The sequence below is a fragment of the Mytilus edulis genome, chromosome 5 (assembly GCF_963676685.1).
Source record: "Mytilus edulis chromosome 5, xbMytEdul2.2, whole genome shotgun sequence".
NCBI classification, from domain to species: Eukaryota; Metazoa; Mollusca; class Bivalvia; order Mytilida; family Mytilidae; genus Mytilus; species Mytilus edulis.
In genome coordinates, this window is record NC_092348.1 from 25,400,134 (window position 1) to 25,472,222 (window position 72,089).

Sequence of the window (72,089 nt, forward strand, 5' to 3'; positions counted from 1 at the left end):
ATGATGCTAAAACAAATATGTTTTGTAATTTCTTTTGAGACATACTTTAATATACATAATAATACCACCAAGTAAATTTTTCCTTATCACGATCAAACACAAAACCGCAACCCCCATAAAAGCGTTTTGTTTCCTAAGCAATTTTCTCTTTTCCCTTTTATCACATTCCCCATCAGGTTAATCCTAGCCACTTAATGCGTACACGTTCAAGAAACAATCTTGAACAAATTGCTAACATCATCTTCATTCTTCTCTTCTTTACTTTATTTTATTCACATCCGAGCATCATGCCCAAACACATTTAAATGAAATACGATTTTTTTCATTTATTTATTTTTTCTCTCTCTATTCACGTTCGAGCATAAAACCCGAACAATAATAATTTGATATATCAAAATTAAAATATCCAAAACTATTCTTTTTTTTTTCTATTATATTTTAACCAACAAAATTTTTACACGTTCAAAAACTTGAACAATTTCCACGACCGAGCGTAATACTCGCCGCATCATTATTATTATTTTTTCTATGTACCTCTATTCACGTTCGAGCATCTTGCCCGAACAATATTCAAATAATTGAGTTTCGACATTTATATACACATGATAATATCATTAGACATTCTTTGTCTCACGTTCAAATAGAACACCCGACAAAACATATTTTGTTTACTTGCATTTTTCCGTTGTCACTTTTCTAAACAAATATTCTTAACTTTGAAATATCTGTGCCCGTTCAATATGAAACAAAATATCTAACTAAATATATAACAATAAAGTTTCATTAACACGTGCGTACTAATTTGCATTTTGAACTTATTATTTAAACATTATTCATACACATATATATATACTGGCATACGATGACCTTTATGACATGTTCATTTCTGTATAATTATCTATTACACTCATCGTTTTCTCAAACTTTCCGCATAACCCTTTGTTATATCATTCATACTCTTTGTTCAAATAAACTTAGAAACTTACCCCTGACGACTTGTTTTCTGTAGTTTTATTTTTCTTCTTTGGAGGTTCTTCAACCTTATCCTCTTTCAGTGCGTATTCTTGCTCTAATGCAAAACTAACAACTTTGCATAAGTTTTCTCTCGTGTCATCCACGTCTAGGAGCACTAAAATGTCATTTAATTGTATCTTTATTTTGGTGGCTACTTGTAACAAATCTTTCCTGCTAAAAGTACTTAAGCATTTCCCATCAAACTGCTGAAGCTTTGGATCAATGTCTGATCTGTATCTTTTAATTATCTTAAGGAGATCCATTATACGACTGCACAATAGTATGACCTCCAATTGAGTGACGATGAGATCAAGAGTGGCCGAGCTATCTTATACATTCGAGGTACCGAAAAGGGTAACTTGGAATAGTACCTACCTCAGCGTTCATGATTAGAATCGGGGTCAGCGTCTTAAAATACATACGGCAGTTATCGGAAGCGTCATCGGAATCTGGGTCAGTGCATAATTAATCAGATAACACTGGCATAACAACACCATCTTTTCGGACAAAAACGCCGATTTTACACAATATAATTCCTTTTTTCGATTAGGAAACATTATTATACTCTTATCTAAGTCAGTACCCATCAGTTTTCAATGTTTAAAAAAATACGATTTTGATAGACAATATCCCTTTAATCATTTTAAAGTATTTCAAACAATATTGTTCAGAGATTTGATTATCGTTTATTTTGACTCGATTATTACAATTGCCGAAGCGCCAGGGCGAAACTAATATTGTCCATGCAGCAGACGGCATGGCATGGTCGGGCTTTGTCTGCGTTCTGAGAGAAATAGTTAATTTCTAAATTTGTTTTGAATTTTTTGACATTTTGAATTAGTTTATATCTAGCAGAAGTTTATTTCTTTTAATTTTTTGCATTATATTTGATAATTACAGTAAACGCATCAAATATTGGAGATAGCAGAATTCTAATATTGTTAGTTTAAGGATGTTGTAAATCTATTTTTTTTCCATCGTGCTGAGACTCGATCGGCCACAGCAGAATCGGGCAAATTATTGTGTTTCTTTTACATTGTTTTAAATCATATATTATCTGACATATATAATCAAATATTTACATAAGTTATCATAGTGTGTCCTTTTTAGTTCAAAATGCTTAGAGCTTCTAAAAGAAAAAGGGTGGCGCCTTAAGGAAAAGAAGATAGCGTGGCTCCGGCCGCTAAGAGAAGTGTCTTGCGTCGAAAAGTTGGAGATGTTCATGATATCAGATCAATAGAGAGTCCAGTGACAACCAATACACTAGAGACAGAAGTGATGACTATGGCACCGGTCCCAACAACCGCTACTGAACCCATTACACATTCAGGTAATTGTTCAGTATTTCAAACCCCTTTTCCTTGCATTAAGGCCAGTGATGACCTTGCTAGAAATATCCCTGTATGCTTGAGACAAAAAATTATTACTGGAGAGTATATTGACCTGGCCTTACTGTTAATCAATTCACAAGCCTCTGCAGGGGATAAACAAAAAGTAGTTATTTCGCAGGGAGAAATTTTGATACAACCACGCGTACGGCAGCAACAACAAAAAATTGACTCCATAGATACCTGGACAGACGCATATTTAGTGTATATAAGTATATATTGTACTGCTCACCCGCATGTATTTCAAGAATTACTAAAGTACATGCATAGTATTCGGTTAGGCGCTAAGCGGTGCACACTCGGGTGGAAATCGTATAACGAAAAATTCTGCCTCAGAATGTCACAGGATCCAGCTGGTTCTTGGGCTGTTGTTGATCCTGAGCTATGGCTGCTTTATATGTATCCTCCGTCTGCTAATAGTAATGCACCAGTAAGCACGGGGCGCTTTAAATGTTACGCATTCAATTACCAGGGCAAATGCGTGAATCAATCATGTCCTTATACACATTCTTGTTTAAGATGTTCTGATCAGCACCCACTTATACAGTGCCCAAGACAAAACATCTTTCCTTATAGGGTAGGTGGAAATACAAGATTTCAGCAACCTAGGCCTCAATTCAGACCGTGATTTCAGGCACGTGGTGGCAACCCAGTGCAGTATCCCACCAATACGAAATCGTATTCTGGTCAATATATGAAGTGATTCTTTAGCAGAATGCAAAAAAGTTGTGGCACAATATTTTTTATGTTTCTATTTAAAAGAGATGTGTAAGAATTTATGACATTGTTCATATTGTTAATTTTGTTTAGAATTAAGATTGTATTACTTTCAGAGTCAAAACTATTGCGCCACCTATGGGATAAAGGGTGGACTCCAATAAACATAATTGAATTAAAAACGTATCTTGGTGTTTATTCAAATAGGGTGGATGCTCAGCTCCTGCTTGAGGGGTTTAATTTTGGATACAGGATACAATATGAAGGTCCACGTATTTCTACTACCGCTAAAAATTTGGTGTCTGCAGAAATACACAAGTCCGAAACATTAGTGCACGACGAGGTCAAACGTTATTCACGTGCTTGTTCACACTATACGGACTTCATATACAGGAGTGTGCTCCTTACGCAGAAACTGCTCCAACAAAGTTATGAGGAGGACAGATTAAAATTGACACTCCGTAAATTTTATGGACACCATCACGATTTGGTGGATCCATACGATGTTTCGTTGACCAAACTAGCTAAGGACATTTTTACCACATGGTAGATTGTGTTTTGTCATAATGTCGTCTAATCTTTTAATTACCAAACGTGACTTATTCCCGATTGTGACTGTTTTGCCGAGTGTGAACTCGCATTACTATAAGACGTGGTACGGTACTTATACATCCCATATTCATGTATTTAGTTTAAATGTTTAATGTTATATTTGTAATTCTCATCGGATTTTGTCAAATGTGTTGACGTCTTTTCTATTATATTTCTGTGTTATGGTAAAGAAAATTAATCACCGCCTTCATTTATCAGATTTGATTTCGTTCAAAGTAATCAGTACGATATTTTACGTTTGAAGTTAGATTCATAACAAACCTGACATAGTTTTATAATTAATATAGTTAATTGCTACCTCAGTTTTATATTAATAAGAATTATAATGTGCTTTGTTATTAAATGCAATATCAGTATTTAGTTCAAATATATAATCTTAAATTAATCCTAATTCTAATGACGTCATTTTTTCGTCATTTTTCATTTTTTGATGCTCTGTTTTACTAATTCTAATGACGTCATTTTTTCGTCATTTTTCAGTTTCAAATAGGACGTCACTTGGCGTAGAGGTTTAAACGTATTCGGATGTGTCTACTTTTGTGTTTCAAATGTCTGGTTATGTAAATGTATTTCAGTTGTTTCCTGTAATTAGTTAATACTTCAGCTTTATCATGTACATCTTTTGAATATTCATTTTATTAAATTTACTGTTTGCAAAAGTATAAATTACTCTAAATTATAGGGATTTTCTGGTAACTTAACGGAAAACCCTTGCCGTTTTTGGCACAACCTTTTTGATCTTTTGGTCCTCGATGCTGTTCAACTTTGTACTCGTTTCGGCTTTCAAACTTTTGTATCTGTGCGTCACACATAGGTCTTGTGTGGACAAAATACACTTCTGGCGTATTAAAATTTTGAACTTGTTGCCTTTTGTTGGCTGTTGTTCGTGTGATTCTTTGTCTATTGTGTTCTCCAATTTATTTATATTGTAGTCCTGTGTTGTCATTTTGATGTTATATTTCACATGGCCATAAAAGTGCGAGGTTTGGCATGCCACAAAACCAGGTTCAACCCACCATTTTTTCCTTTAAAAATGCCCTGTACCAAGTCAGGAATATGGTCATTGTTATATTATAGTTTGTTTCTGTGTGTATTACATTATAACGTTGTGTCGTTTGTTTTCTCTTATTTTTGAGTGTAAATTCACATTGCGATAAGACGTGTCACGGTACTTGTCTATCCCAAATTCATGTATTTGGTTTTGATGTTATATATATATGTTATATTTGTTATTCTCGTGGGATTTTGTCTATATGTGTTACATTTTAGTGTTATGTCGTTGTTCTCCTCTTATATTTAATGCGTTTCCCTCGGTTTTAGTTTGTTATCCCGATTTTGTTTTTTGTCCATGGATTTATGAGTTTTGAACAGCGGTATACTACTGTTGCCTTTATTTATTCAAACTTGGTAGGATTTTGGGTCCATTTTCAAAAAACCCTATATCGACACTGCATTTCACCGCGCTGAAGAACGTCCAGTATTCATAGTTCATTATTCATTTTTCAATAATGAATAATGAAATAGTTCACTATTCACTATTCAATATTAAGAAATGAATAATGAATAATGAAATGGTTTATGTTTCATTATTTAAATTGAAGCGGTGAATAGTGAAAAAATATAAAAAAAATTGACTGTGACACTAGTACTATAGCTATATTCTGATTCGCAATGACCATTAGAGGGTTTACGGAGGACCTAAATGCCACAATATGCATAAAAATGAGGAAATATAAAAAAGAAGATGTGGTATGATTGCCAATGAGACAAATATCCACAAAAGACCAAAATGACACAGACATAAACAACTATAGCTCACCGTACAGCCTTCAACAATGAGCAAAGCCCATACCGCATAGTCAGCTATAAAAGGCCCCAATCAGACAATGTAAAACAATTTAAACAAGATAACTAACGGCCTTATTTATTTTAAAAAATGAACGAAAAACAAATATGTAACACATAAACAAACGACAACCACTAAATTACAGACTCCTGACTTGGGACAGGCATATACATAAATAATGTGACGGGGTTAAACATGTTAGCCTATTTTGAATAATGAAATGGATATTTTGAATAATGGAATGGACTGGCAGGACCCTTCAGCCCCTAATTAGAGATATATATTATACCTCAATCGAAAGCTTATCAAGAGAGGAACAAAAGGTATATAGTCAATATGTTCCGCAACCCATATTACGACGACGGACTTAAATATCAAATTACGCATGAACATTGAGAAATAGCCAATTTTGAATAATGAAATGGATATTTTGAATAATGGAATGGACTGCTGCGACCCTTTAGCCCCTAATTATAGATAAACCTTATGCCTCATTCGAAAGCTTATCAAGAGAGGAACAAAAGGTATATAGTCAATATGTTCCACAACCCATATTACAGGAGTAACGACGGACTTAAATATCGAATTACGCATGAACATTGAGAAACAGCCAAATTTGAATAATGAAATGGATATTTTGAATAATGGAATGGACTGCTGCGACCTTTTAACCCCTAATTATAGATGAACCTTATACCTCATTCGAAAGCTTATTACGAGAGGAAGAAAATTTATATAGTCAACATGTTCCACAACGCATATAAGAGGAGTAACGAAGGACTTAAATATCGAAATACGCGAGAAAATTAAAAAATAGCCAATTTTGAATAATGAAATGGATATTTTGAATAATGGAATGGACTGTTGCGACCCTTTAGCCCCTAATTATAGATAAACCTTATACCTCATTCGAAAGCTTAATACGAGAGGAACATAATGTATATTGTCAACATGTTTTGCAACGCATATTAGAAGAGTAAAGAAGAACTTAAATATCAAAATACGCGTGAAAATCAAGAAATAGCCAATTTTGAATAATGATATGGATATTTTGAATAATGAAATGGACTGCTGCGACCCTTTAGCCCCTAATTATAGATAAACCTTATACCTCATTCGAAAGCTTATTACGAGAGGAAAAAAATGTTTATAGTCAACATGATCCGCAACGCATATTAGAAGAGTAAAGAAGAACTTAAATATCAAAATACGCGTGAAAATCAAGAAATAGCCAATTTTGAATAATAAAATGGATATTTTGAATAATGAAATGGATATTTTGAATAATGAAATGGATATTTTGAATAATGAAATGGACTGCTGCGACCCTTTAGCCCCTAATTATAGATTAACCTTATACCTCATTCGAAAGCTTATTACGAGAGGAACAGAATGTAAATAGTCAACATGTTCCGCAATGCATATTAGAGGAATAACGAAGGACTTAAAAATCGAAATACGCGTGAAAATTAAGAAATAGTCAATTTTGAATAATGAAATGGATATTTTGAATAATGAAATGGACTGGCAGGACCCTTCAGTCCCTAATTACAGATATATATTATACCTCAATCGAAAGTTTATCAAGAGAGGAACAAAAGGTATATAGCCAATATGTTCCGCAACGCATATTAGAGGAGTAACGACTGACTTAAATATCGAATTACGCATGAACATTGAGAAATAACCAAATTTGAATAATGAAATGGATATTTTGAATAATGGAATGGACTGCTGCGACCTTTTAACCCCTAATTATAGATGAACCTTATACCTCATTCGAAAGCATATTACGAGAGGAAAAAAAATGTGTATAGTCAACATGTTCCGCAACGCATATTAGAGGAGTAACGAAGAACTTATATATCGAAATACGCGTGAAAATTAAGAAATAGCCAATTTTGAATAATGATATGGATATTTTGAATAATGGAATGGACTGCTGTGACCCTTTAGCCTCTAATTAAAGATAAACCTTATACCTCATTCGAAAGCTTATAACGAGAGGAACAAAATGTATATAGTCAACATGTTCCGCAACGCATATTAGAAGAGTAAAGAAGAACTTAAATATCAAAATACGCTTGAAAATCAAGAAATAGCCAATTTTGAATAATGAAATAGATATTTTGAATAAGGAAATGGACTGCTGCGACCCTTTAGCCCCTCATTTTAGATTAACCTTATACCTCATTCGAAAGCTTATTACGAGAGGTACAAAATGTAAATAGTCAACATGTTCCGCAATGCATATTAGAGGAGTAACGAAGGACTTAAATATCGAAATACGCGTGAAAATTAAGAAATAGTCAATTTTGAATAATGAAATGGATATTTTGAATAATGAAATGGACTGGCAGGACCCTTCAGTCCCTAATTACAGATATATATTATACCTCAATCGAAAGCTTATCAAGAGAGGAACAAAAGGTATATAGTCAATATGTTCAGCAACGCATATTAGAGGAGTAACGACGGACTTAAATATCGAATTACGCATGAACATTGAGAAATAGCCAATTTTGAATAATGAAATGGATATTTTGAATAATGGAATGGACTGCTGGGACCCTTTAGCCCCTAATTATAGATAAACCTTATACCTCATTCGAGAGTTTATAACGAGAGGAACAAAATGTGGATAGTCAACATGTTCCGCAACGCATATTAGAGGAGAAACGAAGGACTTAAATATCGAAATACGCGTGAAAATTAAGAAATAGCCAATTTTGAAAAATGAAATGGATATTTTGAATAATGGAATGGACTGCTGCGACCCTTTAGCCTCTAATTATAGATAAACCTTATACCTCATTCGAAAGCTTATTACGAGAGGAACAGATTGTTTATAGTCAACATGTTCCGCAACGCATATTAGAGGAGTAACGACGGACTTAATATCGAATTACGCATGAACATTGAGAAATAGCCAATTTTGAATAATGAAATGGATATTTTGAATAATGGAATGGACTGCTGCGACCCTTTAGCCTCTATGTATAGATAAACCTTATACCTCATTCGAAAGCTTATTACGAGAGGAACAAAATGTATATAGTCAACATTTCCGCAATGCATATTAGAGGAGTAACGGAGGACTTATATTTTCTAATACAACATTGAGTGTCTGACTTATATACCTTTTGTCTTTTCCAATTACAGAAATAGTGCTATCATCAACAAAAAGATCAAGATTATGATTAGGATTACACAAAGGCAAATCATTAATAAATGTTAAGAATAATATAGGACCTAAAATGGACCCTTGAGGTACACCTGCTTTTAATGTAGATACATCTGAAAAAGTATTTGAAATTGATACGACTTGATGTCTATCAGCTAAATACGAAGTAAACCAATGAATTGAATTATAAGAACATTTATATTTCTGTAATTTTTGAAGGAGCAGTTTGTGATTTAGAAGATCAAAAGCTTTACACAGATCTAAAAATACTGCCCCTACTAAATTTCCTTCATCAACGGCTTTTAACCATTTATCTAACAAAGAAGTATTAGCAGTTTGAGAGGAATGGTTTGCACGAAAGCCTGATTGCATGGCATACAATAGAAAATATTTGTCAATGGGTTGATGAAAACAAAATGTTAGTTAATGTGTCAAAAAATAAGACAATGTGTATAGGTTCAAAACAAAAACTGTCTGTGATGTGTAATGACACATTAAATATATCCATTAATGGCCAAAAGATTAATGAAAGTCACTGTGAAAAAGTCCTGGGTATTTTTGTTGACAAAAAACTTTCTTGGTATGATCAAATTAATCATATAATCAAAAAAGTTAATTCTTCATTAGCTTTATTAAAAAGAATCAAGAAATACTTGAATCACAATGCACGAATTCTATTTTACAATGCATATATTCTTCCACATTTGGATTACTGTTGTTCAGTATGGGGAAACTGTAACAAGTTTTTAGTTGACAGTTTACTAAAATTGCAAAAAAGGACAGCTAGAATTATTTTAAACGAACACGATATTCGTAAACCATCTACTGAACTATTTAAGGAATCTGGAATTATTCCTTTTACTAAGAGAATATTTTACCACAAATCATTATTAATGTATAAATCAAAACACCAACTAGCACCAAAATATTTATCCAATCTTATTGTGCCTACAAGTAGTAAACAATCGTACAATACTCGACTTTCATCATCGGATAATTTTATTGTCCCTAAATCAAAAACAGAATTATACAAATCAAGTTTTTCTTTCAGTGGTTCAAAAGTGTGGAATTCACTGTCCAGTGAAATTAAAAATCAAAAAGTATATCTGCATTCAAAAACTCTTACAAGTCATTTTATTTTTAAAAGTGTTGAATTTATAAGTTAAGCCACAATGTATACCATATTTGTTTTTGTTGTTGTTGTTATATTACTTTATATACGTCTATTGTTTACATGTGTGTAATAGTAGATTAATTATTTTTTATTCATATTGTTAACATTGTATGTAGAGAGCCTTATTGAAAACTGGTTTAATCAAGATGAGTTACTCTCTTTAAATAAAGATATTATTATTATTATTATTATTATTATTACTTAAATATCGAAATACGCGTGAAAATTAAGAAATAACGAATTTGGAATAATGAAATGGATATTTTGAATAATGAAATAGACTGCTGCGACCCTTTAGCCCCTAATTAAAGATAAACCGTATACCTCATTCGATAGCTTATTACGAGAGAAACACAATGTTTATAGTCAACATGTTCCGCAACGCATATTAGAAGAGTAAAGAAGAAATTAAATATCAAAATACGCGTGAAAATCAAGAAATAGCCAATTTTAAATAATGAAATGGATATTTTGAATAATGGAATGGACTGATGCGACCCTTTAGCCCCTAATAATAGATAAACCTTATACCCCATTCGAAAGCTTATCAAGAGAGGAACAAAATGTTTATAGTCAACATGTTCCGCAACGCATATTAGAAGAGTAAAGAAGAACTTAAATATCAAAATACGCGTGAAAATCAAGATATAGCCAATTTTGAATAATGAAATGGATATTTTGAATAATGGAATGGACTGCTGCGACCCTTTAGCCCCTAATTTTAGATAAACCTTATACCACATACGAAAGCTTATCACGAGAGGAACAAAATGTATATAGTCAACATGTTCCGCAATGCATATTACAGGAGTAACGAAGGACTTAAATATCGAAATACGCGTGAAAATAACAAAATAGCCAATTTTGAATAATGAAATGGATGTTTTGAATAATGGAATGGACTGCTGCGACCCTTTAGCCCCTAATTATAGATAAACCTTATACCTCATTCGAAAGCTTATTACGAGAGGAACAAATTTATATAGTCAACATGTTCCGCAACGCATATTAGAGGAGTAACGAAAGACTTAAATATCGAAATACGCGTGAAAATTAAGAAATAGTCAATTTTGAATAATGAAATGGATATTTTGAATAATGAAATGGACTGACAGGACCCTTTAGCCCCTAATTACAGATATATATTATACCTGAATCGAAAGCCTATCAAGAGAGGAACAAAAGGTATATAGTCAATATGTTCCGCAACGCATATAAGAGGAGTAACGACGGACTTAAATATCGAATTACGCATGAACATTGAGAAATAGCCAATTTTGAAAAATGAAATGGATATTTTGAATAATGGAATGGACTGCTGCGACCCTTTAGCCCCTAATTATAGATAACCTTATACCTCATTCAAAAGCTTATTAGGAGAGGAACAAAATGTATAGAGTCAACATGTTCCGCAATGCATATAAGAGGAGTAACGAAGGACTTAAATATCGAAATACGCGTGAAAATTAAGAAATAGCCAATTTTGAATAATGGAATGGACTGCTGCTACAAACCCTGTGTTTTTGGCCTCGGATTCGGTAGATGAATCTTTGTATCACAGCTAGTTGAGACCTTGGGATTTGGAGAAATTGTTGGGATAAATCAACATTCCCAGCATTCTGATGGCAACAAATGGGTCGTTGATATGTTTGATCAGCTGGCCTGAGAGCTTGCATTAATTGTAACTGATGGTCTTGAAGAGATACATGATTCAATTGTGAATGAGAGACACTAGATCTGCATAAGCATACGACTACCGTGGTTCTTTTACAGTCGCCCCTCTACCAAGATATAATTTTCAGCGGATGGAGGAACAAGTCTTGGGTTTCGATGTTGATTCGGATCTCACCTGGATTATTCAGGTTGGCACCAGCTTGAGGTTCGTATTCGTGAACCTGATATTCTAGGAGACTTTCGTCGAAGGTCAACCCTTCGGTGATTATAAGGATGTTGGACATTATGTATTTATTTATAGCGTTGCACGAAGTCGTGGATGGTAGCAATGCCAGAACCGGAGATCAGGTTGTTCAACTTGGTTTGCTGCGGTTTGCTGCGTTGAACATTGGGCTGTCGAGAAGACATTCTGCGTTATCGGGGGCGGGTCATTTTATCAACCACATGGTCGACGGCTTTGGGGGCCCTTTTTCAACACCTTTCAAGGCTGTATTGAAGATGTTTGCACTCAAGGCCTTACTTCCTATGGTTTTGGTGGCAGGGGAAGTAAAAATGCGTCCAGCCAAACTGGCGAATGTATCAAACAGTTCTCTACCACCGTATGCGTACTTTCAGGTGTAACCTTAGTTTCTTGATTTGCAACATTTGCCTATAGGATGTTATGATGAAGCGCCATATATTCTTCGATGCTGATATGTCTACCCTTTTTCATAGAATGGATAATCTACACAATTTCGTTGCGCACACTATTATTTCCTGATCGGTATGCTGCAGCACACAGTTCCAAACGATCGAGAAGCTGCTTGAAGTTGGACAAAACACGGTTTGAAGCTCACTGCCAAACTTATACTTCTGGTAGATGTGGAACACGATTCCCTTCCACTTGTAATTCTTATTCGCCCTGTGCCAGGATTCTTGAAAGGATGGAATTGCCTTTATAGATCGCCAAGTTCGTCGAGCTCGAACGACTTTGGTTTCTTTTTCACCATGACTTCCCAGAGACCAAGGGTTCCTTTGTATTTCACACTCTCCATGAAAAAATTATCGCCGTCAAAAGTAAATGGTGAGCTTCTGATGAAGATACCATCATTTTCAGATCGCAATCCAAAGATTTGGTCGGGAGTAGTCATACTGAGCTGCAAATGCTGCTGTGCTCGAGCTCCAAGGACGGTGTTTGTAGTAGGTGGTACAATGAGTAGTGGGTCGGCAAACTCGGGCGGTGGAGAATGGAGGGCTGGTACTGTTGCAGGAAGGTCTGCAATTTTTTGGTGATCTGTGAACCTGCCTCTCGCTGAGCCTCAACCACAGGATTGAACACCTTGTAAAGATCCCGGCTAAGTTCAGTCTTTTCGAGGCTATGCTGCATATTACTGGCTTGAATATTCAGTTTGGTGTCTTGCAACTCCTTGACAAAGGTAGCACGCTGCTTAGGGTCGATAATCTTGATAAACGTCATTTATCTAAAAGGATCGAATGCTGTTGAACGCCCCTAAGCGTTGGTGTGAACGCCCCTAATCGATGAGTTGCACATGAAGGTATTTCACAGCTGATTCGGATCCCTTTTCTTCGAAAGATTCATGTGTCATTGGTATGTGCACTGGTGGCCTCGAATCGTCTTGGCAGGGCATTTAGGTTGAGAAAATCGCTCCACCTTATCATAATGATGAATTTCCATACGTTGAAATCAGCTCCACCGCTTTAGATCGGACGAAGGATCACACAACCGCATTTTCAACATATGCTCCTCATATCGACTGGAACCCACTCAAAATTGCATTTTCAGTGCCATTCGAACGTGGAGGGCTTGTGTTCCTCTGTGTCCACATATTCTTCATACTTCAGTTCCATAACGAAATCTTCAGGCTGATCCATTTTTTTTTATCTTATACCTCATTGACTCAGACTCATAGAACTCCTTTTTATTTGCATCAATATTTTCCATTTGCCTTGGTGCTAGTAAAATCGATGGTTACAAATCCATAGGGCTTGGACCAACAATGCTTACAAAGAGCGCCAAACTGTTCCTTGTTGAGATCGTTGCAGTGATCGCGTCGGATGTGGTCGATATTCTAAGCATTCTGCTGGAAGGGGCAGGGGAAGTTGGCATTCTTCCGGATCGACTGGCGTGGCAGTGTGAAGTAGTTCTGGCATATGTAAAAATAATCGACGTTGTGTTCACACGTGTTCTGTTTTCTCAGCATTCGGTCGTCGAACACCATGAGGTTCACCATGGGGTTCTTGTGGCTGAGATCAAGTTCTCGGGGTCTGTTACATCGCTCCCTTGCTCGAAGAAAAAAGTGCCGATACCACTCGGGTGTCGTGGTGGTGTTGACCTCATCGACCAACGAGTAGGGTGACTTGCCCCTTGCACTGTAGGAGGTATCGGATATCTTCTTAGGGAAGCTTTTATTCAGCGCTTGCTCCAACAGCTGGTAGATAGGCTGATGAAGCGATTATCCGAAGACATACAATCGATTGTAGTAGGAGCCATCCACAGCCCAACTTCCCAATGATTAACCGTCTTATCGATCGCTGAGGTATGAGGTAGTGATTACTCATCGAGGGGGCGTTGACACTGTAGGAAATGTCTTCAACGTTCATTTATTAAAATAAATAGCGATGATTTTCTGCGTGAAAGTCGTAGAAGGAAGACTGACAGTTAATACCAGCGAGCTCGAGGTAATGACCAGCAACAGGCGACGGAGAAAGGTTGGCAACTGCAAGGTGTGCGATGCCAAGAAGTCTCAGTTTGTTGCTACAACCGGTACAGGGTACATGAACAAACTAATCAACCGATTACCCATGGAAATGCATCTACCCGGACACAACTTCACCGTCCAGGGACTAAACTTAGCAAGCGACTACTTCCCGATGGCATTCATGATTCCGAAGGCTTGGTCAAAACCCATTAATTAAGTTGACCAGGCAGCATATCACCACGATCTTTGTTATGCCCACCACAACCGCACACAACTCCATATGTGACCAAGCTTTGCTAGCCTCGATTAACACCATTCCCGTCTCTACCACACGCGAACGCTTCGACTGCAGCATCGCCGGACCCTTCATCGGTACCAAAGTTTGATTCGGTCTGGGTGTTAAAAACATGTTTTGTGGATCGCTAATCTACCTGAGGAGTTGCACAAATCAGTTTGACTCTAGTTTAATAAACGCTGTGTAGCGGTGGGTGGTGTGGATGAGACCTGGGCGGCCGACCTCGTTCATATGAGTAAATTCTCCAGGGACAACAAAGGAAATAAATTTATCCTGAACATTATCGTTGTCTTCTCCAAATATGGCTGGCTCATATACCACTCAAAACCAAGAAGGGGGTGACGGTGCCGGATGCCTTCCAAGCGGTGTGCCCAAGAAGCTATGGACAGACATAGGCACTGAGTTTTACAACAAACATATAAATCAGCTGATTCAAAAGCATGTTATCGATCTCTACTCCACCGAGAACGAAGAGAAGTCGAGTATTTTCAAATACTTTTCAGCCAACTCCACACGCACCTATATCGATGTCCTGGACGATCTTGTTCGCCAGTACAATACCAACAAACACCGCTATCAAGATGACCCCTGTTGCCACAAGTCATAAGGAGCATAAAAACAAGTTGTATAGGAACCTTTACGGCAGCATACCTCCCATGAAACCATTGCGATTTTCCGAATCACCAAGACAAAAGGTACATTCGAGAAGGGGTACACACCCCGCTAGACCTAGGAAGTATTCACCATTTCCATAGATTTGTCAGAGGTCCACTGGGCAATCTTTTCTACGATGTTTTCATCCATCTCCTCAAGGGTTTCAACCAAGTCCGTGGCCGCGGTGAAAATCAAGTTTCTTGAGTGAAAGTATCCCTCGTTGAATCCCAATTTTCTATAAGTTCCACCCGTGACATCCGAGAGACATCAAGGGAGGTCTGCACATCCATGTCATTAATGGGAGTCATATTCCAGGTAGTAAATAGAAATTTAACAGCTTTCTTCGGCGATAGACCTCAATTTTATCCCAATGGCTTTCTTATCTTTCCAAATCTTTTCCTGCACCTTCTTTAGCAGTCGATCTATCGACAGCCTGCTAACCTCCTCCAACCCAAGTTGTTTTGCCTGGGTGATAATCTCCTTCCTCGTGTGGGGTTTGGGACGACGATGAAATTTAAGATTTGTCTTCGTTTCTGTCAACTCTCAATCAACTGATATTTCCTCAACCGGGAGTACCCTCGAAGTTGTTTCATTTTGGCTATACCTCTCAGGGCTTTGACGTTTTCCACAACTCCATGTTCACTATTGGATCCATGTCTTTATCCTAACTAACCCAGTTTTCGGGCCTACAAAATATATCCTAACACTTCCGATCCTATAATCCTTATAAAAAATAAGATAGTCGTGAAACGTTCCCGGTGCGTCTGGATTTTTTCATCCCTTAGCTCACAATTTGCACAGCTCGATCGGTCTGTCTCTTTGCGGAAGTCAGTTGCATGCTTAGTCTCTCACATCCCCATTTGCAAAACGTTTCCCCTTTTCAGCATAAGGTTATAATTTGGCAGACCTTTACCTCGTGCCAACATCTTTCATGTCTTTGACAATCCAGGGTGAGTCCTGCCCTACTTCTCGCCTTTTGAGAATGTTCTCATCATTGCAGCGCTGATCTCGATTGGCCTTAACAGCGGCCAGGTTTTTTTCAGAATTGTTCTTGCGTCGTATTCTATTTGTGATCAGACATATTTATAATCTTAAAATCCATTGTGTTTTTTCTATCTGTGAATTTTTATTTTGTGTGTGTGTGTTTCTCCTCGGAATGGGTGTGCGGCAGAACTCTCATTATCATACTTCTGTTCCTTCCTAAATAAGCTTTCAAATGAGGTAAAGGTATATCTGTATTTGGGGCTAATGGGTCACAACAGTCCATTCCATTATTCAAAATATCTATTTCATTATTCAAAATTGACTATTTCCTAATTTTCGCGCGTATTTTGGCATTAAGGTCCTCCGTAAACCCTCTAATGGTAATTGCGGCACATATCGTTTATACTCAGTTTATTCCTCTATCAATAAGCTTTAATTTGGTGTACAAATTGTGCTTTGATTAGGGACTGAAGGGTTGCAGCAGTCCATTCCATTATTCAAAATAACCTATTTCTCAATGTTCACGCGTATTTCAATATTTAAATCCTTCGTTTCTCCTCTAATATTCTTTGCGGAACAAATTGACTATATACATTTTGTTCCTCTCGTAATAAGCTTTTGAATGAGGTATAAAGTTTATCTATAATTAGGGGCTAAAGGGTCGCAGCAGTCCATTCCATTATTCAAAATATCCATTTCATTATTCAAAATTGGCTATTTCTTAATTTTCGCACGTATTTTGGCATTTGAGTCCTCCGTAACACCTTTAATGGTCATTGCGGCGGCACATATCGTTAATACTCAGTTTTTCCTCTATCAATAAGCTTTAATTTGGTGGATAAATTTTGCCTTGATTAGTGACTGAAGGATTGCAGCAGTCCATTCCATGATTCAAAATTCGCCGCGATATAGCCTGTTTGTGCTAATGCGGCGTAAAGCAACCAACAATCAATCAATCTTGATTCAAAATAAGCTATTTTTCAATGTTCACGCGTATTTCGATATTTAAATCCTTCGTTTCTCCTCTAATATTCGTTGCGGAACAGATTGAATATATACATTTTGTTCCTCTCGTAATAAGCTTTCGAATGAGGTATAATGTTTTATCTATAATTAGGGGCTAAAGGGTCGCAGCAGCCCATTCCATTTTTCGAAATATCTATTTCAGTATTCGACATTGGCTATTTCTTAATGTTCGAGCGTATTTTGGCATTTAGGTCCTCCGTAACGCCTCTAATGGTCATTGCGGCCCATATCGTTTATACTCAGTTTATTCCTCTATCAATAAGCTTTAATTTGGTGTATACCGTTTGCCTTGATTAGAGAGTGAAGAGTTGCAGCAGTCTATTCCATGATTCAAAATAAGCTATTTCTCAATGATCACGCGTATTTCGATATTTAAATCCTTCGTTTCTCCTCTAATATTCGTTGCAGAACAAATTGACTATATACATTTGTTTCTCTCGTAATAAGCTGTCGAATGATGTATAAGTTTTATCTATAATTAGGGGCTAAAGGGTCGCAGCAGTCCATTCCATTATTCAAAATTGGCAATTTCTCAATGTTCATGCGTAATTCGATATTTAAGTCCGTCGTTACTACTCTAATATGCGTTGCGGAACATGTTGACTATATACCTTTTGTTCCTCTCTTGATAAGCTTTCGATTGACGTATAAGGTTTATCTATAATTAGGGGCTAAAGGATCGCAGCAGTCCATTCCATCATTCAAAATATCCATTTCATTTTTCAAAATTGGCTATTTCCTCATTTTCGCACTTATTTTGGCATTTAAGTCCTCCGTAACACTTTTAATGGTCATTGCGGTACATATCGTCAATACTCAGTTTATTCCTCTATCAATAAGCTTTAATTTGGTGCATAAATTTTGCCTTGATTAGTGACTGAAGGGTTGCAGCAGTCCATTCCATGATTCAAAATTCGCCGCGATATAGCCTTTTTGTGCTAATGCGGCGTAAAGCAACCAACAATCAATCAATCTTGATTCAAAACAAGCTATTTTTCAATGTTCACGCGTATTTCGATATTTAAATCCTTCGTTTCTCCTCTACTATTCGTTGCGGAACAAATTGACTATATACATTTTATTCCTCTCTTGTTATATACCTATATGGAGTTATTTTTTTTCAGAACGACAGGTTATTCTTTTTTTAGAATCAACCCGGACGATACCATGTTTCAATGAAATATGCTTCAAGGTATAAAATAATGACCTGTGTGAGGTAATTATTTTCCTTGATAAAAATGCAATCTATAATTTACTTCAAAATTTTATTCGTCTGATAGTTTTTTGTTGCCGATTTGGAAATTTATTTTCTAAAGTTCAATCGATGATAGATGTAAAAAAAACCTTCATTGCCCGCATTTTAATTTTAGAAACAAATAACGTGAAGTTTTGTTAATTTATCGCTACAATAAAGAAACATTGTCATATATGTGAGATGAATTTTAATATAGACCTTCATAAATAAAAAGCCAGATTTAACATATTCGTGTGTTAGATTTTGAAAATCTTATTGAGTCCTGAATAGGTTGATTGATTTTTGGTTGCTTGCTTAACGTCCAGTGGCAAATATTTCATGCATGTTCAGGACATAAACGCTAATAGGAAATCATACTGTGACCTACATGTATTTATATTCGTCTTCGTGTCAGTTCTTTAACTTTTTAAATTTATGTTTACCTTTTACTCTATCAAATAATCAACTAATAAGATAATCTTATATTCTATCGAATAACATTAACGTAACTCAGAAAAGGGTCGGGTGCGGAGGGTATATAATTATATCCTGATTATCTGTTAATAAAATGTATTGCTTTTCGATCAAAAGACAATCTTTCTGAATTTTTCATTCGATTCAATTAAAATTGTTAAAAAAATAACCACTTTTCCGCGATAGAAATGACATTACAAATAGAACAAAAAAAATACCCCTCCCCCTTTTCCATAAACTAAGTCGTACAATAAATTACTTACAATGTGTCTTGTATTTATCATACACCGTTATCGGATGGTAACAATACATTTGTTTCTTACTTCATGCAGTTACAGTAATATTTTTATTGTGTATGGATAATATTTTTGAAAAGGTTTATTTAGCACATACATACAACTTCTCGTCTAATCAAATTGCTTGAATTTGCCTTCTAATTTTCATAGTACATACTTTTTCCGTGTACTAAGTAACTATGCATGAATGACCACAAGGGTAAGATTTCATTGTATTGTAATCAAGATATTAGAACAAAAATTGCTACTGGCTATTTTGAAATAAATGATGTGTTCCAAATTTAACTAAATAGTTTGTAATTAGTTTTCAAACAGATTTTTAACATCCTACTAATCAATCTTTTGATCTAAATTTAGTTTTGACAATTAAAAAAGTTTCTTTCATTTAAATAAAGAGTAACAATCTGGTGCTTTATACCTTGATTAAAGTACAACTCAGAGACATATATATTCATTAGTGAGTTTTATTTCACATTCTAACTGAGCCGTAGAGCGTATTAAAACCTGAACGCATTAGAAAGGAATATCCGACTTTAGTGTTGTCGGTAAAATAGGATACTAAGTTTTGCAAATCTTTATAAAAAGTTATATTTTTTTGACGGTATATAAGTCAGATAATGAATATTTTAAGGTTTTTCTTGTCGTAGAACACACCTCGGGGTGTCAGGATTGCTCAAAGAAAGACCTCCCTACGGTCTGTCTTTCATTTGATCAATCCTGACACCCATCGGTGTGTTCTTCGACAAGAAAAACCTTAAAATATGCATTATCTATAACATAAGCTTTCGATTGAGGCATAATATATATCTGTAATTAGGGGCTGAAGGGTCCTGCCAGTCCATCTCATTATTCAAAATATCCATTTCATTATTCAAAATTGACTATTTCCTAATTTTCACGCGTATTTCGATATTTAAGTCCTTCGTTACTCCTTTAATATGCATTGCGGAACATGTTGACTATATACATTTTGTTCCTCTCGTAATAAGCTTTTGAATGAGGTATAATGTTTATCTATAATTAGGGGCTAAAGGGTCGCAGCAGTCCATTCCATTATTCAAAATATTCATTTCATTATTCAAAATTGGCTTTTTCTTGATTTTCATGCGCATTTTGATATTTAAGTTCTTCTTTACTCTTATAATATGCATTGCGGAACATGTTGACTATAAACATTTTGTTCCTCTAGTAATAAGCTTTCGAATGAGGTATAAGGTTTAACTTTAATTGGGGATTAAAGGGTCGCAGCAGTCCATTCCATTATTCAAAATATCCATTTCATTATTCAAAATTGGCTATTTCTCAATTTTCACGCGTATTTTTATATTTAAGTCCTTCGCTACTCCTCTAATATGCGTTGCGGAACATATTGACTATATACCTTTTGTTCCTCTCTTGATAAGCTTTCGATTGAAATATAATATATATCTGTAATTAGGGACTGAAGGTTCCTGCCAGTCCATTCCATTATTCAAAATATCCATTTCATTATTCAAAATTGGCTATTTTTTTAAATTTCACGCGTATTTCGATATTTAAGTCCTTCGTTACTCCTCTAATATGCATTGCGGAACATGTTGACTATATACATTTTGTACCTCTCGTTATAAGCTTTCGAATGAGATTTAAGGTTTATCTATAATTAGGGGCTAAAGGGTCGCAGCATTCCATTCCATTATTCAAAATATCCATTTCATTATTCAAAATTGGCTATTTCTTAATTTTCACGCGTATTTCGATATTTAAGTCATTCGTTACTCCTCTAATATGCGTTGCGGAACATGTTGACTATATACATTTTGTTCCTCTCGTAATACGCTTTCGAAAGAGGTATCAGGTTTATCTATAATTAAGGGCTAAAGGGTCGCAGCAGTCCATTCCATTTTTCAAAATATCCATTTCATTATTCAAAATTGGCTATTTCTCAATTTTCACGCGTATTTTTATATTTAAGTCCTTCGCTACTCCTCTAATATGCGTTGCGGAACATATTGACTATATACCTTTTTTTCCTCTCTTGATAAGCTTAGCTTTCGATTGAAAAATAATATATATCTGTAATTAGGGGCTGAAGGTTCCTGCCAGTCCATTCCATTATTCAAAATATCCATTTCATTATTCAAAATTGGCTATTTCTTGATTTTCACGCGTATTTTGATATTTAAGTTCTTCTTTACTCTTCTAATATGCGTTGCGGAACATGTTGACTATCAACATTTTGTTCCTCTTGTAATAAGTTTTCGAATGAGGTATAAGGTTTATCTTTAATTAGGGGCTAAAGGGTCGCAGCAGTCCATTCCATTATTCAAAATATCCATTTCATTATTCAAAATTGGCTTTTTCTTAATTTTCACGCGTATTTCGATATTTAAGTCATTCGTCACTCCTCTAATATATATGCGTTGCGGAACATGTTGACTATATACATTTTGTTCCTCTCGTAATACGCTTTCGAATGAGGTATAAGATTTATCTATAATTAAGGGCTAAAGGGTCGCAGCAGTCCATTTCATTATTCAAAATATCCATTTCATTATTAAAAACTGGCTGTTTCTCAATGTTCATGCGTAATTCGATATTTAAGTCCGTCGTTACTCCTCTAATATGCGTTGCAGAACATATGACTATATACATTTTGTTCCTCTTGTAATAAACTTTCGAATGAGGTATCAGGTTTATCTTTAATTAGGGGCTTAAGGGTCGCAGCAGTCCATTCCATTATTCAAAATATCCATTTCATTATTTAAAATTAGCTATTTCTTAACTTTCACGCGTATTTCGATATTAAAGTCCTTCATTACTCCTCTAATATGCGTTGCGGAACATGTGGACTATATACATTTTGTTCCTCTCGTAATAAGCTTTCGAATGAGGTATAAGGTTTATCTATAATTAAGGGCTAAAGGCTCGCAGCAGTCCATTTCATTATTCAAAATATCCATTTCATTATTCCAAATTGGCTATTTCTTAATTTTTCACGCGTATTTCGATATTTAAGTCCTTCGTTACTCCTCTAATATGCGTTGCGGAACATGTTGACTATATACATTTTGTTCTTATTGTAATAAGCTTTCGAATGAGGTATAAGGTTTATCTATAATTAGGGGTGAAAAGGTCGCAGAAGTCCATTCCATTATTCAAAATATCCATTTCATTATTAAAAACTGGCTGTTTCTCAATGTTCATGCGTAATTCGATATTTAAGTCCGTCGTTACTCCTCTAATATGCGTTGCGGAACATATGACTATATACCTTTTGTTCCTCTCTTCATAAGCTTTCGATTGAGGTATAATATATATCTGTAATTAGGGGCAGAAGGGTCCTGCCAGTCCATTCCATTATTTAAAATATCCATTTCATTATTCTAAATTGGCTATTTCTTAATGTTCATGCGTAATTCGATATTTAAGTCCTTCGTTACTCCTCTAATATGCGTTGCGGAACATGTTGACTATATACATTTTGTTCCTTTCTTGATAAGCTTTCGATTGAGGTATAATATCTATATCTGTAATTAGATGCTGAAGGGTCCTACTAGTCCATTTTAGTATTCAAAATATCCATTTCATTATTCAAAATTGACTATTTCTTAATTTTCACGCGTATTTCGCTATTTAAGTCCTTCGTTACTTCTCTAATATGCATTGCAGAACATGTTGACTATATACATTTTGTACCTCCCGTAATAAGCTTTTGAATGAGGTATAAGGTTTATCTATAATTAGGGGCTAAAGGGTCGCAGCAGTCCATTCCATTTTTCAAAATATCCATTTCATTATTCTAAATTGGCTATTTCTTAATGTTCATGCGTAATTCGATATTTAAGTCCTTCGTTACTCTTCTAATATGCGTTGCGGAACATGTTGACTATATACCTTTTGTTCCGTTCTTGATAAGCTTTCGAATGAGGTATAATATCTATATCTGTAATTAGATCCCGAAGGGTCCTGCTAGTCCATTTCATTATTCAAAATATCCATTTCATTATTCAAAATTGACTATTTCTTAATTTTCACACGTATTTTGCTATTTAAGTCCTTTGCTACCTCTCTAATATGCATTGGGGAACATGTTGACTATATTCATTTTGTACCTCTCGTAATAAGCTTTTGAATGAGGTATAAGGTTTATCTATAATTAGGGGCTAAAGGGTCGCAGCAGTCCATTCCATTATTCAAAATATCCATTTCATTATTCAAAATTGGCTATTTCTCAATGTTCATGCGTAATTCGATATTTAAGTCCGTCGTTTCTCCTCTAATATGCGTTACGGAACATATTGACTATAAACCTTTTGTTCCTCTTTTGATAAGCTTTCGAATGAGGTATAATGTTTATCTATAATTAGGGGCAATAGGGTCGCAGCAGTCCATTACATTATTCAAAATATCCGTTTCATTATTCAAAATTGGCTATTTTTTTATTTTCACGCGTATTTCGATATTTAAGTCCTTCGTCTCTCCTCTAATATGCATTGCGGAACATGTTGACTATTTACATTTTGTTCCTCTCGTAATAAGCTTTAGAATGAGGCATAAGGTTTATCTATTATTAGGGACTAAAGGCTCGCAGCAGTCCATTCCATTATTCAAAATATCCATTTCCTTATTCAAAATTGGCTATTTCTTGATTTTCACGCGCATTTTGATATTTAAGTCCTTCGTTACTCCTCTAATATGCGTTGCGAAACATGTTGATTATATACATTTTGTTCCTCTCGTTATAAGCTTTCGAATGAGGTAGAAGGTTTATCTATAATTAGGGGCTAACGGGTCGCAGCAGTCCATTGCATTATTCAAAATATCCATTTTATTATTCAAAATTGGCTATTTCTTAATTTTCACGCGTATTTCGATATTTAAGTCCTTCGTTACTCCTCTAATATGCGTTGCGGAACATATTGATTATATACATTTTGTTCCTCTCGTTATAAGCTTTCGAATGAGGTAGAAGGTTTATCTTTAATTAGGGGCTAAAGGGTCGCAGCAGTCCATTGCATTATTCAAAATATCCATTTCATTATTCAAAATATCCATTTCATTATTCAAAATTTGCTATTTCTCAATTTTGACGCGTATTTTGATATTTAAGTCCTTCGTATCTCCTCTAATATGCGTTGCGGATCATATTGACTATATACATTTTGTTCCTCTCTTGGTAAGCTTTCGAATGAGGTTAATATATATCTGTAATTAGGGACTGAAGGGTCCTGCCAGTCCATTCTATTATTCAAAATATCCATTTCATTATTCAAAATTGGGTATTTTTTAATTTTCACGCGTATTTCAATATTTAAGTCCTTCGTTACTTCTCTAATATGCATTGTCGAACATGTTGACTATATACATTTTGTACCTCTCGTAATAAGCTTTTGAACGAGGTATAAGGTTTATCTATAATTAGGGGCTAAAGGGTCGCAGCAGTCCATTTCATTATTCAAAATATCCATTTCATTATTCAAAATTGGCTATTTCTCAATGTTCATGCGTAATTCGATATTTAAGTCCGTCGTTACTCATCTAATATGCGTTGCGGAAGATGTTGACTATATACCTTTTGTTCCTCTCTTGATAAGCTTTTGGATGAGTTATAAGGTTTATCTATAATTAGGGGCAATAGGGTCGCAGCAGTCCATTCCATTATTCAAAATATCCATTTCATTATTCAAAATTGGCTATTTCTCAATTTTCACGCGTATTTTTATATTTAAGTCCTTCGTTACTCCTCTAATATGCTTTGCGGAACATATTGACTATATACCTTTTGTTCCTCTCTTGATAAGCTTTCGATTGAGGTATAATATATATCTGTAATTAGGGGCTGAAGGGTCCTGCCAGTCCATTCTATTATTCTAAATATTCATTTCATTATTCAAAATTGGCTATTTTTTAATTTTCACGCGTATTTCGATATTTAAGTCCTTCGTTACTCCTCTAATATGCATTGCGGAACATGTTGACTATTTACATTTTGTTCCTCTCGTAATAAGGTTTTGAATGAGGTAGAAGGTTTATCTATAATTAGGGACTAAAGGGTCGCAGCAGTCCATTCCATTATTCAAAATATCCATTTCCTTATTCAAAATTGGCTATTTCTTGATTTTCTCGCGCATTTTGATATTTAAGTTCTTCTTTACTCTTCTAATATGCATTGCGGAACATGTTGACTATAAACATTGTGTTCCTCTCGTAATAAGCTTTCGAATGAGGTATAAGGTTTAACTTTAATTAGGGGCTAATTCCATTATTCAAAATATCCATTTCATTGTTCAAAATTGGCTATTTATTAATTTTCACGCGTATTTCGATATTTAAGTCCTTCGTTACTCCTCTAATATGCATTGCGGAACATGTTGACTATATACATTTTGTACCTCTCGTTATAAGCTTTCGAATGAGATTTAAGGTTTATCTATAATTAGGGGCTAAAGGGTCGCAGCAGTCCATTCCATTATTCAAAATATCCATTTCATTATTCAAAATTGGCTATTTCTTAATTTTCACGCGTATTTCGATATTTAAGTCATTCGTTACTCCTCTAATATGCGTTGCGGAACATGTTGACTATATACATTTTGTTCCTCTCGTAATACGCTTTCGAGAGAGGTATCAGGTTTATCTATAATTAAGATCTAAAGGGTCGCAGCAGTCCATTCCATTTTTCAAAATATCCATTTCATTATTCAAAATTGGCTATTTCTCAATTTTCACGCGTATTTTTATATTTAAGTCCTTCGCTACTCCTCTAATATGCGTTGCGGAACATATTGACTATATACCTTTTTTTCCTCTCTTGATAAGCTTTCGATTGAAAAATAATATATATCTGTAATTAGGGGCTGAAGGTTCCTGCCAGTCCATTCCATTATTCAAAATATCCATTTCATTATTCAAAATTGGCTATTTCTTGATTTTTACGCGTATTTTGATATTTAAGTTCTTCTTTACTCTTCTAATATGCGTTGCGGAACATGTTGACTATCAACATTTTGTTCCTCTTGTAATAAGTTTTCGAATGAGGTATAAGGTTTATCTTTAATTAGGGGCTAAAGGGTCGCAGCAGTCCATTCCATTATTCAAAATATCCATTTCATTATTCAAAATTGGCTATTTCTTAATTTTCACGCGTATTTCGATATTTAAGTCATTCGTCACTCCTCTAATATATATGCGTTGCGGAACATGTTGACTATATACATTTTGTTCCTCTCGTAATACGCTTTCGAATGAGGTATAAGATTTATCTATAATTAAGGGCTAAAGGGTCGCAGCAGTCCATTTCATTATTCAAAATATCCATTTCATTATTAAAAACTGGCTGTTTCTCAATGTTCATGCGTAATTCGATATTTAAGTCCGTCGTTACTCCTCTAATATGCGTTGCAGAACATATGACTATATACCTTTTGTTCCTCTCGTTATAAGCTTTCAAATGAGGTATAAGGTTTATCTATAATTAGGGGCTAAAGGGTCGCAGCAGTCCATTTCATTATTCAAAATATCCATTTCATTATTGAAAATTGGCTATTTCTTGATTTTCACGCGTATTTTGATATTTAAGTTCTTCTTTACTCTTCTAATATGCGTTGCAGAACATGTTGACTATAAACATTTTGTTCCTCTTGTAATAAACTTTCGAATGAGGTATCAGGTTTATCTTTAATTAGGGGCTTAAGGGTCGCAGCAGTCCATTCCATTATTCAAAATATCCATTTCATTATTTGAAATTAGCTATTTCTTAACTTTCACGCGTATTTCGATATTAAAGTCCTTCATTACTCCTCTAATATGCGTTGCGGAACATGTGGACTATATACATTTTGTTCCTCTCGTAATAAGCTTTCGAATGAGGTATAAGGTTTATCTATAATTAAGGGCTAAAGGGTCGCAGCAGTCCATTTCATTATTCAAAATATCCATTTCATTATTCCAAATTGGCTATTTCTTAATTTTTCACGCGTATTTCGATATTTAAGTCCTTCGTTACTCCTCTAATATGCGTTGCGGAACATGTTGACTATATACATTTTGTTCTTATTGCAATAAGCTTTCGAATGAGGTATAAGGTTTATCTATAATTAGGGGTGAAAAGGTCGCAGAAGTCCATTCCATTATTCAAAATATCCATTTCATTATTAAAAACTGGCTGTTTCTCAATGTTCATGCGTAATTCGATATTTAAGTCCGTCGTTACTCCTCTAATATGCGTTGCGGAACATATGACTATATACCTTTTGTTCCTCTCTTCATAAGCTTTCGATTGAGGTATAATATATATCTGTAATTAGGGGCTGAAGGGTCCTGCCAGTCCATTCCATTATTTAAAATATCCATTTCATTATTCTAAATTGGCTATTTCTTAATGTTCATGCGTAATTCGATATTTAAGTCCTTCGTTACTCCTCTAATATGCGTTGCGGAACATGTTGACTATATACATTTTGTTCCTTTCTTGATAAGCTTTCGATTGAGGTATAATATCTATATCTGTAATTAGATGCTGAAGGGTCCTACTAGTCCATTTTAGTATTCAAAATATCCATTTCATTATTCAAAATTGACTATTTCTTAATTTTCACGCGTATTTCGCTATTTAAGTCCTTCCTTACTTCTCTAATATGCATTGCAGAACATGTTGACTATATACATTTTGTACCTCCCGTAATAAGCTTTTGAATGAGGTATAAGGTTCATCTATAATTAGGGGCTAAAGGGTCGCAGCAGTCCATTCCATTTTTCAAAATATCCATTTCATTATTCTAAATTGGCTATTTCTTAATGTTCATGCGTAATTCGATATTTAAGTCCTTCGTTACTCTTCTAATATGCGTTGCGGAACATGTTGACTATATACCTTTTGTTCCGTTCTTGATAAGCTTTCGAATGAGGTATAATATCTATATCTGTAATTAGATCCCGAAGGGTCCTGCTAGTCCATTTCATTATTCAAAATATCCATTTCATTATTCAAAATTGACTATTTCTTAATTTTCACACGTATTTTGCTATTTAAGTCCTTTGCTACCTCTCTAATATGCATTGGGGAACATGTTGACTATATTCATTTTGTACCTCTCGTAATAAGCTTTTGAATGAGGTATAAGGTTTATCTATAATTAGGGGCTAAAGGGTCGCAGCAGTCCATTCCATTATTCAAAATATCCATTTCATTATTCAAAATTGGCTATTTCTCAATGTTCATGCGTAATTCGATATTTAAGTCCGTCGTTTCTCCTCTAATATGCGTTGCGGAACATATTGACTATAAACCTTTTGTTCCTCTTTTGATAAGCTTTCGAATGAGGTATAATGTTTATCTATAATTAGGGGCAATAGGTTCGCAGCAGTCCATTACATTATTCAAAATATCCGTTTCATTATTCAAAATTGGCTATTTTTTTATTTTCACGCGTATTTCGATATTTAAGTCCTTCGTCTCTCCTCTAATATGCATTGCGGAACATGTTGACTATTTACATTTTGTTCCTCTCGTAATAAGCTTTAGAATGAGGCATAAGGTTTATCTATTATTAGGGACTAAAGGCTCGCAGCAGTCCATTCCATTATTCAAAATATCCATTTCCTTATTCAAAATTGGCTATGTCTTGATTTTCACGCGCATTTTGATATTTAAGTCCTTCGTTACTCCTCTAATATGCGTTGCGAAACATGTTGATTATATACATTTTGTTCCTCTCGTTATAAGCTTTCGAATGAGGTAGAAGGTTTATCTATAATTAGGGGCTAACGGGTCGCAGCAGTCCATTGCATTATTCAAAATATCCATTTTATTATTCAAAATTGGCTATTTCTTAATTTTCACGCGTATTTCGATATTTAAGTCCTTCGTTACTCCTCTAATATGCGTTGCGGAACATATTGATTATATACATTTTGTTCCTCTCGTTATAAGCTTTCGAATGAGGTAGAAGGTTTATCTTTAATTAGGGGCTAAAGGGTCGCAGCAGTCCATTGCATTATTCAAATATCCATTTCATTATTCAAAATATCCATTTCATTATTCAAAATTTGCTATTTCTCAATTTTGACGCGTATTTTGATATTTAAGTCCTTCGTATCTCCTCTAATATGCGTTGCGGATCATATTGACTATATACCTTTTGTTCCTCTCTTGGTAAGCTTTCGATTGAGGTTAATATATATCTGTAATTAGGGACTGAAGGGTCCTGCCAGTCCATTCTATTATTCAAAATATCCATTTCATTATTCAAAATTGGGTATTTTTTAATTTTCACGCGTATTTCAATATTTAAGTCCTTCGTTACTTCTCTAATATGCATTGTCGAACATGTTGACTATATACATTTTGTACCTCTCGTAATAAGCTTTTGAACGAGGTATAAGGTTTATCTATAATTAGGGGCTAAAGGGTCGCAGCAGTCCATTTCATTATTCAAAATATCCATTTCATTATTCAAAATTGGCTATTTCTCAATGTTCATGCGTAATTCGATATTTAAGTCCGTCGTTACTCATCTAATATGCGTTGCGGAAGATGTTGACTATATACCTTTTGTTCCTCTCTTGATAAGCTTTTGGATGAGTTATAAGGTTTATCTATAATTAGGGGCAATAGGGTCGCAGCAGTCCATTCCATTATTCAAAATATCCATTTCATTATTCAAAATTGGCTATTTCTCAATTTTCACGCGTATTTTTATATTTAAGTCCTTCGTTACTCCTCTAATATGCTTTGCGGAACATATTGACTATATACCTTTTGTTCCTCTCTTGATAAGCTTTCGATTGAGGTATAATATATATCTGTAATTAGGGGCTGAAGGGTCCTGCCAGTCCATTCTATTATTCTAAATATTCATTTCATTATTCAAAATTGGCTATTTTTTAATTTTCACGCGTATTTCGATATTTAAGTCCTTCGTTACTCCTCTAATATGCATTGCGGAACATGTTGACTATTTACATTTTGTTCCTCTCGTAATAAGGTTTTGAATGAGGTAGAAGGTTTATCTATAATTAGGGACTAAAGGGTCGCAGCAGTCCATTCCATTATTCAAAATATCCATTTCCTTATTCAAAATTGGCTATTTCTTGATTTTCTCGCGCATTTTGATATTTAAGTTCTTCTTTACTCTTCTAATATGCATTGCGGAACATGTTGACTATAAACATTGTGTTCCTCTCGTAATAAGCTTTCGAATGAGGTATAAGGTTTAACTTTAATTAGGGGCTAATTCCATTATTCAAAATATCCATTTCATTGTTCAAAATTGGCTATTTATTAATTTTCACGCGTATTTCGATATTTAAGTCCTTCGTTACTCCTCTAATATGCATTGCGGAACATGTTGACTATATACATTTTGTACCTCTCGTTATAAGCTTTCGAATGAGATTTAAGGTTTATCTATAATTAGGGGCTAAAGGGTCGCAGCAGTCCATTCCATTATTCAAAATATCCATTTCATTATTCAAAATTGGCTATTTCTTAATTTTCACGCGTATTTCGATATTTAAGTCATTCGTTACTCCTCTAATATGCGTTGCGGAACATGTTGACTATATACATTTTGTTCCTCTCGTAATACGCTTTCGAGAGAGGTATCAGGTTTATCTATAATTAAGGGCTAAAGGGTCGCAGCAGTCCATTCCATTTTTCAAAATATCCATTTCATTATTCAAAATTGGCTATTTCTCAATTTTCACGCGTATTTTTATATTTAAGTCCTTCGCTACTCCTCTAATATGCGTTGCGGAACATATTGACTATATACCTTTTTTTCCTCTCTTGATAAGCTTTCGATTGAAAAATAATTTATATCTGTAATTAGGGGCTGAAGGTTCCTGCCAGTCCATTCCATTATTCAAAATATCCATTTCATTATTCAAAATTGGCTATTTCTTGATTTTTACGCGTATTTTGATATTTAAGTTCTTCTTTACTCTTCTAATATGCGTTGCGGAACATGTTGACTATCAACATTTTGTTCCTCTTGTAATAAGTTTTCGAATGAGGTATAAGGTTTATCTTTAATTAGGGGCTAAAGGGTCGCAGCAGTCCATTCCATTATTCAAAATATCCATTTCATTATTCAAAATTGGCTATTTCTTAATTTTCACGCGTATTTCGATATTTAAGTCATTCGTCACTCCTCTAATATATATGCGTTGCGGAACATGTTGACTATATACATTTTGTTCCTCTCGTAATACGCTTTCGAATGAGGTATAAGATTTATCTATAATTAAGGGCTAAAGGGTCGCAGCAGTCCATTTCATTATTCAAAATATCCATTTCATTATTAAAAACTGGCTGTTTCTCAATGTTCATGCGTAATTCGATATTTAAGTCCGTCGTTACTCCTCTAATATGCGTTGCAGAACATATGACTATATACCTTTTGTTCCTCTCGTTATAAGCTTTCAAATGAGGTATAAGGTTTATCTATAATTAGGGGCTAAAGGGTCGCAGCAGTCCATTTCATTATTCAAAATATCCATTTCATTATTGAAAATTGGCTATTTCTTGATTTTCACGCGTATTTTGATATTTAAGTTCTTCTTTACTCTTCTAATATGCGTTGCAGAACATGTTGACTATAAACATTTTGTTCCTCTTGTAATAAACTTTCGAATGAGGTATCAGGTTTATCTTTAATTAGGGGCTTAAGGGTCGCAGCAGTCCATTCCATTATTCAAAATATCCATTTCATTATTTAAAATTAGCTATTTCTTAACTTTCACGCGTATTTCGATATTAAAGTTCTTCATTACTCCTCTAATATGCGTTGCGGAACATGTGGACTATATACATTTTGTTCCTCTCGTAATAAGCTTTCGAATGAGGTATAAGGTTTATCTATAATTAAGGGCTAAAGGGTCGCAGCAGTCCATTTCATTATTCAAAATATCCATTTCATTATTCCAAATTGGCTATTTCTTAATTTTTCACGCGTATTTCGATATTTAAGTCCTTCGTTACTCCTCTAATATGCGTTGCGGAACATGTTGACTATATACATTTTGTTCTTATTGCAATAAGCTTTCGAATGAGGTATAAGGTTTATCTATAATTAGGGGTGAAAAGGTCGCAGAAGTCCATTCCATTATTCAAAATATCCATTTCATTATTAAAAACTGGCTGTTTCTCAATGTTCATGCGTAATTCGATATTTAAGTCCGTCGTTACTCCTCTAATATGCGTTGCGGAACATATGACTATATACCTTTTGTTCCTCTCTTCATAAGCTTTCGATTGAGGTATAATATATATCTGTAATTAGGGGCTGAAGGGTCCTGCCAGTCCATTCCATTATTTAAAATATCCATTTCATTATTCTAAATTGGCTATTTCTTAATGTTCATGCGTAATTCGATATTTAAGTCCTTCGTTACTCCTCTAATATGCGTTGCGGAACATGTTGACTATATACATTTTGTTCCTTTCTTGATAAGCTTTCGATTGAGGTATAATATCTATATCTGTAATTAGATGCTGAAGGGTCCTACTAGTCCATTTTATTATTCAAAATATCCATTTCATTATTCAAAATTGACTATTTCTTAATTTTCACGCGTATTTCGCTATTTAAGTCCTTCCTTACTTCTCTAATATGCATTGCAGAACATGTTGACTATATACATTTTGTACCTCCCGTAATAAGCTTTTGAATGAGGTATAAGGTTTATCTATAATTAGGGGCTAAAGGGTCGCAGCAGTCCATTCCATTTTTCAAAATATCCATTTCATTATTCTAAATTGGCTATTTCTTAATGTTCATGCGTAATTCGATATTTAAGTCCTTCGTTACTCTTCTAATATGCGTTGCGGAACATGTTGACTATATACCTTTTGTTCCGTTTTTGATAAGCTTTCGAATGAGGTATAATATCTATATCTGTAATTAGATCCCGAAGGGTCCTGCTAGTCCATTTCATTATTCAAAATATCCATTTCATTATTCAAAATTGACTATTTCTTAATTTTCACACGTATTTTGCTATTTAAGTCCTTTGCTACCTCTCTAATATGCATTGGGGAACATGTTGACTATATTCATTTTGTACCTCTCGTAATAAGCTTTTGAATGAGGTATAAGGTTTATCTATAATTAGGGGCTAAAGGGTCGCAGCAGTCCATTCCATTATTCAAAATATCCATTTCATTATTCAAAATTGGCTATTTCTCAATGTTCATGCGTAATTCGATATTTAAGTCCGTCGTTTCGCCTCTAATATGCGTTGCGGAACATATTGACTATAAACCTTTTGTTCCTCTTTTGATAAGCTTTCGAATGAGGTATAATGTTTATCTATAATTAGGGGCAATAGGGTCGCAGCAGTCCATTACATTATTCAAAATATCCGTTTCATTATTCAAAATTGGCTATTTTTTTATTTTCACGCGTATTTCGATATTTAAGTCCTTCGTCTCTCCTCTAATATGCATTGCGGAACATGTTGACTATTTACATTTTGTTCCTCTCGTAATAAGCTTTAGAATGAGGCATAAGGTTTATCTATTATTAGGGACTAAAGGCTCGCAGCAGTCCATTCCATTATTCAAAATATCCATTTCCTTATTCAAAATTGGCTATTTCTTGATTTTCACGCGCATTTTGATATTTAAGTCCTTCGTTACTCCTCTAATATGCGTTGCGAAACATGTTGATTATATACATTTTGTTCCTCTCGTTATAAGCTTTCGAATGAGGTAGAAGGTTTATCTATAATTAGGGGCTAACGGGTCGCAGCAGTCCATTGCATTATTCAAAATATCCATTTTATTATTCAAAATTGGCTATTTCTTAATTTTCACGCGTATTTCGATATTTAAGTCCTTCGTTACTCCTCTAATATGCGTTGCGGAACATATTGATTATATACATTTTGTTCCTCTCGTTATAAGCTTTCGAATGAGGTAGAAGGTTTATCTTTAATTAGGGGCTAAAGGGTCGCAGCAGTCCATTGCATTATTCAAAATATCCATTTCATTATTCAAAATATCCATTTCATTATTCAAAATTTGCTATTTCTCAATTTTGACGCGTATTTTGATATTTAAGTCCTTCGTATCTCCTCTAATATGCGTTGCGGATCATATTGACTATATACCTTTTGTTCCTCTCTTGGTAAGCTTTCGATTGAGGTTAATATATATCTGTAATTAGGGACTGAAGGGTCCTGCCAGTCCATTCTATTATTCAAAATATCCATTTCATTATTCAAAATTGGGTATTTTTTAATTTTCACGCGTATTTCAATATTTAAGTCCTTCGTTACTTCTCTAATATGCATTGTCGAATATGTTGACTATATACATTTTGTACCTCTCGTAATAAGCGTTTGAACGAGGTATAAGGTTTATCTATAATAAGGGGCTAAAGGGTCGCAGCAGTCCATTCCATTATTCAAAACATCCATTTCCTTATTCAAAATTGGCTATTTCTTGATTTTCACGCGCATTTTGATATTTAAGTTCTTCTTTACTCTTCTAATATGCATTGCGGAACATGTTGACTATAAACATTGTGTTCCTCTCGTAATAAGCTTTCGAATGAGGTATAAGGTTTAACTTTAATTAGGGGCTAATTCCATTATTCAAAATATCCATTTCATTATTCAAAATTGGCTATTTATTAATTTTCACGCGTATTTCGATATTTAAGTCCTTCGTTACTCCTCTAATATGCGTTGCGGAACATGTTGATTATATACATTTTGTTCCTCTCGTTCTGAGCTTTCGAATGAGGTAGAAGGTTCATGCATAATTAGGGGCTAACGGGTCGCAGCAGTCCATTGCATTATTCAAAATATCAATTTCATTATTCAAAATTTGGTTATTTCTTGACTTTCACGCGTATTTTGATATTTAAGTTCTTTTTTACTTTTCTAATATGCATTGCGGAACATGTTGACTATAAACATTGTGTTCCTCTGGTAACAAGCTTTCGAATGAGGTATAAGGTTTATCATTAATTAGGGGCTAAAGGGTCGCAGCAGTCCATTCCATTATTCAAAATATCCATTTCATTATTCGAAATTGGCTATTTCTTAATTTTCACCTGTATTTCGATATTTAACTCCTTCGTTACTCCTCTAATATGCGTTGCGGAACATGTTGACTATATACCTTTTGTTCCTCTTTTGATAAGCTTTCGATTGAGGTATAATATATATCTGTTATTAGGGGCTGAAGGGTCCTGCCAGTCCATTCCATTATTTAAAATATCCATTTCATTATTCAAAATTGGCTATTTCTTGATTTTCACGCGTATTTCGATATTTAAGTCCTTAGTTACTTCTCTAATATGCATTGCGGAACATGTTGATTATATACATTTTGGACCTCTAGTAATAAGCTTTTGAATGAGGTATAAGGTTTATCTATAATTAGTTGCTAAAGGGTCGCAGCAGTCCATTCCATTATTCAAAATATCCATTTCATTATTCAAAATTGGCTATTTCTCAATGTTCATGCGTAATTCGATATTTAAGTCCGTCGTTACTCATCTAATATGCGTTGCGGAACATGTTGACTATATACCTTTTGTTCCTCTCTTGATAAGCTTCGAATGAGTTATAAGGTTTATCTATAATTAGGGGCAATAGGGTCGCAGCAGTCCATTCCATTATTCAAAATATCCATTTCATTATTCAAAATTGGCTATTTCTCAATTTTCACGCGTATTTTTATATTTAAGTCCTTCGTTACTCCTCTAATATGCTTTGCGGAACATATTGACTATATACCTTTTGTTCCTCTCTTGATAAGCTTTCGATTGAGTTATAATATATATCTGTAATTAGGGGCTGAAGGGTCCTGCCAGTCCATTCTATTATTCAAAATATCCAATTCATTATTCAAAATTGGCTATTTTTTAATTTTCACGCGTATTTCGATATTTAAGTCTTTCGTTTCTCCTCTAATATGCATTGCGGAACATGTTGGCTATTTACATTTTGTTCCTCTCGTAATAAGCTTTTGAATGAGGTATAAGGTTTATCTATAATTAGGGACTAAAGGGTCGCAGCAGTCCATTCCATTATTCAAAATATCCATTTCCTTATTCAAAATTGGCTATTTCTTGATTTTCACGCGCATTTTGATATTTAAGTTCTTCTTTACTCTTCTTATATGCATTGCGGAACATGTTGACTATAAACATTGTGTTCCTCTCGTTATAAGTTTTCGAATGAGGTAGAAGGTTTATGCATAATTAGGGGCTAACGGGTCGCAGCAGTTCATTGCATTATTCAAAATATCAATTTCATTTTTTCAAAATTGGCTATTTCTTAATTTTCACGCGTATTTCGATATTTAAGTCCTTTGTTACTCCTCTAATATGCATTGCGGAACATGTTGACTATTTACATTTTGTTCCTCTCGTTATAAGCTTTCGAATGAGGTAGAAGGTTTATCATTAATTAGGGGCTAAAAGGTCGCAGCAGTCCATTCCATTATTCAAAATATCCATTTCATTATTCAAAATTGGCTATTTCTTAATTTTTACGCGTATTTCGATATTTAAGTCCTTTGTTACTCCTCTAATATGCGTTGCAGAACATGTTGACTATATACCTTTTGTTCCTCTTTTGATAAGCTTTCGATTGAGGTATAGTATATATCTGTAATTAGGGGCTGAAGGGTCCTGCCAGTCCATTCCATTATTTAAAATATCCATTTCATTATTCAAAATTGGCTATTTCTTAATTTTCACGCGTATTTTGATATTTAAGTTCTTCGTTACTCCTCTAATATGCATTGCGGAACATGTTGACTATATACATTTTCTTCCTCTCGTAATAAGCTTTCGAATGAGGTATACGGTTTATGCATAATTAGGGGCTAACGGGTCGCAGCAGTTCATTCCATTATTCAAAATATCCATTTCCTTATTCAAAATTGGCTATTTCTTGATTTTCACGCGCATTTTGATATTTAAGTTCTTCTTTACTCTTCTTATATGCATTGCGGAACATGTTGACTATAAACATTGTGTTCCTCTCGTTATAAGCTTTCGAATGAGGTAGAAGGTTTATGCATAATTAGGGGCTAACGGGTCGCAGCAGTTCATTGCATTATTCAAAATATCAATTTCATTATTCAAATAAAGGCAACAGTAGTATACCGCTGTTCAAAACTCATAAATCCATGGACAAAAAACAAAATCGGGATAACAAACTAAAACCGAGGGAAACGCATTAAATATAAGAGGAGAACAACGACATGACACTAAAATGTAACACACATAGACAAAATCCCACGAGAATAACAAATATAACATATATATATAACATCAAAACCAAATACATGAATTTGGGATAGACAAGTACCGTGACACGTCTTATCGCAATGTGAATTTACACTCAAAAATAAGAGAAAACAAACGACACAACGTTATAATGTAATACACACAGAAACGAACTATAATATAACAATGACCATATTCCTGACTTGGTACAGGGCATTTTTAAAGGAAAAAATGGTGGGTTGAACTCAAAATTGGCTATTTCTTAATTTTCACGCGTATTTCGATATTTAAGTCCTTCGTTACTCCTCTAATATGCGTTGCGGAACATGTTGACTATATACCTTTTGTTCCTCTTTTGATAAGCTTTCGATTGAGGTATAGTATATATCTGTAATTAGGGGCTGAAGGGTCCTGCCAGTCCATTCCATTATTTAAAATATCCATTTCATTATTCAAAATTGGTTATTTCTTAATTTCACGCGTATTTCGATATTTAAGTTCTTCGTTACTCCTCTAATATGCATTGCGGAACATGTTGACTATATACATTTTCTTCCTCTAGTAATAAGCTTTCGAATGAGGTATAAGGTTTATCTATAATTTAGGGCTAAAGGGTCGCAGCAGTCCATTCCATTATTCAAAATATCCATTTCATTATTCAAAATTGGCTATTTCTCAATGTTCATGCGTAATTCGATATTTAAGTCCTATGTTACTCCTCTAATATGCATTGCGGAACATGTTGACTATATACATTTTGTTCTTCTCTTGATAAGCTTTCGATTGAGGTATAATATATATCTGTAATTAGGGGCTGAAGGGTCCTACCAGTCCATTCCATTATTCAAAATAGGCTAACATGTTTAACCCCATCACATTATTTATGTATGTGCCTGTCCCAAGTCAGGAGACTGTAATTTAGTGGTTGTCGTTTGTTTATGTGTTACATATTTGTTTTTAGTTAATTTTGAAAAATAAATAAGGCGGTTAGTTGTCTTGTTTAAATTGTTTTACATTGTCTTATTGGGGCCTTTTATAGCTGACTATGCGGTATGGGGTCATTGTTGAAGGCTGTACGGTGAGCTATAGTTGTTAATGTCTGTGTCATTTTGGTCTTTTGTGGATATTTGTCTCATTGGCAATCATACCACATCTTCTTTTTTATATTTCCTCATTTTTATGCATATTGTGGCATTTAGGTCCTCCGTAAACCCTCTTATGGTCATTGCGAATCAAAATATAGCTATAGTGTCACAGTCAATTTTTTTTTAATATTTTTTCACTATTCACCGCTTCAATTTGAATAATGAAACATAAACCATTTCATTATTCATTATTCATTTTTTAATATTGAATAGTGAATAGTGAACTATTTCATTATTCATTATTGAATAATGAATAATGAACAATGAATAATGGACGTACTTCAGCGCGGTGCGAATTTCTCCAATTGGACTTGTTCAGAAACCAGATAATGGTTGGATTCTCATATCTCATTTGTCTTATCCATGTGGAGGTAGTATTAATGATTTTATACCAGAAGATTATTGTAGTGTGAAATACTCAACATTTGAAAATGTTTTAAATATGATTGCAGCTCTCGGAGAGCGTGCGAAAATCGGAAAAATCGATATTCGCCAAGCATTTAGGCTTTTAATCATAAATCCTGCAGATTTTGATCTTATGGGTATCAAATTTCATGATAAATTTTACATCAATAAATTTCTATCCTTAGGATTAAGTAGCTCATGTCAGCTTTTTGAACGATTTTCGACCTTTTTACACTACTATGTTCAGTCAAAGTCGGGTCTGGACACTTTGGATCATTATTTGGATGATTTTATATTTGCTGGACAATAATCAAATAATAATTGTGAGTTGTTAATGGACACTTTTATGAAAGTTTGTAAGGATTTATGCGTGCCATTGACAGACAACAAAACAGTTGGTCCTACAACAACCTTGACATTTCTTGGTCTTGAAATTGATACTTTACTTATGTTGGTAAAAATTCCGGAAAACAAGGTCATTAAGTTAAGGTCTGGTATTCAATACATGGCTGGTCGGAAAAAGATAAAATTGAAGGAACTAGAGTAAATTATTGGGCTAATGGCATTTTGCTCACGTGCAATTCCGTCATCAAGGGCTTTTACTAGAAGGTTTTATGATGTAATTTTAAACCTTAAACACGGAAAGTCGTATTATTATGTAAAAATTAATCAAGAGCTGAGATATAATATTTTAGTTTGGTTAGAGTTTTTAATTTTTTTTAATGGCGAATGGTTCATTTCGGAAAGTCTCTGTCTCTGGTTATCAAGTGATACGCTTGAGCTGTTTACTGATAGTTCTGAAAATGCTGCTCTTGGTTGTGGGGCTTATTTTGACAAGCAATGGACTCAGTTTCGATGGCCTGTCCAGTGGAGGGATAAAGAGTTCATGTCCGATATATCCTTTTAGAGCTGGTGCCTATATTATTGGCCATGTTAATTTGGTCCCCTAATTTTAGCAACACGAAAATTTGATTAAGAATAGTTAACCAAGCACAAGTTTTGATAATTAACAAGCGAACATCGAAATCGAAGTACGTAATGAAGTTAATTCGTCCTCTAGTTTTGTTATTAATGAGAAAAAATATTCAGGTACGAGCGTTGCATATTCCAGGCCAAAGTAATGCAATTGCAGATTCTCCGTCTCGTTTTCAGGTGATCCGTTTCCGTACATTGGCCCTAGAAGCAGATCAAACTCCATCAGACATTCCTGTGGAGTTTCACATTGTAATTTCGGAACTGAAGTAGATTTTTTAATAAACAATTCGGTCGCCTCAGATGGACACTAGACTGCCTATTTCAAGAGAGTTATTGGGTCGTATTTTGTCAATATTATCTTGTATCTGCAGTTCTGTATACGAGGCAAGGCTATTCAAGGCGGTTTTTTCCTTGGCCTTTAATGGTCTTTTTAGGGTTGGGGAGTTGACAGTTCAAACTATGAGTAATACATGTTATTCAAATCATGCTTTAAACATGAATGATGTACAAATTTACAAAAAAATATTTAGAAATTCATTTGGTTTCATCTAAGACCGATCAGTTTGGTAGAGGCGTAACCATACATATTCCGGAGCAATAAGATAAATGTATGTGTCTGGTGGTTTTATTACCTTGCTATTTGCGAGACAGACCTGTAGTAGATGGACCGCTATTTTGTCATTTTGACGGTAAACCATTGACTAAATACTAGTTTTCTGCAATACTCAAAAAGTCACTACATGCTTTAGGTATTGGTAATGCTCGTTGGTCGTCTCACTCTTTCAGAATAGGTATGGCTACAGCCTGTGCCATTGAAGGGTTATCCGACGAAAAGATTAAAAGTTTAGGTCGTTGGAAATCAGGTGCATATTTACCATGTTTACGTTACATACGAATTCCTGTTTAATTGTTTATGTATATATTGCTGTTAGTTTCGGATTCTCCTATATATGTATGATTCTCTGTCCGTGATTGCCAATTTATATCTATACTATTAAACGAGAAGACCTCAGTGTCGCTTCTCTTTCTTCCATAATAAATCAATCATCATGCCTCTGTGTCCTATAGGTAACATGCATAGTCGCATTTGTCATCCACTCTTATGATTATTCAGATTGAGTTATTTTGGGAGAAAAATGATAAAAAAGGAGTCCGGATATGATTCCGTCATCACACTGACTTTGAGTCATAGATAAGACTTCTGGTTTGAAACATGGACAAATACAACCAATCGTATGATAGATAACAAAAAATGAAAAATAAATAAGCCAATCAGAGCGTTCTCCATATCATGGTGTTTAGATCGCAAGAACAACAACTATTATATCTCCTTATAGAGGACAATTATTTTTCGCGTTTATCTACATGTAAACTACGATTATACTACATTAATATATAGACTCTCTGTATTCTGTCTACTGTTTTCTTTGAAATTATTACTATTTAAGGGGTCATACCAGTTGCATATATATATATATATATATTAAAATAAGTATAACGTGTGACACATTTACAACCAATCGCATGATAGATAACAACAAGAACGTGTCCCAAGTACACGGATGCCCCATCTGTTCTATCATTTTCTATGTTCAGTGAACCTTGAAAAGGGGATAAAATCTCTAATTTGGCATTAAAATTAGAAAGATCATATCATAGGGAACATGTTTACTAAGTTTAAAATTGATTGGACTTCAACTTCATCAAAAATTACCTCGACCAAAAACTTTAACCTAAAGCGGGACGAACGGACGAACGAACGTCCGGATGCACAAAATAGGTAACATATTGCTCATAAATGCAATAATGAAAAAAGATTATTGTTGAAAGGGAAAATAGTGATTTGGCAAAAATGAAAGTAAGATATGGATTAGAGGGAGACGGGACCTTTTTCGAGGCGTCGGGATCGGGTGTTTTTAAGGTCGGGATTTGGGGATTGGTCCTTACGGGATCCTGGATGATATTTTTCGATTTCAGGATTTCGGGATATTAATTTCTTTAAATTCTGCACCTCGGGATTTCGGGATCAGGATCCCTCCGACCACCCCTCAAATAAACCTTAGTCAGTCTTAGTCATTTATACAAGATTCATATCCTACTATTGGCATGTTAATAAGGCTCTCAAAAGAAAAAAGCACTGATGGATTGTCCTTGAAGCATATTTTATTAGACTTATAATGGTCTATATATATAAGCAGTTACATTTATTTGATGTTTGAAACGGAGCAAATTTTTAATTTGATTTGCCTTTTTTTATTCGAGCGTCACTGATGAGTCTTTTGTAGACGAAACGCACGTCTGGCGTAAGTGTAAAATTTATTCCTGGTATCTATGATGAGTTTATTTACCAAAAGAAGCATAGAAGTAAAGTAGAAGAATAATTGTGGTCTGAGGCCAGAAACACGACAATAATTGAATTTAAGAGATAGGAATCAAATATCGGATTTTTGGAAAAAGGGAGAGGGCTTTTGATACCTTTTATGAAAATCTCCATACATATTATCTTTTACAAAAAATCATCCTACAACAGTTCACAAGCTGTATATGTCCGCGATTTCGCGGGTGTGTTCTAGTATATTACAGATCTAACATTGTTGGGTTGATGTTTAGACGAGTTGTATATACATTATGTACACAGCCATGTATCACCATCATTGATGGCGATCCGATGGATACATCTGTTGTAGAGTTGTCACTGACTCAGACGTACTTATATATATATATATATATATATATATATGTTTTTAAATTTGCAAACTACATTTCACATCAAATAATAACAGTTCGTTAAAATATTGTCACTAGCGCTTTCATGCCTTCTGGTAATCTTCAGGCGACGTTTTAACAATGTCCTTGACGACACTGCCATTGGTAACGTTTATTACGTTACAATAACGGTAAAGGGAGATAAATCAAGCGTGTTCACGTAGATCCGTTTAATTTTGGCTGAAAGTCCTTAATAAAGTGTGCTTCCTTTGCCAGTCTTTTATATTTGTTCGATTCGTTCATTTTATAGAACGGATATACGGTAAATTTTCCACTACTGCACGTTTCGAAATGTTCGCTCACATCTTGCATTCGTGTGGATGGATCTCGTATCTGTTGTCTGTGAACACGAAGTCTTTGACAAATTGAATTACCAGTCTGTCCAATGTACCATTCCTTGCAAGTGCTGCATACAATACAGTAAATTAGGTTTACCGTTTTGCAATTCATGTCTGCATTTGAAACAATGGTTTGGCCGTTTTTCAATGTTATTTGCGGGCCGGTTGCCATATATTCACAATGACCACATCTAGGGTCATTACATTTTGAAACGTTGTATTGTATTCCATTGGGTCATAAAACTTAGCCCTTGTTAAAATCTTTTGAAGATTTAAGGGATGTCTTTTACTTTTCAGGAATTTGTCTGTAGAGAAAAGCTTTTTTAATTTTTTCGTTTTATGTAAAACCGGCAATTTTGCTTTTATGACGTTGAATATGTCAGGATTGTACGGGTTATGAGTGCTAACAAACGGGATAAGTTCTGTATTACTCTCTTTATATATATCCGTTTATCCTACACTGACTCTTAAAATTCAAGAGTCTATCTGAAATTGAGGGTAAGTTATATGGCCTTACAAAAACCGTTTCGATCCCTAACATCACTGAAGAGACATATATTTTCAAAATCTAGATCTGGTGTACAAACAAAATATGGACACCTTGTGTTTGTGGCATAACATCTTAGCCACAAGTTTGTCGTTTTCTGTTTAGTATTAAATTTATATTAAGTAGATATAGGAAGATGTGGTGTGAGTGCCAATGAGACAACTCTCCATACAAATAACAATTTAAAAAGTAAACCATTATAGGTTAAAGTACGGCAGATCCATTTTGTTACATCTCGTGATCAATTTTATTTTGCAATCGCCAATAGCAGTCAGCAGGGTTTAAGAACATCAGTTGTTCGACCTGTTAGTCAAATGCGTTTTGTTTAAATATACTTTTTCACTTTTTTGGTCTTTTGAAAAATGTTGTTTGTGCTGTATTTAGACCCTTCTACAACGAAATTTGTTTTACATGCACACGTATAAAAATTGCGGTTTTTATCCAACGCAATCATAGGTTTGAACGTAGTTTTCAATTTAGACTCGTTTATATACATATATATATATTTGTTCTCTAAGATCTTCAATATCATTCTTATTGAAGGTCAAATCATTCAAATTTCCCGGCGAATGCAAAGTGTTTAAACAACATAGACGAAATAGGAGATACATGTAACTCTGTCATTCAGAAACATCCCGATTTGCACGTTTATGACAAAGATAATTTCTCGTCGGTTGACGAGTACTGTCCCTGATTTGATCTGTTCAATCGATCAGATTTGATACAGATTTCAAGTCCAAAATCTTTATGAATATAGGACTCAATTGTTATCACTAGGCTGAATGTAGCGAACAATAACTAGTGAACAATAGCCAACGATCATGAAGGCAATATATATAAAAACGAAAGAAATCATCAAACAGACAACAACGGCTTTTAATGTTTCGGCCCTTGTTTAAGATTTTTCAACATATCTCCACTTGAAACCTTGCGCAAAAAATGCGCCTGTTTGTCCTGTACAAGACCTATATAGTCATTCTCCGTGACATCCCTCATTATTTTTCTCTAAAATCCATGAAAAAGGCAACCCCCTCCTACATTTTCCGTGTTTTTAAAATATTCTGGGCCCTAGTTGCAGATTTTTAAACATAGCGCAACTTGTAAACTTTCGCAAAAGATGCATCTGTTTCTCATCTACAAGACCTATATAGTCATACCCCGTGACAGCTTTCATTATATTTCCCTAGAAGCCATGGAAAAGGCCCCACCCCCTACATTTTTGGGCCCTAGTTTATTTTTGAACATAGCCCCATCGAAACCATGCACAAAAGATGCGCCTGTTTCTCCTCTACAATGTCAATATAGTCATACCCCGTGACACATCCTATTATCTTTCTCTAGAAGCCATGGAATAAGACTACGTCCCTACATTTTCCTTTTTTTCAAAAGATTTGTGAACAAAGTACCACTCCAAACCTTGTGCAAAAAATGCGCCTGTGTCTCCTGTATAAAACCTATATAGTCATACCCCGTGAGACCCCTCCTTATTGTTTTATAGAAGCCATGAAAATTCCAACCCTTTCTACATTTTCCATGTTTTTTCTTCAATTTTTGGGCCCTAGTTTTAGATTTTTTTACCATAGCGCCATTCGAAATCTTGGACAAAAGATGCGCATGTTTCTTCTCTACAAGACCTTTATAGTCATACCCCATGACACCCCTCATTATTTTTCTTTAGAAGCCATGGAATGAGACTAAGTCCCTACATTTTCTTTTTTTCAATTTTTCGGCCCTAGTTTAAAAGAGGGACGAATGATACCAAAGGGACAGTCAAACTCATAAATCTAAAACAAACTGACAACGCCATGGCTAAAAATGAAAAAGACAAACAGAAAAACAATAGTACACATGACACAACATAGAAAACTAAAGAATAAACAACACGAACCCCACCAAAAACTTGTGCACATAGCGCCACTCGAAACCTTGCGCAAAAGATGCGCCTGTTTCTCCGCTACAAGACCTATATATAGCCATACCCCATGACACCCTCATTTTTTTTCTAGAAGCCATGGAAAAGGCCAACCCCCTATTTATTTATGAAAATTTGTTTGTTAGTTCTATTAAACAATGACATCAGAGGTGCTATTTTTGGCAAGGAAGGACTACATTTACATACGTTCTAAATTGAAGTAGGAGCATTGGTGGTGTAACACCTAAAACTAATGCGTTGAAAGGTACATATTTACTCTGGAACTGAATATTAGCCTCAAAAGGGTGTGACTTGTTTTATTAATGAATGTGATCATTTCATGATAGAGTTGAAATTGCAATTTCTGGACGGAATGTCTGCTTTTTTAATATATTGTTTAACGGCCGTTGCTATCTTATTCCCTTTCTTGTTTAAAGATATATCGTCTTAAAACTGCCTGGTGTGTTTGTGTTGTTTTCATTATTATAAGCCGATGAATAAAAATCCTTAAAAAATCAAGGGTAAACGAATAAAACAAGTAGTGGCTAAAATGTCAGATTAATCATTTTTCTCATCAACCTCCCCCGCTGAAAATACTAAACAATCCATGTTTTTTAATAAAGGAATGTTCCTTTGTGTTCAAACCTGTCTTCCAACTAAGGAAAATTCTTATCCCAGGAATAGATTACCTTAGACGTATTTGGGATAACCTTTTTGGAATTTTGGGTCCTCAATGCTCTTCCACTTTGTACTTGTTTCGCTTTATAACTATTTTGATTTAAGCGTTACTGATGAGTCTTATGTACACGAAACGCGCGTCTGGCGTATTAAATTATAATTGTGGTACCTTTGATAACTTTTCCAGATATAAATATATCAAGAATGTATATAGTATACACACACCTTTAGGGACAGGGGTATCCCTCCTAAATGATACACAAATGTATATCAATTTTTTTCAAGTATCAATCCAAACGTTTGCTTGTTCCACACACATCCTCATTCGATCATTTACCAATCTGTGTTGCTAAACGTACAATGGCCAATACTAGAGGAGAGATCAAGAACGCTAGACTAACCCTCTTACAAAATTTCGAATGAGTAAGTTAAGATTGATGATGTGACAAACTTATACCACCAGTAAGATTATCAAGACATACCAACGTTCACTCATTCCGAATACCAATTTGCATTTACAGCACCAGGTCAGAGTACTTCTATCCACGAACAATAAGAGATTTGAACACCTTACCTGCTTGGGTGACCGCTGCAGAAGAATTGACTCGTTGTAGAGACTACTGCATGCACATGTCCCAAGTTTTTTTTTGCACCACTAGTATGTAGAAATGTTATGTACAATACTAACTTTCTGTTAAGATTATTTTGAACTTGTTTACTAGTCGCATGCAAGCGTACACCATATTATTGCTTAGGGGAATTTATTCCACGGCTTATAGTAGTGAAGAAATTTTGAGAGATGTGGTGTAGTGAATAGCTAGTGCATCGGACTACATGTACTAACACAAACACAAAGGGAGAAAATTTGAGGGACTTAGTGTTCGGCTCTCTCTTTGCATCACTTGCGAGTATGGTCTTGAGAAACGATGATACTAGTAGTCGTCGCAAGGTGACGATAAATGGCTGATCCGTGTAAAGAGAAAGCCATATATCTTGCACGTAAAAGACACTCTTGTAGATTTCGAAAAAGAGCAGGCTGATGCCGCTACAAGGCAGCACTCGCACCCACAAAGTGGAAAGGAATTAAAACATTAAGTTGCAATAACTTGTTTCCCAATCTACTTTAAATAAAGATGATTTACTAAAACTAGGAAATTTTCGGTTCCATATTTTTCAAAACATTGAAGTATCATCTGATCGATTGAGCGTAGGTATATATGAAATTAAAAACTTTTTTTAACAAAAGTTTAGTCTGCTAACCAAGTCCCAGTGCTTGAATTGGTAAGTGTTAAAATGTTTTTGGTTTAAAGCACCAATGAGGAGAGATGTTCATCTGGTGCAGTAAATTGGTAATGTTCCATGGGATGACCAGTACTACAACCATTTTCTCTGGAGTAAACAATCATCGCCGAAGGCTATGCTCAAGCTTTTGATTTGAATGATACATTCTTACAGCACACTTTGCTTTTATTTAAATATCTTATCGTATTTCTAATAAGATTACAAAGTCTCATGCAAAGTTGACATTTGGTTTCTAATCTTACACTCGTTTTTAATTACGATGTATGTAAACAATATAATGTGTTTCTCAAGTTTCTGATTTAGGTTATTCTATATAATATATGTGCGCAATGAAACTATGGGATAATATGAGAAGTTTTTGATTGATAAAAGGTAGAAAGTTAGTAAAGGCAAAATATAATACAAAATTAAAGAGCACTGAGAAATTCAAAAGGTTTCGTCAAGTGGAGCTATACTTGAATAGTAAAATCCTTCGTACTTGTTTTTAACAATTCTAAATTATAGTGGGATCAACCATTACTTTTGATTTTTTTAATCTTTATTTCCTTTATACCGACGAGTAACAATTCCATGTTTTATGTCAAATCAATTGTAAAATTTGACTCTAAGGTCCCTTATGGTATAATAGAATGTTGTCGTTGTACGTATTGAAGATATGTTCTTCTGGTGCAGTAAATGGGTATTGTTCAATAAGATGAGATATGAATGATAAATTCTGACAGCACACTATTTCATTTAAATATTTCTTTCTTCTAATAAGATGACAGTCTCATGCAAAGTTGACATTTGGTTTCTTATCTTTCACCCTTTTTATTTAGGATGTATGTAAACACTATAATTTGTGTCTCAAGTTTCTGATTTAGATAATTCTATAATTTATATGGGCGCAATGAAACTAAAGGAAACGAGTTAGCAAAGGCAAAATGTAATACGAAGTTAAAGTAGTTTTCAAAAGTACCAGGATTATAATTTAAGACGCTCATATCAAAAAGTAATAAAGCCAAACAAGTACAAAGTTGAAGAGCATTTAAAACACTGAGAACTTCAAAAAGTTTCGTCAAATGAAGCTTTTTTTTAATAGAAAATCCTCCATACGAGTTTACAACAATTCAAAATTATAGTGGGAACAACTATTACTTTTTTTAATCGTTATTTTCTTTATACTGAAGAGTTTAACAACTTGTTTCTGTCAAATGATTGAAATTGAATTATGTACTTGTTTCGCATTAGAAAAGAGATAAATGTATTGTATTTGAAGCTTTCGCAAATACCCGACAATTTAACATGTGATGTGACTTTAAGGTCCCTTTTAGTCATATATAATTGTATCGTTGTATATATTTATACATCCGTGGCTTTTAGTGCATTTTTAAGTTAAAACAAAATACATTATAATCAATGATGAATTAACATATAACAGCTTATCCTGAACAGTAAATTGACTTAATATAAAAGTCTTGTGGACATTTCATACTTTGTTTTAGATAACTTTTCGGTTTTTATTTGGTTATAATTAGCAGCAAAATTATTACAATTTTTTGTAATCTCTACACAAAGACAACTTACATACGTTATCATATACTATACAAAGACAGCAACTTTGCGCTGCAAAATTAAAAAGAAAACAACAATAAGAGGTCAATTTTTTTTTATTCTAAGGGTATTTTGATTACAACAGAAGGTGTTTTAAAGGCTATTGAAAATAAAATTATTATAATATTTAGAGACAACATATACAAAATAGAACAACGAGAATTGAATATAGCTCTATATAAAATCGAGTTATCGAATTTCAATATAATATAGTTTTGTTACTATCTAAGGGAAATAATGAGATTTGATATTAAGCGATATCCAAATCTCTTACGTTCAAAATTTTTATTATGGTGAATTAAAAATCCCGCGAATCGTTGATATAGTCTTTTGTATATACCAGTATGACGTCATATGTTCGGCTTCGATGTCAAACATCAGACATTTAAAAACGTGTTGTATGCTTTAGCTGAATGTAGTAAAATTCGACAAAATTAAGATTTTCATGTGAAAAGTGTGAGTGAGTTGTATCTATAGTATTGAAGAAATGATATATGTCCGTTTCCACGGACGAAATGTACGTTGTCTTAACCTTCGAAAAATATCAATGACCTAACGCATAACCAATGGAACTGTCGTAAAATCGTCTTATGATGCTAATACCAATCAAAGAAACGCATATTTTCATATCTCTTTTTTATCGCACTCCATGCAGTGTGGGACGAGAATTTTTTTTCCTTTTGGAGTTGATGAGATCTCCTCACTTTGTGTTTGTTACGTCGATTTATCTCTCTTTTAATAATCGATTTGTCTCTCTATTAATAATCGATTTGTCTCTCTTTCAATAATCAATTTGTTTCTCTTTTAATAATCAGTTTGTCTCTCTTTTCTTGTGTTTGATTGGGTTGTCCTTTCTTCTGCTGAGGTTGAACAAATGCTAGAAACATGATGATTGTACCAAAAAGAGAGTTCAGGGAGCTTTGTCAATTTTTGCCTTAAATGTTTAACCGCGTCATATTTTAGGAAGCCAAGACAAGTTTATTTCGGAAAGAAATTCCGTAAATGTTTCAAGAGAAATTATATATCTGACATATCTAATAAAAACGAGGGGTGCTAGGTAATCATGTGAAAGATTTACGCAGATGTCGATATCGACGATATCGGCAATGTTGACACGATATCGATGTTTTATTTAAACATACATGATGCACACAGACATACTCAGATGTCGATATCGTCGATATTGACAATGTCGACACGATATCCAATCGATATCGATTTTTGTTTAAGACATCCATTACAAACCCAGACATACCAGGGCCCAGTTGTTCAAAAGTGTCGTTAAGCTAACGACTAGTTAAGCTGACAACTCGTTAAATTTTAACATTGTTGTTAGTTAATTTCTGTGTTAAATTATGTTGTTCAAAAATATTTAACGACTGCGTTAACTAACAACTTGTTAAAAATTTAACAACTGATTAATTTAACATTTTCCCATAATTCCCCAAAATTCTTCCACTTCCTGTTTAACAATGGCTGAAGAACAAACCCCCAACAAGAAACTACCAAGAATTTGAGGAACTAACTTCACAAGTATGGAAGTTAATTTGATCAGTAGAAGAGTGGTGGAGGAGCTAGGCTTATTGAGAGGAAAGTTTAGCCCTGACATAACTGCAGATGCAAAGAACAAGATGTGGGCCAAAATAACAGACGAGGTGAATGCTCTGGGGGTTAGTTACAGGAAACTTTCAACTGTTAAAACCAAATTCAGGAATCTAACCAGAGATGCCAAGGAAAAGTTTACATACGAGAGAAAGGAGAGAAATAAAACAGGGGGAGGACCAGCACCCAAACCCATAAGTATGACTGAGGAAAACATTATCAATGCTATGAAAGATACATCCTCATTCAAGGGAATAGACGGTGGCATGGAGACCTCTGTAGATTGGTATTTGAGAAATAGTATTAAATATTACGTAATTTTCATTCCTTAGTTTTACCTAAATTTGTCTGTTTTATTGTTTTCTTTATTAAAGTTACAAAGAAAACCCTAAAACCAAAGCTGTCGTCTGCTCTGACAGAAGGATATCCCTTTTAAAGAAATTCCCTGCAGACGTCGCCAATGTTCTAAAAATAGATTCATGTGTTTTGCGATTACTTAGTATGACATTCATGTTACCTTTTATTTATATAATTCCTTTATGTGATATTGTTGAAAGAACCACCATCTACTAATCAAATTGTGTTTAAAGATGGATAAGATGGTATTTAAATGCCGAAGTTTGCTAGCCATTGCTTTATTATTGCGGTCAAATTTGCAATGCCCCTTATGTCAACATTTGCCACATTGAAAAAAAAAATAAAGAAAGATAAAATGTGGTAAAAATTCATACAAAATTAATTTACTTCCAGGTATAATAATTATAGAATTAATATTAATTTGTTAATACCATCTTCAAGGCACTTGCAATGATTAATTTTCCACGGATATTGTGTCATGTCTATATAGTCCTGTTCAAAATAGCATGCAGTATAAAAAACATAATTGAGTTATCTTTCTTTGTGCCTTATCATATTAAAAAAGTTATGATTTTTTTTCAGGGATTTCTCACCAAGACACCTGTAACAGCAGACACTCACAAGGTGTGTATATATAAATTACATAGTTTATACATATGACTATAAATTACTTCAGAAATTGTATTTCGTAGATATTAAGTAGATTTGGTCTGAATGCCTGGGATACCTTATTAGTATGCATGAAATTTCAAGTTTCTTCAAATTTAAGAAGTGCAATCAATTTGTAAACTGATTTAATATATGAAGCCTCGAAATAGTAACTTATAAACAGATCCATATGCATGGTTTTCATAATTGTACAGCAAACATGCCAAATTATGTCTGATCAGTTCATAATGAAGGTTTATAAAAAGCAAGGATTGTTTAGCAAGTCTTTTTACATTATTTGCAGACAGCATAACATCTGACCAAATGTTTACAGTTGAACCCATCTCACCAGTTCCAGCTCTGAATGCTTTTCCAACATGTCAGACTGTTGATGGTATTTATTACTTAGATAATTTCATTAATGGTTTAGTAATTTTCTTTATTTTGCCTTTTATATAAAGTTGCAATGATAAAGCATAAGTTTTGATAGAAATAAGTTGACAATAATATATTATGACGTTGCATGTGTAAAAAAATCTTAATAAAAAAAAGTCTTCTATTTTTTTTTATGTAACAGTATGTTTCAAGTTTAATCAAAATCTTTATGTAAAACAATTGTCAACTTGTAGATTTACCATCTTCTGTGGAGAGTATCTGGATAAGGAGACTGGAGCAGGTTCACCAGAGAAATGAGGAGTTAGCACTTTCTAGTGCTACTGTTCATGCCAGCCTACCTGCACAAAAACAGACTTGCACTCAGCAACCACCAAAACCCAGGTATTGTTTCATATGTTAAAATACAGCACTGTTTATGATGTATTTACATAGGTTGTTTAGTGAGTCTGATGAGAATAACTTTTTCCTACAGATTCCAAGTTTGTTTTAAGATAAATTATTTTGTAGGGAGTCAGTGAAGCATGACTGGATTGGGCACCCCTTATGTCAAACAGTTAGACCCCCTCCCCCCCATGAAGTTCTGTATCCCCCACTGAGTGACCATGATTAGAATGGAACAATAGAGTTCTTACAAACACATTTACCATTTTCAGATTTTGTTAGTCCCTGTCCCAATTAAGGAGACTGTAAAACAGTATATGACTTGGGTTGTTGTCTGTTTAATTTTGTTTTTAGCTTATGTGTCATTATTCATTTTTTTTTAATTGTTCCACATTTGTCTTGTCAAGTCAGTTATTTTATAAGAGCTAATCAGTATAGAGTTTTCTCATTGTTAAAGGTTGGGAATAGTGATATTATTATAATAAAATCCGTGTCATTTTGTCTCTTTGAATAATTGTATCATTGGCAATGATATAATATTAACAAATCTACTAAATATTGAGTTAGATTTTAAAATAAAAATACCAAATAGCAAAATTTCTATATATTTCAGTGAAAGTATGCAGAAGAAGAAAACAAAGAGGACTGTAGATGATGTGTATGAGCTGCAGTGTCTTGTTTTAGAAAGTGACCTGAAAAGAAATGAACTGCAGATGGAACTTTTCCAAAGACAAATGCAATTTTACAACATGATGATCCAGAAGAAAACTATTGATAGTGAAAACATGATTTTAGATGCTCTGCTTAATACAGAAGCTTAGTCAAAATTAATTTTTATTTATTTATTTGTCTGTGTTGATGATTCTTGTTCTCTTATTCCATTGTTATTGATAAAAAAAAGTATTAAAAGATGTTGTCATGATTTATTTCTGATTTTCAATGATTAAAAATGTTATGGAAATATGATCTCTAACAGCTCTTCCATCTTGATGATCATTGAAATGTTCCCCAAGATCACCATCATTGCCTACAGTTACTCCATCATCTTCAATGTCTGGTTCATTCAACAAAACGCATATATTGTGGAGTATAGCACAAGCAATTATTATTTTGCATGCCTTGCCCGGTTTCATTCTTATCTGAAATAAAAAAAAATCATAACTTAATTTGTTACACTTAATAATTGTCTTCTTATCAGCATTTCTCTTAAGTAGTATTTTATAGTATTTCAAATGTTGGCATTGCATGTGTGTATGTATATACAATGTATAAAAATAGAAAGCTGTGAGATCACTTGTATGAGTGCCAATGAGACCATTTTCTGTTGTTAAAGTAATAAAATATAAAAGTTTACAGTATGCTATTCAACATTGGAGCCTATAGTAAGCTATAAATAATACTACATAAAATGTCTCTATAGTGGTTTACCATACATCACATTTTGTTAAGCATTTCGAAAGATGTTTTACTTATATATTAATTGATTAAAATTTATGTTGTCCAAGTATTATACATCAATTGCTGGATTATTTAGTTTTCCAATTGTATACTTAGACAATATACGTATAGTGTCTTGAAATATGAAATTTATTTGTATGAGGCTTAGAAACGGGAAAATGCGAGGTTCTACCGAGCATTTTCCTGTTTCGTGCCGAATACAAATAAATTTCATATTTCAAGACACTATACGTATATTGTTTTTTTACTGAAATCGATAAAAAAAAATAAAAAAATAATAAAAATATGAAACAAATATTATTAAAAAAAGTGTTTGGAATTTCCCCCTTGGGGTACCATTTTGGGGTATTTCCCTATGAGCGTAGTCTAGGTGGTAAGTATTGACAATTTAAGGAATTAGAAAGGGAAAATGAATTTAATTAATAACATTTGATAAACATGGTATATAAATTACCAATTTGAAGACATAACAGGTTTAAATTCATAATGACGATTGTTACTACACGTTGTCATGGTTGTGACGTGACGTTGTAAGTAGGCGGGGCTTATAGGTGAGTTGAGGTCATTGACGTATAAAGCTAACGTTTATACGTATAGCTTTATCTGTAGAGTAAAATAGCTGATTGCAGTATAATAAATACATATTTTCCCCTTTTATCAAATTTCCATTTGAGATATATATGGAACCTTGTGGTACAATTTCAGAGAGAACCATACAATAATAAACAAGCAATTGTCTGGAAAACTAGAAAAATACTTGTTTCAGCCTCTATTTGGCCCCTAAGTCATAAACAGTATGGACCAAAACACCCCAAAACAAACCCTATGTACATTTCTTTTGGGGTATTAAACTTTTTGGTAAAACATATGAATGCAAATATAAAAAAGAAGATATGGTATAATTGCTAATGAGACAACTATCCACAAGACACCAATAGACACAGAAATTAACAACTATAGTTCACAGTATGGCTTTCAACAATGAGCAGATTAGTCACATTATAAAAAAAAAATAGTTTGTTTCTACTGAATACACCAACATTAATTCCCAAATATATCCCATTAGCGTCGCCCCTGAAAAGATTTTTTTTTATCACTGATCATTATATAAAAAGTTATTCGTTATTCTATTATACTTTACCTCTGAGTGTAATATATGGAACCGTCTCTTCAGCCTCCCAAATGTTCTCTCTATCACACTTCTGGTTGAACAGTGGCATTTGTTGTACTTTTTTTGATGATCTTGTACAGGATTCAGATATGGGGTCATCAGAAATGGTCGACATGGATAACCACTATCCCCAAGCAATACACCATTTGCCCATCCACCATTTTCTTCTATGTAGGTACACACCTATAAATAAAGGTTTATATTTCTTTTTACAACAAATATTTTGTTAAATCTACCATTTATATAATTAAATTGATATATTCAGCTTTAAAGAGGAGTCCCACTAGAAAACCTAAAATCATATTGAGCAGGACTATTTTTTCAATATTCCTTTTTCAGTTTTTATACATCAATATTTTTAAACATAGCCACCCCTTAAAAGTAATTGATTGCTTCTTTATATAGATATAGAATTATTGATTTGAGTGCTTGAAAGAGAATATGACTAATAAAAGATGACAAACATCATGAACATTGTAATAAAATACATACCTGTGAAGTCCTGAATATGTGGGAATCATGACTGCTACCTGGCCAGTTTGCATTTATGTTTGTGAATTTACCTGCAAAATGTAAAAGATTATATATAATCTTTAGGGAAAAAATGTTTTGATAGCATAAACAGATTAATTGCACAATATTAATGCATAAATAAGCTAGGCCATTAGGTTTCTAGTTTCTAATAGTTTTACCTTGTCATTGTTATTTTCTGTGTCCGTTGGTCTATTTTGGAGAAATGTCTCATTAGCAATCTTACCACATCTTCTTTTTTATATGTATAGACTTACCACTTTTGACTCAACTATATTGTTTCAAACTAGGAACCATGATATCAAATTAAAAGTTGTAATGCATGTTGCATAATGCATAAATGTGCTGACCCAGTTATCAGAGCAACATCAAATTATAAATTGTACAAAAGCTAGGATACTCTAGGCTTTTGGGTTGAAAGGGGGAAATTTAAGAAATATATCAGAAACAGCAGTGGTGGATACAGGATAGGGAAACCTCCCTTTTTAAGATTATCAGTGTATTTGAATGGGGACATATGGTTGGAGCTCCCCTTCAGGCTTTATCTTATGTTGGGAACCCCCTTTTTGGAAATGGCTAGACCCTGAACAGAATCTTTTTCTCATGAAAGAAAACTAATATCTTCTTTTAATATTTGACTTACCAATATTTTAAGTTATCTTTAGTAGGTAAACCATATAAAACCCTAATCATGTCTTAGATGATCCTAGATGAACTGAGTGAAAGTGAAAGTGAAAGTGAAAGTAAAATGTTCTTTTCTGAGAAACAGACTATAGGGGTCCCAGTCACACTGAAAAGTTGATACCAGATTTTTATTTACGAAGGTCAATGTCATATTAGATGAGAAATGTTTTACCTTTGGCATCACAAACAGCCTGCACATTTACAGAGTGTACCCCTTTCCTATTAACAAATGATGCTTCATCTTCTGATGGAGCCTGGATACGGACGTGTGTCCCATCTATTGCCCCTAGCACATTCGGGAAACCACTTAGACGGTAAAAGTCTCCTCTTGTTTCGTCCACATTCCTTGGCCACTTGATGAATTGATCCCGTTTGTTACAAAGTGATGTCAACACATCAGACACAATACGCGAGACAGTTCCCTTGTGCAAACCTGTAAACAGACCAAAAGCATACAATTTAAGAGATCGTTTAAGAACAAAAAATAAAATGTGTATTTACCGGCGTTTGTTTACATATTATTCGAAAATTAACAAATTGAAATTATCATTCAAACATCAGTCAAAGATCATTATAGCAATTGATTAACACAATTTTACTAATGTTTACTTAATTTTAAATCATATATGATAAATATATAAATGAAATCTTACCTATTGTGTCTCCAACTACTTGCAAACAACTGCCTGTAGCTAGAAATCTCAGGGTCACCATGACCATCTGTGGTACAGTGAGAGCATGGTTTCTCTTTGTTTTTCTTGTAATATCATCACTGACTAGATTAGAAATGAAATTAATTCCCTCTCTACCAAATCGATACCGTTCTCGTAACTCCTCATTTGACAAATTCAAAGAAAGGTCATCTTTTAGGCGAAAATGCCTTTCTTTTCTGTGAGGTACTTGTCTAAAGGCGGCCATATTTAACAATAACTTAAATATTTAATCGACCTCCCAGAAGTTGTTAAAGTTAACGACTCGTTATCATTATTTTTGTCGTTAAATTTTTTGAACAACAGTTAACAAATTTGTTAAATTTAACGACACTCTAACGACACTTTAACGACTGCGTTAGCTTAACGACACTTTTGAACAACTGGGCCCAGAGGTCGATATGTCAGAGGCAAGATAACAGTATTTTTTTATAAACACTAACATGTCGGATGTTACAAAGGAAATTGCGATGGAGTTTACAGAAAACTTATTTTTTTGGGGTAATTAAAATTGAGGAGTATAGGGACGCTACGGAGAATGAGAAAAATATGTGGCGCCCTTCAAAGAAACAGAAAACAGTTATAAATTGATAGTTTTAAGAGGGGAAAAGATCTAATAACAAACACTATCATTTGTGTATTGATTTTGAACTTTTATTTTAATCACTATATGTTCACTGTATATGAATACTAGACACGAAACAAAACTTGATTTGATGAGTTAGTCATTTTTTATTGCATGATCGTATATATATGTCGTATTGTTACACAGCAGACCCACTTGTGAGGGAAAACTGGGGATTGGGGATGGACCGGGGCGGGGGGGGGGGGGTTCGGCGCCTGCAAACATACATTTCCCCCTCCCGCATTATGTATGTGCCTATACCAAAAAAGGAGCCTTTAATTTAGGAATATAGGTTTGTTTATTTTTATGTTTTCAACATAAATTAGGCAGTTTGTTTTCACGTTCGAATTGTTTTACATTTGTAATTTCTGGGCTTTAATAGTTTTGATGTACTATGCGTTATGAGTTTTGGTCAGTATTAAAGGCCGTACGATGACCTATACTTGTTAACTTCTATGTCATTTAATCTCAGGTAGAGAGTTGTAAACATAATAATTAATAACTGAAAGCAATGAATATACTGAAACATGTAAAAAGGTAAACTGGTAAAACATATGTTAATTTTTTAGCTGAAGATTTGTTCACGTGGAGATTGAATGTATAAGGACATTTTGGCCTAAATGTCAATTGTATCTTTATAAGTATACTGTTAATTTTCGTCTTCAAATTTTGAAGCGGAATTGTGTATTACCTTTAAACAATTGCTATCACATTAAATGAGCGCTAGATGTTATATCTTTTAAGTTTGATAGACAGATTAAATTTGAGGTGGTAAAAGTTTTGTCTTTAACGGACTATAAGTAAGCGAGCTAACAACAACTGTAAAACTATATATAAATGTATTCATTGACTAGACGCTTGCAAAAGATAAATACAAATGAAACAAATTAAGAAATAGGAATCACGTTTTGATAAACAAAAAGAACCGAAACTTTGAAGGCATTTTCTAATGCTGATTTTGCGAAATGAACTAGGAAAAATCATATGAACAAAGCGAAACAAAAATTCAGATTTTGAATCAATATTGTTGAAACTGACACTTATTTGAAATGAATACAAAGTAAGGTAAAAACACATTACAAAGAAACACTAAAATGTCGATATCGACTGCAGTTTCAGATGAGTTTAAGTTGAATACAACGTAAATTTTATACAAAGTAAGAAATGAATGCAACGCATTACAAGTGAATTTCAAATGTTAATATCGAATCATCGACAACATAATCAAAGGAATAATTCAACACTTGTTTGAAAAGTATTCAAAGTACAGAATTAATGCTTCACATGACTAAAGAAAATCTAAATGTTTTGATTGTTATTGTCTTTCTTGTGTATACGTGTCTCTGTATATCCTGTTAGTAGTATAAGCTAGAGACATCATATGAAACTTTGGGATCTGCTACATTTACTGGGAATATAAGATTATGTCTGACAACCGTTTAATATATTGCTTTGCTGTTGACTATAGATGTTGTTTTTTTCAAATGTACAACAGTATTTCCAACCCATAAAATATTACTGGAAAGACAAAAGTTTGTAGGAGGTTTATGACAGTTAAAGAATCCTTTCCACTTTCTACGTGCAATCATGTATACATTCGCACTGACTTCCATCACACGTTATGTGTGGCAAGACTAATGTCTTGTAAATCAAGTTATTCTCTTATTTAATTAGTGTTATATTATCTGTATTAGATATATACTGACACTTTGAAATAAGATGTGCCATACCGTGTTGCATGGCTGTATATGTTGTAGGCATTCCAACTTGATGTTAAGTCTGGCGTATACAATCTTAATCCCGGTATCTATGATGAGGTGACGAGTGTGATACGAACCCACTGAGCATATTTACCTGACGATATCAGGATATTGGTATTTAGTCAAATCTTAACCGGAATTTGTGACACAATAAGTATTCTAAAATTTATAAAACGTAAACAACATGTCGAAATATTTAGGCTTGAAATAAATATATTTTTGGATAAGTTAATGCAAGCACACGAGGTGTATAGTGTCTTATACGATTACAGGTTTGTAATGTTTAACAACCATATTATATCAGTGTGTAAACACGTTAATTATGAGCTTTGAAAGTCAAGTACTTCGAGCATTTTTATGAGTAAGTGTTAAAAAATTTCAAACAAATATTCTTTACTGTGGTTAGCATTCATTAGTCGTCAGTATCTATAGATTAACAACTTGTGGTTATATTGATAATTTAGAATCTTCCTTGAAGGTGGCGCACAAATTCACAGCTAAATAATTCGATTGATGTGTCATTTGTATACAAGAGTTATATTCCTTTGAACTATGAGCCTATGTTTAATTTCATAAAGTCAATATGTTGATTGTCTACCTTAAACAGGGTTATAATTTTATCTTATATGTGTAGTTTTTTTTTATTGAATTTAAAATCGTTACAAAATCTGTTATGTACTAGATACTCACATTTTTCATTAGTTTATCAAAGACATTTATGTATATCTATAATTTCTTTCATTTGTTTTGAAATGTTTAAAATAATATATACCAATGTAAAGAATCATTTTGTTATCTTATAAATATGGTTTTGTTATCTGAAAGCATTTTTACCGTGTTTATACGTCAAAAATAAGCAAGGTAAAATATGCCTTCATCATCACTAACTTTCATAGAGCGATGAGAACAACTGCTCTAAATCACAGATCACAGGCAATCGATTCAGAATAAAAATTTCCTTTATTTATGAATTGAATGCTTCTTTTTGTAAACTCATATGGATGTAAAAGCAATGACCAAAGTACATTTTCTGAAAATGTGCGCACGGTCAACGCTTTTACAGCTCAATGAAATTACAAAATTAAGTATTCGATACTTATAATTTTTTTTGGCTATGATCATGAAAACACGAATTTTATATTATTTTTATTTAATTCACCTGTGAACTTATTTATTGAGTAATGCAATTGCTTAAGGAATAATACGTGATGTGCAGTTGGCCAATCACAATAAAGTATTATAATGAAACATACATCATTAAGGTAAATAGGGGGAAATATTCTGAAACAAGTGACTATGTCACAGAAAAAGCATCTTCTAAATATTCATGAAATTGCTCTCTATTAAAGCCATCTCCTGGAAATTATTTAAAAAAACACTTTTTTCCTACTTTTAAGTTGAGGTACAATAAGCCGGTGAAAAACATTAATTGTGCTGTCAAGAATACACTGTTTCAAGTTGTGTATGCATAAAAAAATGCAATCGTCCTTCTACTCGTAAAGACATATGTTTCTAAGATCGATATGGTGTATACCATTATGCCAGAACTCAAATGAAGCAGAAAGCTGATGTAACGTTTCTGCTTTACTCGATCCCTTAAGACAAATACATGAAAGAAGTGTAATAACGCCTAATACAAACACACATACGCACACACAGTACACCATAGCCACCACTTTATTCCAAAAGCTTCTAACTGATGCCGAATGCTAGAGTGTAAAATTGTATTTAAGACCTACCCAAAACAATTAGAACTTTTCTGAAAAAGACTATTAATGAAAACAGAACTATAACATCTTCCCTTAATGATTGAATGTTAGGAAAATTGACCAGAGTTATTTTACTTTAATCACAGAGGGGGGAACGCAAACAATTTTTAATTTAAGCCTATTTAACATTAAAACAATTTTCCACTAACAAATAAAGTTACCTTATTGAAATATGAGGACTTTGTTAGCTAAAACTATTCATTTTATTAGATATTATGAATTTTTACGATAATAGAGAAACATGCTATACGAAGGTTAAAAACACAGAATTACAAAAAAGTGTTCATAAGTAGCATTCTGCATCAAAATACGTTACGACTATACAATATATATCAACGTACGTGTTCCTTTTGTACACATTTTTTTAATATCATAAACGCATTCACTTTTTTTTGTTTAATCTGTATGTGTTTTATGTTGTCTGTAACAATTGAAGAGAACAACAATCATTATTATACAGGGTTAACATGGTAAACCAATATATTTGTGAGTTATGCCGCTTTGTCCAACGAATATCACTGAGCTGCATAGTAAAGGTCCCAAAATTTGAATTAAACACAATCATATTGGTAAAAAAACCATTTTTACTGGGATGCCTTCATGTTGGAATGCAATAGCTGTGAAATAAATAAAACAACAGATAAATTGTACACGCAGATACAGTCATGATAGAATAGTAGGTGTTTTGCAACTTTAGGTTCTATAGGTTTCGCTGCATAACAATGATCCGTATCCGAATGTTTTATAGGCCATTTTCTTTTTGCCAGTACGTATTTTTACATCCGTACCTCCCATAGGTCGAGCCATTATGGTCACACAGTAGTGTTTTACAACATTTAATTTACGCTCGAACTTTATACTTCAATTGTTTGGAGAATGAGGTGGAATGCATATGATTTTACCAAGACTACTCTTGATAGTGAAATGTCAATGAAGTTAGAAAAGTTATCACTCAAATGAAATGAAATTCTACTTTGATGAAAGAACTTTTGTGACATTTTCACCCCTTTTTGGAAAATACATCCAGATTATTGCCATGGTTATACTTGGAAGAAATTATATTTCGCCATGTAACTTTTGCAGATCAAATATATGTAAGATGTTTTCCCACACATATGCACCTATATGTCATAAGCAGTAAGCCTTAGAAAGCAAAGGAAAGAGGCTAAAAATTACGATTGTCGACTTTAAGTGTTTTTTCTTACTATATTGCTACCTTACACATACTAATCAACGTTTCCAACACAGTTACGAGGAAGAGTGGCTGAAGTCAACACTAAGTAAGTTTAACTGTCACCATCACAAGTTGACCGATCAAATGTGTCGGTACGTGTCTGAACTCACCTGCTATATGTATTGCGATTTTATATGTTTAGATACCAGTATAGCCATCTGCTCCGTAATTATGTCCTTTTCCAGATTTTTTGACATTTAAACTAAATGTAAATTTGTATGGCTGGTTGGATGCAAATAAGAAGATGCTTACCTAAGGTTTTTGGTGGGATTCATCTTGCTTGTAGTCTTTAGTTTTCTTTGGTGTGTTTTGTGTATACTATTTGTTTGTATTTAAGCTTTAACCATGGCTTCGGTAGCTTGTTTTTAACTTATGATTTTTAATATCTCTTTGGTATTTTTGACTCTCTTTTACCAAGTTAATGCACCGATATCGCTTGGATATAATAGTCCCATGTTGTTAAAGTGACAAAACAAGACCTCCCAGTTCAGAAAGTTCTTTCTTGTTTTGGGGTTGGAGAGGGCGGCATTGAATTCAGTGGTTGTCGTTTGTTTATGTGTTACATATTGTTTTTCGTTCATTTTTTATACAAATAAGGCCGTTAGTTTTCCTCGTTTGAATTGTTTTACATTGTCATATCAGGGCCTTTTATAGCTGACTATACGGTATGGGCTTTGCTCATTGTTGAATGCCGTACGGTGACCTATAGTTGTCAATGTCTGTGTCATTTTGATCTCTTGTGGACAGTTGTCTCATTGGCAATCATACCACATCTTCTTTTTTTGTATATTCAAAGCCAAATCGTCTTGAAATATAACACTGATGTACTGTAATGACGTAAGACCTTTTTTATGACATTATTGAATTGACAAGTTCACATGCATACACATCTACGAAAAAGATCATGAAATGTTAAATGCAAATAAATAACCTTGTGGTTATTGAATGATCTCTTGAATGGGTAATTCGGTGCATCTATGCTTAACATTTTATTTTCGATGGAAATTACAGTTGTCAGTGTTTGAATCGAAAATTGTAGGATATATGATTCAAAACATAAAAAAATAAACAGGATTTAGTACATGTACAAATATAAGGACTTATAGTTTGAATGTAAAAAAATACAGCTATCAACCGTGCACAGTTTATGCAAGATAGGAAGTTGATATGAGCAATTACAAGGAAACATACGGGCGACAAAAATGAGATTTTATTTTGCCGTATAGCCGGCTATAGAAGAATTCAACACAGACAACCAGAGTAAGGGTCCAGCTGACCCCTGAGCAATAATCCCTACACTATACTCCGAAACATACAAATGAACAAATAAAACGAGCAAACAAAACTAACAAAGGCTAAATGCTCCTGAATTGGTACATGCGTAAAATGCGGAGGGGTTAAACCTGTTTTATGATATATCAACCCTCTCCTATACTTCTATCCAATTTGGAATACCAAACACACAGTCTGCAAAAGCTCAGTGTAAAAGGTCCCAGTCCGAAGTTGGAATAGGAAACAGAATATACGTTACAAGAGCTGAGTGAAGGATACATGTGTACAATAAGAATGCTTTATTTTAAAACACCCACATTCCCCATGTGAAATTGACAAATTGTCTGAAAGACATACAACTAATCTACAATGCTTTTCAACATAAAAATGGTGGCATCTGCCATAAATTAATTACTTTGGGATACCATACGGCATATGTTTTGGTAAATAGTGAACAAAAAAGTAAAAAATGCTACACAGTGGAAAAGGTGAACCGTATGCTTGTGTTTTTCTTATTTACAACATATTTGTGGAATTTGGAGGTAAACCTTTTAGAAATTTTCAATTGAGTCGGAGTTCCTTGTCAAATCAAGAAGATCAAAGAAGCCAGATAATTCAATTTCACGTTCAGATATATTGACGATATTCTTTCTATTAGCCATCCAAACTTTTCCTATGGGTTTCCATTTATATATATCCTCCAGAACTAGAAAAATTAGAAACAACAAACATGGCTGCCTCTACCTCATGTTTTTACCAGTACACTGCATTTGCAGTCATTTCAGTACCAGAACTAAGACAAACGAGACGAATTTAATTTTTGAAATTACAAATTTCCCGCACCTTAGTAGCAATATATACTAACATCACCTTCATATTGGATTTTCATTTCCCAACTTATTCGGTATTCAAGAGTCTGCAAAGTTCTGCTACTCAGACTTTGTAAAAGGTCACAAGTGTCTGGGAACGTCTTGTCCTTTTTCTTAATACATTCATCGGAAGGTAGCAAGACCTTGTACATAAATATACCGTATGCACTCATAATACACGACGGTCAAGAAGTATAGATTTTAGGTACTGACGTTATTTATCATCTAAGTAACGTGTTATATTATATATTATTATTTGTTTTTGTTACTTTTATGTAAAATCTAATTTCAGTAATATCCATTTGAAATATCTCAGTAGCTTGAGTACGAATCCCGGCCAGTGAAGAACAAAACATTTGCTAACACTAATTTACAGAGGCAGTTATTTAGACGAATTATGTATATATGTTACAGTGAATTTGTATAATCAGGGATTATGTAGAATCCCTGATTTTTCAGGGAATATGTGGAATCACTGAAATCATTAGCAATTATATATAATCCCTGAAAATGACCAGTGATTTTACATAGTCACTGAACATTTTAATAATTATTCTACATATTCCCTAATATGATTTCAGGGATAATCAATAATTTAAGGATCCTTTGTTTGTTAAAAAATAAATAGCATAAACAAATTATCATTTTTTATGGACCTTAACATATTATTGAAAATTACAGTTATACGGACCTTTTGTCTAAACGCTTTCAGATATTTGGCTGATTTTTGGTATGTGAGTTACTCATGATCACTCATGATGAGTTACAGATCATGTTTAAGTTTCTTTCCGCTCAGCTAATTTTTGCTGTAATTTCAGGCTTTCAACTTTGATAATGTTTAAGATATTGGGCTGATTTTTGGTATATATGTGAGCTACAATAGTTACAGATCAAGTTTAAGTTTTGTTCTGCTTCGCTTATTTTTGCCAAAATTAAGGGTTTACAACTTTGAAAATTGTTGAAAATCACTGTTATTTACATTTTTCTATACGCCTCCAGATTTTGAGCTCATTTTGGATATGTGAGACTACCATCATATTTGTGTCCACATGTGTTATTGAAATTGCAGATTTTTCAATTTTTTGAGACGGGGCCATTCGTGTCGTTTTGACACATCATAATGAACAAGAAAATTCAAACTGAGAGAACTTACGCATCTAAATGTCACGAAGATGAAACAGGCAAAACTAAGGATCGATAAATAGAACAAAATTTTAGAGGAAGCTGGCATTTGGTGTAATATTCTCATAGCAATTCGGAAGGGAAAAAAGGATAGGGAAACCCAAAAAACATAATCATTGGCAATTGTTCACAAAAAGTCTGAAAAAGAATATTGCCTGGCCACAAAACATGGTATTTTGCTCGAACAGGTTTGAAATTGGCTTGCAAATTCCCTTTTTTTAGGGATACCTTGAGATGGTTTTACTGAACACTTTATTTTTCTTAGGCGGGTCGAAAAATTTGATTCGATATGTGAAGGAAAAGTTTTTTTAAAATGTGGATAATGTGATAGAAACAGATGTGAAGCATATTATTTTAATATATTGTGTTTAACATTTTGATATATTATGCCTAACATTGTACAATTTTTGTTTATAATGATGTTTTAATATAATTTTATAGAATAAGTTATTTGACTTTTATTCATTTTCTTTATAAATAAAACTATTTCTTCATTTCAGTTATTATGTATAATCCCTAACGTTTTTTCTAGTGATTATACATAATCCCTGAAAATTTTAGTGATTACATATAATCCCTAAACTAGCCAGTGATTCTACATAATCCCTGAAAATTTCAAGGATTCTACATAATCACTGATTATATGGGGACGAAGTCCCCAATTACGGTAGAAAAATCAATTTAAAAAAAAAAAAAAAAAAAGGGAAAATTTCCCGAATTTTTCATTGTACTAATGAACTCAAAATCGTTAACTTTTTTTTCAGATCTACTTCCGTTTCCGGTCTTTTTCCATTTCCGGTCTTGTTTGCATGAGACTTTGAATAAAATGTATATTTATCAACATATCAACAAATATAGGAAGGAAAATCATTTTTTTAATAATTGTTTGATATGAAAAAAAACGTTACCTGGATAACAGCGTTTCTTTGTTTACATTGAATATGACGTCATAACTTAAATAACGTCACAACTAAACCCTTAACAACAGAACCAACATCGGAAACGTTACGGTATTTCCGTTTCTTTTATCAACATGTTTGAATTAAAAAAAAAACTACAGACTTCGTCCCCATTCACAGGTAATGCCTGCCTCAAATTACAAATTCACTGTAACATATATATATATATATATATATATATATATATATATATATAAATCAATGGCGGGATGTATATATATATATATAAATGAAAGGCAATGCTAGCTATAAAACAAAGTTTGATCAACCATTTACTACATCTGAAAATGCCTGTACCAAGTCAGCATAATTGTTATCCACTCGTTTGATGTGTTGAACTTTTGATTTTACCATTGATTAGGGACTTTCCGTTTTTGAATTTTCCTCGGAGTTCGGTATTAATTTTTTCTTTCACACACACACGTGAAACACAATATAATATATACAACAAACAAGTCACATAAGATCAAAGAAAGAAATAAGGCAACCCTCTTTTTTTTTGGAATAGTGTACTATTTAATATATTAGGAACATACGTTGTATTCTGTCAGTTATATTTATCGTAAATGAACTTACATTGTATTTTTATTATGAATAATGCAAGAGTGTACTGTTACATCACATTGTTTTGTAGCCGTTTTGAATAATAGTAAGGTACATATAATCAATTTTGAATTATCGTATAACACCTTATCAAGAACAGTTTATTGACTTTACGTTAAAGTCCTGTAAAATGTCATGACTCTATCTGTACTTTTTAGTTAAAATTTGGAGCAATACATTTTCAGTTTCAAGATCATTATATACAAACATTAACCATACGATATACAATCAAAAATAGACATACAGAAGTCAAAATACATTTCAACTATTCTAAGCTATTAAGGCTCATTAAACATTCGTCTATCATTGACTGAAATCTCTGTAGTAAATGAACTTTCCTGCAAGATAAACACAAGTCAAAGAATTGTTTTAAATTTTATTTGTATCTTACTGATTCCACATGGTCGAGAAATATTATACCTTAATCACTTTTGACTTTTTAGTTTAATATTTACACAGATCGACGACATTAAACTAAAACCTCTTACAAATTGTCTTCCCTATTCATGCTATTTCGCAGCAATTAGATTCCCTTGGCTTCATCGTATAGTGTTTACATATCTCAGCTAATACAGTACGCTCATGTATGGTTTTTACAATACGAATGTCATTATGTCATTATGAATGATGTGCTACTCAAGTTAGACAAAAACTGATCAAATAGAGTAACGTGGAAATACGACTGCTATCGACACTGCATAAGTCATAAAATGGTTGACCGATCAGATGATTGGGTGTCTAAATACATATTTTGTCTGAGTGTATATTTATATGGCAAGTAATACATTCAAAAACTGAAGACGTTTACACTTTCGACGCACTCGGTCTCGCTTGGATAGAATGCTATTGTTCCGCATTGAGAAAGGTGCATACAAAGACTTCTTCTCGTCATTCGTCGAAAATTAAAATCGTGGGGAGGGGGATAAGCCGGCTTATTTAAAGTAAAAATCTTCTTGATATATAACACTGTTGTGACATCGTTTTTGAATTGACAAGTTTACAAGTGTACATATCAAATTTATATATATCTTCATCTTTCTAAAGCACGATTAAAACACTTAATAACCTAATGCAAATTTCAAAATGTACATACTAGTAAAACGATGTAAATGTATAATATTTGTAGTTACATAAGTACATACAAAACAAGGTATTTCTTATGCTTCGTAAATAATAAATTTACATACATTAAAATAATTAAACTACATGATAGGTCATTTGCATCTAACAGTTCTTTTTAACAAAGCAGTACATTTTAATCAATGCTAGATAAAATAAAAAAGTATGTAATTAGTAATAAGGCCTAATCATTATTTCATGTAAAACCAACTATACCTTGTATAAAAAGACCAAATGGATTCAAAGGAATGAAAAAAGCACCATCGACCAATAAAAAAACAAGACAAGAATGCAATGGAAAATATAAGTAAAATCACAAAAATACTGAACTCCAACGAAAATTCAAAAACGAAAGTCCTAATCAAATGTAAAAATCAAAAGTTCATACACATCAAACGATTTGAAACTGATTTGACAAATACATTATATAGACGAACTGAAAGATACGAATCCCAGCGGTTGGTTATAAGTTTAACATTCAACTTTGTTGCGTATATCAAGAAATGAGGCAATAGACACTAAAAAGATTTTGAAACTAATACGTCGAAGAACACTGAAATCGGCATGGCACAATACAAAAAAAAGAGGAAAAACAAAAACAACGGAACGAAAAACAAAACTACTACTACATAACATAAAAAAAGCCTTAGCAAAACGAGGCATGCTTAACCGATTGTATGAAGAATTAATACTCTTTGGTAAGGCTTCAAACACTAGTCAATAGTAGGTACTTTTCATACACCTAGCACATAACCAATTCTCGAAAATTATTTCTAAAATTTTATTCTAACAGAAGAGTGATGATAATTAAAGGGAACCGGTTCATTAAAGTATGTAAAATTCCTAGTTTACTTATGTACATGTATATTAATGACAAGAAATAATTTTAAAATGTTAGCTCGCGATTAAGATAACTTGTTACTTTAGTATGCAATAGTACACACGATTTGCTAAAGGATTTATAGGATTTGAACATTTTTTTAAACATTGTTATATAAGTGGAAGGTTTGGCTAGCCATCAAACAAATTTAAACCCACCATTCTTTTTCTTAAAAAGTCCTTTACCAAGTTAGGAATATGGCATATTTTTGTATGTATGTTGGCGTTTGTTTTTATAGCAGTAAAGTGTTCCAGTGGTCGCATTGTTTATCTCTTATAGTTGAAGTGTTTCCTACTGTTTTTGTTTGTGACCCGTAGTTTGCGCTTAATCGATTGATGACTATTGTGAACAGCGATATTCTTCTGTTGACTTCATTTTCCTATCTTCGGATTATTTAGTAATGAAATGAAATGCAATGTAATTTATTATCTTTCTGTCGACCATATTTTATCTGAAGAATATAAAAAAAATATGGATGAAACATTAGTGACGGACAGTCCTGCACTATCGGATAGTTGACTTAAGGGGACTTATATTCAAGCGGTTTTTGGTGGATGATATTTCTTTAGACTGATAGACCACCACTTGGTTTTGGTAGATGAGATATGAGGGGATTGATAATCTTCCACTATTTGTTGAATGATACACATGGGAACTGAAAGTCAATTTTTTTTTCGGGAAATGCTAAATTCGGGACTCTGGTCAACTGCATTTAGCTTATTATGCACATTGTATTCGAGCAGTCATGTGAACTTTCAAATCTTACATTGTATTACCAGAAGGCTTTAGTGCATTTTTAAGTTAAAACAAAATACATTATAATCAATGATGAATTAACATGTAACAGCTTATCATGAACAGTAAATTGACTTAATATTTCATACTTTGTTTTAGATAATTTTTGGTTTTTATTTGGTTATAATTAGCAGCAAAATTATTACATTCAATACACAAAGACAACACACATACGTTATCATATACTATACAAAGACATCAACTTTACGCTGCAAAATTAAAAAAAGAAAACAACAATAAGAGGTCAATTTTTTTTTATTCTAAGGGTATTTTGATTACAAAAGGAGGTGTTTTAAAGCTATTGAAAATAAAATCATTATAATATTTAGAGACAACATATACAAAATAAAACAACGAGAATTGAATATAGCTCTATATCAAATCGAGTTATCGAATTTCAATATAATAAAGTTTTGTTACTATCTAAGTGAAATAATGAGATTTGATATTAAGCGATATCCAATTCTCTTACGTTCAAAATTTTTATTATGGTGAATTAAAAATCCCACGAATCATTGATATAGTCTTTTGTATTTACCAGTATGATGTCATATGTTCGGCTTCGATGTCAAAACATCAGACATTTTAAAACGTTTTGTATGCTTCAGCTGAATGTAGTAAAATTCGACAAAATTAAAATTTTCATGTGAAAAGTGTGAGTGAGTTGTATCTATAGTATTGAAGAAATGACATATGTCCGTTTCCACGGACGAAATGTACGTTGTCTTAACCTTCGAAAAATATGAATGACCTAACGCATAGCAAATGGAACTGTCGTAATATCGTCGTATGATGCTAATACCAATCAAAGAAACGCATATTTTCATATCCATCTTTAATCGCACTCCATGCAGTGTGATACGAGAATTTTGTTTTCATGCAAGAAACAATTTATAGGACACAACAATACGAGAAAAGGATATATTATACTACCATGTCAGTCTCATTCCTTTTGGAGTTTATGAGATCTCCTCACTTTGTGTTTGTTACGTCGATTTATCTCTCTTTTAATAATCGATTTTTCTCTCTATTAATAATCGATTTTTCTCTCTATTAATAATCGATTTGTCTCTCTTTTAATAATCGATTTTTCTCTCTATTAATAATCGATTTGTCTCTCTTTCAATAATCGATTTGTTTCTCTTTTAATAATCAGTATGTCTCTCTTTTCTTTCTTTTAATAATCGATCTGTTAATCGATTTACGAGATTTTAAAATCGGTAAACTACTTTCTCCTTAATCCCTACAACAATATAGGAAATAATATATTTTATACAGACCGTCAGTAACTTGATATAGTATATACACTGTTTCGGATTTGTTTTTAGGATTTTATACCGTATCTCGAGACGCTTCATAAATTAAAATATATTTTAACGTCCCAATAGTTAATTAAATGCATATTTCAAAGGAGCAAAGGTTAAGGATGTTCGCTTCTCTTGTTTTTGATATTTTGTCAGATATCTGGAATCCTCTGGTTTTATCCATCTAGTGCCCATTACAAAAAAAAATCCCTTTAAGCCCTATTTGTTTTTTCATAATTGTATTACATATAGTTTTATAGGTCATATTTGAAAATGTTATAAAGTCTTTGTTAATTTTTTCATTGTTTTTGAAAGACAAATGATGACAATGTTAATTTTATGAAAAATCTAGAGAGAAATATTTCCCGGCAAATTTTCAATGGTTTATATCTCGAAAACAAGCAGAGGGACCCCTAATTCTTTTCTGCTTTTCTCGTTTCTTTATTAATATACTATCAATTGATGACAGTCTTTTAAAAAGCTTGTTATTTTGAAACGGAGTAGCGAACATCCTTAATGTGATATGAATATAAACGCTGTTAGTCCACAGAGATACATGTCACCGTGTGAACCTACGACCTCCTGCACTAAAGGCAAGCACGATTTTAACAC

The 72,089-nt window shown here is 33.5% G+C and overlaps 3 protein-coding genes across 3 annotated transcripts; 2 read left to right on the forward strand and 1 right to left on the reverse strand.

Annotated features, from left to right (window-relative positions):
• The first annotated feature begins 50,703 nt into the window (after positions 1-50,703).
• Positions 50,704-51,102, forward strand: LOC139525006 (uncharacterized). Its single transcript, XM_071320181.1, has one exon. It carries the CDS (start codon positions 50,704-50,706, stop codon positions 51,100-51,102), a length of 399 nt encoding a protein of 132 aa, XP_071176282.1.
• A 591-nt stretch (positions 51,103-51,693) lies between these two features.
• Positions 51,694-53,373, forward strand: LOC139523268 (uncharacterized). Its single transcript, XM_071317128.1, has 4 exons — positions 51,694-51,751; positions 52,080-52,169; positions 52,405-52,552; positions 53,166-53,373. Exons 2-4 carry the CDS (start codon positions 52,100-52,102, stop codon positions 53,371-53,373), a joined length of 426 nt encoding a protein of 141 aa, XP_071173229.1. The 5' UTR covers positions 51,694-51,751; positions 52,080-52,099.
• A 72-nt stretch (positions 53,374-53,445) lies between these two features.
• On the reverse strand, positions 53,446-57,512 carry LOC139523267 (putative nuclease HARBI1). The gene is made up of 5 exons (XM_071317127.1): positions 57,050-57,512; positions 56,569-56,829; positions 55,674-55,744; positions 55,152-55,364; positions 53,446-53,691 (listed from the first exon to the last, which is right to left on the reverse strand). Exons 1-5 carry the CDS (start codon positions 57,312-57,314, stop codon positions 53,476-53,478), a joined length of 1,026 nt encoding a protein of 341 aa, XP_071173228.1. The 5' UTR covers positions 57,315-57,512; the 3' UTR covers positions 53,446-53,475.
• Positions 57,513-72,089: the final 14,577 nt, after the last annotated feature.

What these genes read in the sequence shown, in the direction of transcription:
- LOC139523267 (XM_071317127.1), bottom strand. Translation starts at nt 57,314, where the DNA reads ATGGCCGCCTTTAGACAAGTACCTCACAGAAAAGAAAGGCATTTTCGC. An exon ending in AGTAGTTGGAGACACAATAG is followed by an intron (nt 56,830 to 57,049) that starts GTAAGATTTCAT and finishes GTCTGTTTACAG; the next exon opens with GTTTGCACAAGGGAACTGTC. An exon ending in ACATATTCAGGACTTCACAG is followed by an intron (nt 55,365 to 55,673) that starts GTATGTATTTTA and finishes CTTTATTTATAG; the next exon opens with GTGTGTACCTACATAGAAGA.
- LOC139523268 (XM_071317128.1), top strand. Translation starts at nt 52,100, where the DNA reads ATGTTTACAGTTGAACCCATCTCACCAGTTCCAGCTCTGAATGCTTTT. An exon ending in AACATGTCAGACTGTTGATG is followed by an intron (nt 52,170 to 52,404) that starts GTATTTATTACT and finishes GTCAACTTGTAG; the next exon opens with ATTTACCATCTTCTGTGGAG. An exon ending in CAGCAACCACCAAAACCCAG is followed by an intron (nt 52,553 to 53,165) that starts GTATTGTTTCAT and finishes TATATATTTCAG; the next exon opens with TGAAAGTATGCAGAAGAAGA.
- LOC139525006 (XM_071320181.1), top strand. Translation starts at nt 50,704, where the DNA reads ATGGAAGTTAATTTGATCAGTAGAAGAGTGGTGGAGGAGCTAGGCTTA.